Source organism: Elaeis guineensis, chromosome 2 (genome assembly GCF_000442705.2).
Source record: "Elaeis guineensis isolate ETL-2024a chromosome 2, EG11, whole genome shotgun sequence".
NCBI lineage: Eukaryota > Viridiplantae > Streptophyta > Magnoliopsida > Arecales > Arecaceae > Elaeis > Elaeis guineensis.
The window spans coordinates 124,370,693-124,442,781 of NC_025994.2; the positions used below are offsets into that span (position 1 = coordinate 124,370,693).

At 37.3% G+C, this 72,089-nt stretch overlaps 1 protein-coding gene and 2 long non-coding RNA genes across 4 annotated transcripts; 1 reads left to right on the forward strand and 2 right to left on the reverse strand.

Annotated features, from left to right (window-relative positions):
• Positions 1-3,284: 3,284 nt before the first annotated feature.
• On the forward strand, positions 3,285-13,119 carry LOC105057151 (probable protein phosphatase 2C 6). Its single transcript, XM_010939672.4, has 4 exons — positions 3,285-4,804; positions 4,934-5,314; positions 5,430-5,535; positions 12,404-13,119. The coding sequence occupies exons 1-4, from the start codon at positions 4,127-4,129 to the stop codon at positions 12,739-12,741; spliced, it is 1,503 nt and encodes a 500-aa protein (XP_010937974.1). The 5' UTR covers positions 3,285-4,126; the 3' UTR covers positions 12,742-13,119.
• An 836-nt stretch (positions 13,120-13,955) lies between these two features.
• Positions 13,956-32,027, reverse strand: LOC140855515 (uncharacterized). 2 transcript variants are annotated; one of them, XR_012138425.1, is made up of 6 exons: positions 31,863-32,027; positions 24,342-24,447; positions 18,058-18,164; positions 14,652-14,730; positions 14,370-14,538; positions 13,956-14,292 (listed from the first exon to the last, which is right to left on the reverse strand). It is a non-coding gene; the product is annotated as an uncharacterized lncRNA (long non-coding RNA). The 2 variants fall into 2 exon arrangements; XR_012138424.1 differs by having other exon boundaries at positions 13,956-14,538.
• A 24,603-nt stretch (positions 32,028-56,630) lies between these two features.
• On the reverse strand, positions 56,631-57,564 carry LOC140855516 (uncharacterized). The gene is made up of 3 exons (XR_012138426.1): positions 57,242-57,564; positions 56,953-57,144; positions 56,631-56,868 (listed from the first exon to the last, which is right to left on the reverse strand). It is a non-coding gene; the product is annotated as an uncharacterized lncRNA (long non-coding RNA).
• Positions 57,565-72,089: the final 14,525 nt, after the last annotated feature.

Sequence of the window (72,089 nt, forward strand, 5' to 3'; positions counted from 1 at the left end):
CTCCATTGAATAATTAGAACTTGGTGGAATATTACCAAATTATATGCTTCTCTTCAAATGCAGGACTTGGGGAGACTGAGGAGAAGACATGCAAGGCAGCGAAAGTCATATCGTATTAGCTTTTCACTTTATGGCAAGTGTGAAATTAATGCAGAGTAGGTCACCAGGATAAAGGAAACTAACATCCTGTTATGAAATCACTAATCTTGTTTCCCCTGCATATTAGCAGCATTTGCTGGTATGACTTGTGTGGAGTGTACTCTATTATATCCAAATTGATGATGCGTGTATAATAAAGAGCATATCATATATAATAAATAATATAGAGCGGGAAGCGGGAATTGATTGGTGCAAGGATGGAATGGAATACTACATGACGCAAGGTACCATTTGTATTCTTTCATTTCTCACTTGGTGCTATAGATTGGAAATCCATGAACAGGCTTAAATATCAACCGTACAAGACTCTCCAACACATGATCGAGTATTTAATTTGGTTGGCTGTTTTAATTGACTGTTCCTTCGCATCTATACTAGAAGCTCTCGTGTCCTTCTGAGCTCCTAGTGGGCCAATCAAGATTTGTGTCCTCCCCAATGCACTGGAATTCCAGTGAACCTGGCCTAATTTGTATCTATTGTCCATGCATTTCTAACAGCCAGATAGCATATATAATAACCAAAGGATAGTATGTTACTAACCTATGGTGCAATGTTTAATCTCTTGTGAATGGAACTGAATAACATTTTTGTGAAACAAATCTGACTTGGTCTTTCTGAAACTGCAATGTGAATGGAACTGCAGAGTGAGCACCAAAAAATTCTCGGTTTTCTAGAGATTGAAAAACCAATGGAAAAAGGCATGGAAGCCATTCTTATTAATTCCTATGGCTTCTCGTATATCTCATGCGTCTTTTCTCATTCTGTTTAAATTACTCTGACTTGCTTGTTGCATTCACACTGCATTCTTGTTCTTTTCTTCTATATTCTCAAAAACGGATGTCAATGTTTTATTGTCTATTCCTGCATATATGAACTTACGAAGATGTTGAATTTGCATGAGTATGGTGGAGATTAATTGATTATGAAGACATTGTAGCAGACTGTGACCATAACCAAAAACACAGTCTCACTAATTTGTCATATTGGTAAGATAAATCATTCTACCCCTAGAAGTCTTGCACCAAGCTACATTCAGATCATCAACTTCTTTTCATAACTTATTCTCCTGGTATCAAATCAATCTTTTTCCCCTTTTTTTTTCTGATTCTCTTTTCATATCCTCGATATGAATCCACTCCTCCCTCCTTATCTACATCAGCCTTGTTGGGGTATTTAATCGAAATTATGATTTTGGTGGAGATCCGATTTTCCTATTCGATTGAGGATCGGCAATCGTCTACTTCATCAAATCTACTCGGACAACTATCAGCAATGCTCGAAGGTTAGTCGGACAGTACGACTACTTATAGATTGACAATTATATCAGTATAGAACCAATCGCCTAATTCGGATATCAACCGAGTATTTACTCAGAAATTATAACCCACGACTTGAAAGATTAGGGATCATCAAAACGGTTTCAATACACAACGAGAGCATTAACTGCCCATAACTGAGAGATCATAGATCTAACTAACTACCCATTAAATCCATAATAAATTCGATAACTCTCCCAATACTTCAAGGGATGGAAGACAAATCTCATCTTTATATAAAGAGAGGTAACAGAGGATCAAGATAAGCTTTTTTTTGGCTTAATAAGCACTTACTTCTATGATTTTTCTATTGTTCTTTGAGCTTCAGTTAACTTAAATATTGAAGGAGCTCCGTTGGATAATTTTTGATAAAATTTTTTTTTACATGTACGATCTTCATCAAAAAGCAAGATGCAACTTATCCGGTATCCAACCGAATAACTTCTCGAGCGGCAACAAGCCTCAATATTAGTTTGCACGCACGTCTCTCTTTCCGGTCCTCTCCTTTCCTCTTCAGTTTTCATCCTCAATTCTGAAATCCCGCATCCACTTCACCAAAATATCCCCGTTCCACAGTTCATAAAAATAGAAACACAATAGAAAACTTGACACCGGAACAAAACGAATCAATGATGCCACAATTCTCGCCGTTGATATAACCTAATCACATATATATCTACCAGGTGGTTGGATATTTCGAGGAGTCGTGTATCTTAAGGGATCCCCGCGTATCACGAGAATCATATATTTAAGGCGACACGTAGACCCGGCATGCTTTGAATGTGAGGGAGATGACGCGCCACGTCGGCCACGACAGCGCTGTCCGGTTGGGGCGGACGCGTGGCCTTCGGTAGGTGGTCCGAATCCGCTTTCCCTTTCACGCTGGCCACGGAAACACATGCCGTCGCATATTTTTTTTATATCTCTTTAGCCCTTGCAGTCCGCATAAATTACACGTTACGACAGACGCCATCCACCGGCTTCCATCGGCGAATAATAAGCCCGCTCGAGCCTAACGAGGAATAGGAGATATTTATTATGATGCAAACTTATTGCAAACTTGTTACGTCACCTTAGAGGTGGTTAGGTTAATAACCCACCCTCAAGTCAGCACGTCAACCGGTTGGTACGTCATCGACCAAAAAAGAGAACGAGATCAAATTATGATGACATCCCATTCCTGGTAAAATTGCAGTTAAGATTAAAGTCAATTGGTTGGCACAATGTTCAGCTTAAAGACGTCTCAAACTCAAATAACAGCAACGGCGAGGGAACGGATCCGATTCCTCCGGGTTTTAAAGAAAACAATTGAGCCACGTTTTATACATGGAGACATCAAGGTTTAATCATCGGACGGACGGTCTGGATGCCTTTTAAAGGTGGCGATCTATGCTTCCGGTCCAGTCCGACTCCGTGGACTTCGACGCACGGCCGTCCGTTTGTCATTCTCGGGCCAAATCGAGGGCATTCTCGTGATTTCCGAATGAAACGGATGCCCGGACCAATCGAGGGAGGGAACCGGCGTGGGACGCCTCGTCCCGTCCCCGCGGCCGTCCATGCTCTTTCCTCCCGTCCACCAATTCCTTTTCGTTCTCCATCGCCGTTCTCCGGCCGAACCGACCACGCGTGGGTCCCACCTTATCTACTACTGGCGTACACACGAAACGTGTCCACATGTTGCAACGAAGCTGTTTGGTGAGAAACGGCCGATCAGTATATTCGGTGGTGGCGTCATCGTCCGACACCTGGCCCTCCTCCTTTTATGCTTCCCCTCCTCCCGGTCATCTTCTTCTCATCTCCCTCCTGCTCGCTCTGTCTTTCTCACTGTTTCTGGGGCGTGGAAGTTCCTTTCTTCCTTGTTCTTTCCTTTTTTTTTTTTTTTTTCTTTTCTTTTCTTTTCTTTGTTTATTGAGTTCTTGAAACGCAAACATAATAAACTCATAGACAAACAATTTTTTCGCACTAATGTCCATGTGTGAGGTAGAGGGGAGCGAGGGGGAAAGGAATAAGTGGAGGATATAGAATGAGTTAATTTTCGTTTCATTTCCTTTCCTCTTCTGTCCTAATTTACTACTTCGTGGTATTATTGAGACGAGTCATAGCTAGCATAAGAGGGAGACTGGGGAACTACCAACCATATATTTCTTCCCCCGGTGTTTTTTTTTAAGGCTATTATGTGTTCCTTCAGATCCAGGGAAGCCGGAAAGCAAAAGGACTTCTTCCCCATTATCCCCTTTCTTGTGTCAAGTGATAACGCCTCCAAATCCCCATCCCATTTCCCCTCATTTTTTCCACCCAATTAATTCCCTCCCTCAAAGACCGTGCGAGATCTAATCTGCTGCTTCTAGAGGGAGGCCGGAGTGAGCCTGCCATTTCTAGACTACTACTCTACTCTGGGTGGGTTTCTTTCTCATCCCTGACTAATATCTCTATCTGGGTCGGTTGTCGGGGGGTTTTTTTTTGGGGGGGGGGCGAAACTCGTGAACCTGCGGCCGGTGATCCTTGGAGAGTGATGAAGAGGAGGCGGAGGGGAGCGATAGTGAGATGTTGTGCGACTTCTGAGGTCCACGAAGAGTGGTGCCGCTAGTGCTGCCGCTGCTGCTGCCAGCATCGTTGCCTTTATCCCGACGACAGCTGGAGGGGAGGAGCCGATGGAGGAGATGCCTCCAGCGGCTGCTTTGCCATTCAGGACGGGCAATTCGCTCCGCGAAAACCCGATGGACGTCGCTCGCCTTCGGCTGATATCAGACGCTGCGACCCTGCTGCTCTCCGATCCGATGGCTGCTGATATTGACCATGTGCCCGCCGCCAAGCAAGAGGAGGAGGTGGTGAGAGGGGATGGTGATGAGCTCGAGGTTGGGACGATCCCATCCGTTGGGAGTGATGAAGAGGATTCGATGTCTGTTGGGGCGGAGCCATCTGTTGGGAGCTCGATCGGCGATAGCAGCAGCATCGCCAGTGCCGCCGACGAGTTGCCGAGTCTAGACCCGTCTGCCGAGGGCTCGGTGGATGCCGCCCTCAGTGTGGACATTGCGGCCGGGCCTTCTTTCACTGTGGCGGGGCCGCCGGCTGTTGCTGAGCCGGCAGCGGGTCGGGGAGGCGGTGGTGGGCGGAGTGTATTCTTGACAAATTATGTGCCGCTCTGGGGCTGCGTATCCATCTGTGGGCGGAGGCCGGAGATGGAAGACGCTGTGGTGGCGGTGCCTTGGTTCTTCGAGATCCCGCTCCGGATGCTGACCAGTGATGATGCTGTGGATGGGCTGGATCCAAGTTTGATTAGCTTGCCCGCCCATTTCTTCGGAGTCTATGATGGCCATGGTGGTGCCCAGGTAATCCAATCTTTCTTTCACTCCGTTCATAGGTTTTATTTTTTTTTTTTTCTTTTGGGATGTTCGTATACATTGGGATTGCTAGGTTTGAAGCTTTTCTGTGTGTGTTCTTCTGTTCTTCGATTTTAGGTTGCTAACTATTGTCGTGATCGAGTTCATCTCGCCTTGGTAGAGGAGCTGAGAAATGTAACTGAAGGTTTGGGAGGAGAGAGCGGGGATGCTTGGAAGAGGCAGTGGGAGAGAGTGTTCGTTGATTGCTTTCAGAAAGTTGATGATGAGGTCGGAGGCAAAGTAAGAAGAGGGAATGTGGGAGGTGCAGCTGATGCATCGGAGGATGGCGGCAATCTTTGTTCAGGTGCGCCATTAGAACCTGCTGCCCCCGAAACAGTCGGATCAACAGCTGTAGTTGCTGTTATCTGTTCTTCACATATCATCATTGCAAATTGTGGGGATTCCAGGGCGGTCCTTTGTCGTGGCAAACAGGCTGTGCCACTATCGGTGGATCATAAAGTAAGGCATGTGTTTGTTTTTTTGGTGGTGCATGTTTTTCTAGTTTATTTCAAAACAAGAAATTGATTTTTTTTAATATATATATATATATATATATATATATTTTATGCTTCAGCCGAACAGAGAAGATGAGTACGCAAGGATCGAAGCAGAGGGAGGCAAGGTCATACAATGGAATGGATACCGCGTATTTGGTGTTCTTGCTATGTCAAGATCAATTGGTATGTATAATTTTTACTTAGGAGAACGACACTAGAGGTTATGAAGGAACATCAGAATTTTTTTTTTTTAATATTTTGACATGACAATTCTTTATTATGCTTAGTCAGTTATAAAGGGTTATGTTCATCAAGTGTCTAGTGTACATATATAATTGGATGGTGAGAAAGTGATCGCAGCATGAAAACAGTCATTTAATGAGGTGCACCATCTATTTCCAAACTATATTCTGTTTTTTGGTGCTGAAATAATATGTCGAATAAATGTGACTGCACACTCCAATTGTGGTATGCAAACAAAATAAAGGTGCTAGTTGATTCTGATGAAGATGATACGTAATTAGTCATACAATTCTCAATACCAAGTAAGAAGAAATAACAAGACATATGCAGAATTAGATTATTTCTGTCTACATAGTCATATTACTTTGGGGCTATCTGCAGTTAATTGTGAAGAAAGGTTTTTTGATTAATTAAATTAGATCAGCATCTTATTAAATGAAATAGCTATAGTATCTATCCAACAAAAAAATATAGCTATGGAGATTGTTGATCCAAAGATCTATTGCTTTGTAAACCTATTCTGTTAGGCCAATCTGCCACCTTGTCAACAAATCTATGAATGGGCACAAGTTTAAATACTCTTTAAGCAGTTTGTATGAACATCATACAGTATCCGTATTGCACAGTTCATAGGAAGTTCCAGGTGCCATGTTATTTGTTTCTATTAGCTGCCATTCACGTGAATCCTGCTTTTCAGAGTATGATAAATATCAGCTGCGACCAAGAAACATGAGTTTCCAGCATTTTTCTTGGATTATTTAAGGGATCCATGTGCAGCACCTATCAAGTTTGCTGGACGCTTTTAGGCAATATTAACAATAACAAACAACTTTCTGAAAAATCACAAATGTGAGTTATTAGCCAGTAGGAAATGTGGCCACTTTTCTGTACCAAGGCCTTCGTGCTAATCCTTATGCTCATCCTCATAGTAATATTGCTTCTATAATTGTTTTTAGGACTTTCTGTGACCAGAGATTTTAAATAGTCATTTCGCTGGAAAATAAAAAGAAAGAGTTATACACTGATATCCTGAGATAAAGATATACCCTCTAAGCTTCTTTCCATTTCATATATTTATTTAGCTTATTTTCAAAAGTATCTAGACCTTCAAGATGAACATTATAGTTAACTTTACAAATTTTAAATTGTCAAATTGATCTTTATTTTTCTGAACAATCACTAGGTTCTAAATAGCTACTTTTGTTCAATATCTGCATCCTTCAGTCTTGGCTATGTGAAAATCTTTACGCCAACTGGCTGTAAAACTCCATTCTTCTTACTTGTAAGTTATCCAGGAACTCTATGGACGATGAAATGACAAAGACAATATTCTGCATCCTCTAATGAACTAAAAATAATTAAAACAATAGTAGATCTGCTGGGGTTTCTAATGGCTTTAATGTTAAGAATTCATGTTTAAAAATTAAACATGACAAAAGTTCTGAAAAATGTAGTTGTAATCAAGGTTTTAAATCCCGTGGGATGGGGCTGTCTCAATTTTTCCATAGAAGGGGACGCGTCGCCGTCCCACCCCGTCCCAACACTTGATATAGACGATGTTCTAAGACGTTCCAATTGGGATGTTGGGATGCTAGCGGGATGATTCTGTCCCAACACATGGGATGGTACTCCGTCTTGATGTCCCGATGGATGTCCTGTTGGGATCTGAATCCTTAGTTATAATGTACCAAAAAAAGTGCATATGTTCTCATTTATATTTTATTTATAAAGCATATCCTACCAAAGTTCCCATCAGCTGTCCTACTAATAAATTTTTTATTGCACAACCTGGCCTTCCAAATGCATTGATATTGCTCACGGCGCACTCATGATTAAAAACATGATTACATAATTGAAATAATTTCTTGTACATCGGGGTGGGGGGCAGTTAATTCAAGGAGCATCATAAATTTATGCTTACCAGTCAGAAGTAACAGGTCTTTTAACTTCTCATATTAGGAATTTTGGATCTGGAAAAATCTAGAAAAAAAGAGGTTTTAAATCATATGTGCTCCTAAATTTCTCTTCTTTTTCACTCTCACACATACAGACTCCTCCACTCTCTATGGAGATTATAACAATCTGCAAATAAATACTAAAAAGTTGGGGAATTCAACCAAGCGATGTGCATAGATTCAAAGTTCTTAGGTGGTTAGATTAGTGCATAGTATTTCGTGCCATTGTGTTTTTCAGTTCCTTAAACCAGCCAAAGAAATTTTACAGAGCTTCATCCTTAAGCTTTTCAACTTTGTGGTTTCATAATGATGTTATTCATATTGTTCCTATGACAATTGCTGGCAGCATCGATCCTCTCCATTACCTTTCGGGGTGAGGGACTGAATCAGCTCTCTGACTATCCTGTCTTGGATCATATTTACTTGGAAAATAGCTTCGTTTAAAAATTCTGACATCAATCTTTGAAGTTCGCTGCAAACAGAACAAATGGTCAAGCTTAGATTTTTCCAAGTGGTGGATCATATGAACTCGCTCATTGTTATTACCTGTTATCATTTTTTGGGCTTCAATTGGAACATAAAAAGCTTCAGGTGTAGATGAGGAATTTATGATATCTTTTGTTTTCTACCTTCGCTGGTTGCAAGTACAAGCAAAATATGTTTCTTGTCAAAGGATGATGATCTCTTTATATTTTTCTTGTCATGCCAAAGCACTATATGTGAGTTATTGGTGTCTGTGACTTCAAGGCAAAAATCAACTTATTGATCACTGTGTTACTCTTCAGTTATTTAGTAAAAATGGAAAAGATAACTACATTTACATGCTTAAATACATCATCCAAGTCTACATCATTTATTTGAATCACAAATATCATGTAGATTTAGGACTTGTTTTTTTTTTTGCCACTTCTCCTTGTATGTAGGCGACATGCACCCCATCAATCCCTACTTGCTGTATATATATATAAAAAAAAAAGCATCATCTCCCTCTCAACATCTTCTGTGCAAGTTTTCATGGAAATTTCTATTGATAATATCAGACCGATCACATCTCAACTCTGCAAACATTTAAGGACCACTATAACCTGGTCTCTGTAGTTAACCACATTAGCACATTTCTACATGAGATCTTAGTTGGTCACTTTCTTTACTAAGTTTAGCTCTTTGGTGAATTGTTAAAGAAGTTACGCTTTATAATTTAACCAAACAATTTAATTTCTATTTTATTCCTAGCCACAATGCATATTCCCTTTCTCCCATCATTTCTTCTATTATTTGCATTTGAAGATAATTTCCTTTCAGGATTTTATGCTTCTTAATGTCAAATGTAGCTCATTGTTTGTACAGTCAGATAGCCTTGAGATATATCATTTATTTCTCATTTGTGTTGCATGTACACATATACTATCAAATTGAACAGAATGTTTCATTAGTTTATATATGTCAAAGTGTCAAACCTTTATATAATTTTTCTTGACATACGTTGCATCATATTCTTCTTGTTTCCCATCTAGCTGCTAGATTGGATGTTATTTAGCATTGATTGTTTGGAACGCATTCTACATCCACTCTATGCTGATATGTGGCTAAACTAAACATTTTGCTAATTGAATCCAACTAGTAGAATATGCACTCAAGAATTATAATACTAGTAATATCTTTTGTGTGGCATGTCATATACGCAATGCATGGCATATCATATACTCATATCCACCCAAAGATAAAATAAACTCGCACATTTATTGTAGACTTTGTTAGATACAAATGCCAGTGGCTCATCTCCTTTTCAGGTTTGGGGAACAAACAAGGCACATCAGTGCTCACCACAAAAAGGGTTAAGTTTTTAGTCCTCCAAGTTTAGGTTGGATTTTTAATAAGTTTCTGAACTTCAAAAAAACTCAAATTTGGTCCTCATCTTTTCTTAATTATTTTAGTGGTGGTCCTTCTCCTAAATTTCGTTCACTCTCTCACCAAAATCCTTGCTAGCATTAACAGGTGATTACATGGCAGAAATCACTTAGATAAGTGATTATATGGCCGATTGGTAATGGCACATGATAATGGATGAAATTTTATCTTGATAACACGGCATATGGGTGATGATGTGGCATATAGATCATAAGGTGGCATGTGCTATGGAATTTTTTGCCCAAAAATATCGAGTGTCACGTCATCACCCATATACCATAAATTATGTTTTTGGTCTTCTAAGCTTAGCAAATGTTTTTACATAGTCCTGATAGTTTAAAAACCTCTAATTAGATCTCTTGATTTTTCAAGTGTGCTTTAATGTAAAACCAATATGAAGAGGATAATTCAAACTAATATGAAGAGATATATATATATATATATATATATTAGAAAAGGAAAACTGTATTAATAATATATTATTATATTGCTGATTCTACTCCATTTTAATCATATCCTTAATCCCATTCTCCTTTTCCTCTTACCTTCCACTTAAATAGACATAAATATACATAAGAGGAAAAATCTACATCACCATGACTTCATATATAATATTGCATCACATATTATTCATCTAACATTCCATTCCATCCCTTGATCTTGTTTTTTCTAAAACGCAAATGGAGAAAGTCCAATCTAAACCCAAGAAAAGTGATAAAAAAAGAAAAAAAATAATTTATATTTTTAATTTATTTATTCTCCTATTTTCTCCTTTCTACTATAGTCGGAACAAATGTATAAGATCTTTAATTGTATAGTCCATGATTGTCAATCCATCTTTCTTCAAGGAGAAATTCGGTTGTAGCAATGAGCTTGGTTATAGTGAAATTGAGAACACTAAGCCTGTATACTTTTTGCCGTCACCACCACGGTCACGATGGTGGTCTTTAGATCTCTGAACATAATCAGCTTTGGGATCATCTTCAGACCCCAACCGCCTCGTTCCGAACATCATTGCCATTTGTGGCTTTTTAAACACGTCTAGTGACTTGCCCCACTTCAGAATTGTCAGTTGCTCGGCTATTAGGTCAGAAAAGCTATATTAAATCACACTTGAAAATCAAGGAACCTAATTAAAGATTTTTAAACAATAAGTTCCATGGGAAAACATTTGTAAAACTTAGAGGATAAAATAATAATTTATGGTGGATGAGTGATGATGTGGCATTCTTGGCTAGAAAATTCCACAGCACATGCCATGTCATTACCTATATACCATGTCATCACCTATATGTTGCATCATCAAAATAAAAAATTTCATCTGTTGTGCCACATCATCCATATGCCAAATCATCACCCATTTGCTACGTCATCAAAAAAATAAAAATTTTTATCTATCATGTCATGTCATCATCCATGTGCCACGTCATCATAAAATCGGCCAAGTAATCACCTAAGTAGCTTCTGCCATGTAATTACCCACACAATCATCGGTTCATGCTAGCAGGGACTTTCGATGAGAGAAAGTAGCTGGAATCTGCAGGAAGGTCCATATTAAAGTAGTTGAGAAAAAATAAGGACCGAATTTGAGCTTAAAGTTTAGGGACCTATTAAAAATCCGACCTAAAGGGCCAAAAGCATAATTAACCCAGAAAAGAGGAGGAAGGAACTGTCAATAAATAAGCTCAATTTGCTGTCATGTGTAGGAAATTTTCTATTTTTACATCTTAAATACTAGAATAGAGGGTTTCAGAACATATGGTTCTGTAAGAACGTGCATGCAAGGTACTTTTGTTGTTTGTGGTCTACATAATAAATTGCATTAGTTATACAATGTTTACCTTTGCCTTTGAGCTCTACATTCCTCAAAATTAACATGCACAAGAATGTAATTATAAAGTCCTATCTCTTTGATATGTTTTGTCCAACAAGCGGATCTTGATTCATTGATCTATTACATTTTTGCTGAGTCATGCCTTAGAAGGACTTACAACTAGCATGATTGTTTGGCACTAAGCCAAGCATCCATCATAAGCCCAAATATCCATTTGTGCAATCAAGTGTGCACACGTCCACCCCCACCCATCTGCACAAGTGGCAGTGAAACCTTCGGCCGTCAATGGAGTTGTCTCCTGTACATGCCATGGAACTGAAACCACATCCTCCATGTGAGGCAGTAAATCCAAAGACTGATTTGTCCTCTCAAGGAAAATCTTTGTGATTTTGTATAATTGGTGATAGCATGATTTCTTATTGTGTTCCCGTTGAATCTTCTACCCGTTGCTTGATTATATATATATATATATATATATGTATGTATGTATGTATGTATGTATGTATGTATGTATGTATGGAGCAATTGATTGTAGTTTGAATGTAGCTAATTTATTTTCAGAGCATACCTAATTGGACTAATTAAAGCCTACAGTTATGTGAAACCATCACTTTAATCTGTTGCTTCGAAATCAATCTTTCAATTTATTGTTATTTATAAATAACACCGCAATAAAAGTCAAAAGCTATATATAACATCAATGGTGCCAATGACTATGTTGTTCTGCCTGTCCTGGAAATTAATAAGTAATCTGTCTTGGAAATTAAAAAATAATTGTTCTATAGGCATTACTGACTGTGAAACTGTGAACAAACAGGCTTCATATATACAGGACTCCTATATTATGTGCATCAGGATATTGAATGCCATATCAACATGGCCTTCATCTATCTACCAATATATGCCAATATAGAAGTGCTACGCATATGGCATCAAATCTCCTGTGATTCTGGACAACAGATGACATTTAGTTCTATCATCCATCACAAAATTGTGCCTATCATCTTGTCTGATCAAGTTGAAATGTAGTGATGAATAGATAGAAATAGCATTCATGATCCTGGGCCATAAATATGCATGCTCATGTTTAGATCTATGGGCTCATGTGCAGGGGACCAATACTTGAAGCCATGGATTATTCCAGTACCAGAAGTCACAATCGTTCCGCGAACAAAAGAAGATGATTGCCTTATTCTAGCCAGTGACGGCTTATGGGATGTCATGTCAAATGAAGAGGTTTGTGAGGTAGCCCGCAAGCGGATCCTACACTGGCACAAAAAGAATGGTGTCACATTATCTCCCACACAAAGAGGTGAAGAAGCTGATCCTGCAGCTCAAGCAGCTGCGGACTGCCTGTCAAAGCATGCTCTCCAGAAGGGAAGCAAAGACAACATCACCGCCGTTGTGGTGGACCTAAAAGCACAGAGGAAGTTCAAGACCAAAACGTAACTGGGTAGGCTCGACTCCATTTGATCAACTGGGTCAGAGAACCACATGATATGGGACTTAAATCCAGCCAGAAAATTACTGCCTCAAATGCTAGACCAGGCCCATCTGTTTTTCTCATTTGGGCTGTTAAGGGCTGTACCATGTATTTGTTATAGAATCTTTACAATCTAGAGTATATAATTCTGATCGAGGTGGCCATAATCTTGTAATTTCTTTTTTCTACATCTTGGCTGCATCCTGGCAATGTAAATTTTAGTACCGTAGGCAAAGAAATGGTGGTAAGAGGTATTCTATACTACCCTCAAGACATTATGTTTATCTACTTTGTTGTATTTCCTTCCATATCTCCGAGTGCAATACTCTATGATGTTCTTCTCATTTTGCTTTTGCTCTTTTTTTCCTTCGTAATGCTTTTTTTTCCTTACTCTGCATAGAGTTCCTCCATGAACAAATATACAAATACTAAAAGATGAAACCTGTGATTTACGGTCTGTTGTCCTTATTAGCTGTTATCTGTGCTTTGTATCTCCAGGAGCTTGACCTGTATTTACTAAACACCTCAAATGCCCTATGATCTTATCCGCTTAACTGACATTATTTGCCTCATCGCTAATCCCTAGATCCATTATTTCTAGTTTAACGGCCACTTTACTTGAAATGTTGGGCATCGGTACGAAGATGAGTGGTTGATGGTTCAACATTCAGTTTTCCGATGAGAGTTTCTACAGGTTTGACAAGGCACTTACTATCTGTTATTTATTTATTTATTTCTGCTCAGATAGAAGTTAAGATTAATAGAAGACTTGTCCTGAATTAACAAAAGCCAAATAGAGGATGGATGCAAGTTGATTTTTCTGAGACCAAGGAAAACACTTCCGAAATTAAACAAATATTGGCCCTGTTACCGATGAAGCTGTGCAAGCAGTAGAAAGAGATGAGTAAAGAAGTACACACCAAAAGACGTGCTTTCTGCTCGCTCTCTTCAAGTAGCCTGGTTGCCGCAACCTCAAAAATTCATTCATCTTTCTCGTGCTCTTCCGTTGCGTCTGTCTGCTCGCCAAAAAACCAAATTTCAGGCGAAGAGAGAGGCAGGATTGTATTGGTTCATGCACACGTGCAAACAGTAAAAACGTGTAGAGCGATTGGTTACAGGTTAAGCGCATAACATGAATTTGCCAATTAATCAAGTTGGTGAAATCACTTGATGGTTGTAGAAACAAATCCTACCTTCATTGAGATATGAAAGGATTGAAATATTTGGGACAGGCTGCCACCTTTTTTCTCTGATAAAAAAGAGGAGGACACAAGGTTCCTGAAACAGTAAGAATTATAAGTTAAAGAGCAAAATAGGGCCTAGGCCCTGATATATACAAGTCCTAATCCATCTGCAGTCAATATATGATCCAGCTCAGGATCAATCCCATCTGTTTCTGAGATGCTAAGGTCACACTAATAAGCTTAAGCAGCTAGCCAATCTGCTGCATGATTTCTTTTTTGCGATACATGAGAAACTTTAGTTGCCCATATAGAGGCCATCCACCTATTAATATCCTGCATCCAGGGAAAGTTTGCATGTTTAGAGGAAGGATTGGTAAGCCAACTCGAAACTGTTGTTTAGTCTCCCCCACCATCCATAATTGCTGAGCTCCCAGCTTACGTGCAAAAATTTGTAGACCACACCAGGCAGCAACAAGTTAACAGCAAACACAACAGAACCATGTCGTAGCTGCTTTGCTCCTGCTGCAACTACCCTTCCCTGATAATCATGGATTACAAATGCAGACCCTGCAATATTAACTGGAACCAGGCATTCAAAATTAAGTTTCAATACTCCAAGAAGTGGGTGTAGCCAAGAGATAAATGGAGAAACTGCTACGTTAACAGAATTATTCAAATAACTACTCCAGTACCTTGCTTGAGCAAGAAACAAGTAATTTTGTTGGTTCTGAAACATATCAACTAAGAACACAAATGCCTTTCTCACCGATACTGCAGATGAAGACAGAGGATTATCTTGAACTGAGCCATCAAAATTAAGTTCCAATACTCCAAGAAGCGGGTGCAGCGAAGGGACAAATGTAGAAACTGCTAGGTTAACAGAATTATTCAAAGTGTTGGGAAACATAGGCGATTTCATGCATGTGTTTCGAAACTTTTTCGAATAAATTACAGTGGAAGACAATTAGATTAATCAAATTAATCTAACATGCATATGATCTAATCATCAAATCAATCTACTTTAGGATCTATGACATGATATATTGCATATAAAATCTGAAAAATACTGAAGATAAAATCAGCATGCATGTGAGCAGTAGATCACATCTACTTCTAATCTGAGTTTATAACTCGATATCTTTGCGCAGATCGATGATCGCCGCTGCTGAGAGATATGGTAGAGAGGATCATCATTGGTTGCTCGCAGCCGCACACGCGTCCGGCCTCTACGGAAAGTCTATTCGAAGCTCCGATCTGATCAGTCTTCTCGAGAGCACTAGCTCGTGCGAAAACCTTCTTCTTGGCTGATTAGGATCTTTTTTCAAATCTCTGAAATCTTTTCAGAGGTTGAAGATGAACTTCTGGAGGAGATGAAGAGGTGAAAGAAAGATGGAGAGAAAAATAATTCTCTTCTTATTTTTTCTCTCTTCTCAAATCCTGAGGACCAAAATCCTAGAAACCTGATTTTTACGCACACCCCAAGAGAAGAGGACTCTCCTCTTCTTTCACGCCATGAAACCAACACCCCAAGCCCCTTCACGTAAAGAACTCTTCTTCTGGTATCTTACACGCACAAAAGAAACCACAAAAGCCTCTTTTATAGACATGCAAGGAGGTGGGGTGAAGAGTCCAAGAGATCATGGACTCTTACAAGATGTTGCCTCCCTACACAATTTCACATCCCAAAACACGCCAAAAAAATATGAGATGCCCCTTTCCATATTTTTTCATGGTAAATCAGTTCTCCAACTATTTTTTCACAAAAAATCTCCTCAAAATATCGCACATATAAGGAGAAAAAAATAAGGTGGCATGGAAAGGTTGATTTGGATAAGAACAGATTCTTCTGATAAGGAATATTTTGAAATCCAATTTCAAAACCTTCATTTTATCAAAACCAAATTCGATTTGGACATGAGATAGAGAGGGAGAAAAACTCTTTAGCGTGAAAAAATCTCATACAAAAACTATTTGTGCGTGGAGATAGATGGTGTGCAAAGTGGGTTGGCGCAAGGGAAAAGAGTCCTATTCCAATAAGGACTCTTAATTTTCTTATTTGAATCCAAACCAAATCACATCTGGTTTAGTCCAAATAAAATATATGAAACCCAATCTAATTAGGTTCATAAATCCTTAATCAAATCCCAATCAAGTTAGGAATTGATTGAATCAAAGTCCTAATCAAATCAGGGATAATTCTTCCTTAGCGATTAGGTTATCTCATAATCTAATCGGATCAAACCTAATTGAATTCAATTCAATTAGATTTTATTTAATCCTCTTTGCTTAATCAAATTGAGCTAATCAGCAATCTAATTGCTAATTAATCTTCCATTAATTCAATAACATTTAGTGAATTAATTTATTACAACTTTTGCATAACGTTAACCATCAATTGAATTGACGATTAAGTCCTTGAACAATTCTCAATCGTTGATCAGCCACATGATTAGTCAGAAACTTCTTTTAAGTGTAACCTCATAAGTTTGAACTTAAGCTGGTAGCACAGGAACAACTTTCTGAACCAATCGATGTAACCATGTAGCAATGATGATCCGACATCCGGATAGGTCGAATGAAGATGAAGCAACATTCAAGAACCTACTGACGTATGGTTACCGTATAATTCATCTCTTTGACCCTAATGCTCGAGGACGATCTAGGATTTAACTGTCAATCCTAGATAAGTCATCCACATTGTATTTCAATCTTTTTCAAATCCATCACATGGTTATCCGAGTCCAGATTTTGCTAAATTGAAATATATTGATACATTAACTCCTACTAATTCGGAGGGATCAATCACATTTTGACTCACGCACCGACTTGATAAGTACTTGACTGCACCTAAAAATCTTCCATCACTGAATTAGAAACTCCGTTAATCCGGCACTAAAGTACAGTGAGTTGCTTGCAAGTCACCGTGGTGATCTCAAGTCAGAGGAATACTTATACCCATACCCTTCACGAGCTGTCCTTGACAGTAGAGTGTTCCGCAGTTGGTTACATTCAGTGACGATGTACTCCTACATCTCACCTACATGCTATACCAGTATCTCCACATTATTTGGTTACGAGGACAACCAACGCATATGGCACACCACGATCTGCACTTGATATTGCTATCGTCCTAGTAATAGCGTATCATTTGATCGCGAACCAGTTTAAAGATTACGCGATAAATCCTTCTTTATCGATCAAAGTAATCCTAAGGATTTCATCATAACATAGAAGTTCGTTAAAAGATGTAACCTTGTGATGAAAAAGATCAAATAATTTTTATTATTTATCAATTCATATACAATTATAATTAGCACAATTATCAAACGATTGACTTTAGGACATATTTTCCGCAAAGAGGTAGAAAAGAAACCCAAGCCGCTCTCATAAGAACAAGCAACTGCTACATGTTCACAATCCTCAATATGAACTGGACACAGATCACAATATTGAGCATCTTCAAGAAGAATAACACAGCTTGCTAAAACAACTTCACAAGGAAGTTTTAAATGCACCAGTTTCCACCAAAAGATTTTTACCCTTCTAGAAACTTGTAAGCCCCACAGCCATTTAAGATTACTTGAGTTACCTAGTGGAGGTCATAAAGTATAAAAATCTTGCAAGGAAGTATGATCCAGCTGGTACCCCAATTGAGCTGATCAGACCAATTTCCAAGCAGCAAGGGGATGCTAAGTATTTTGGACATCATATCAGTAGGGAAACAGCACCTAATAGGGACTGGTTCCATGAACCCAGAGGAGAAATAAATCATGCTACCAAGGTTTTACGTCCTAGCAGGATGGGGGCATCCCGACCGTCCCATCCCGCTTCTGTGAGAAAATGGGATTGGGACAGGCTCGAGACTCTGAAAAACATTCATGCAGGAGAGAAGGAGAAAGAGAAAAGAAGGAAAGGAAGAAAAGATAAAGAAAAAAAAAATGAAAGAAAAGAAGAAGAACAATGAAAAAAAAAAGAAAGGGAGATGAAAAAGAAAGAAAAAATAAAGGAAAGAAAAAAAGATAGAGGAAAAGAAAGAAAAGAAAGAAGAAAAAAAGAAAGAAAAAAAAGAAGAAGGGGAGAAAGATAGAGGAAATCTACCAGGATGCATGACTAGGACAATTGTCGGGATGGGAGGGGACAACGAGACGACCCATCCATGGAGAAACCGGGACACCTTTGTCTGGATTTAGAACCATGGATGCTACCTGCATATCCAAAACATCTATTATTCCCATATTGATGTAAGTAGGCCAATAAAGAAAGCGGATTAGAAAAAATCCATGGATCATCAAGCACATTTATTTTGTTGCCATACTAACATTCCATATGAATTGATGTTGTACCATAGATCTTTTTCCAAATTATAGAGCAATGTTGTGGCCTTGTATATGAATACCAGGATCCTTGAAATTTACATTTGGCACATACTAATATAGCCCACAGTGATTCAGCATGCAGCACCTTTTGAGCAGCCAATTTAGATAAAAAAATCTGCTGCTTAATTAGAAGAGATTGACTACCAAGAGCTCCATGTGATCTTGGCCAGTACACCAAATCCCAAGATACTAAGTGTAAGCCTTGGTGATTAAGATCATGTCCACACAAAAAAGCCCGAAAATATTTTCTAGTTGTCTCAATACCAAAGGAGGACTATAGATGCAGGACACACAATATAATGGAATAGACGTCAATACAGATTGAAGCAAGGTTGCTCTTCCTGCAAGGGAAAGAGCCTTCCATTGCCAACTTTCAATCCACATTATGACTTGGTCCATCATTTGATTAAAGTTAGATGCTTTAAGCCTCATACCTGAAAAGGTCACCCCAAGATATCTCCAAACCCTCTCATTGCAATGCATTTGAAAGATATGACAAATCTGATCTTAAATTGTTCTTGGAGTGGATGGGCCAAACATGATATATGAGTTAGAAGTATTAACAGCTTGATTTGAAAATAGACAATATGTGTCAAGAACAAGTTTCACCCAGAGACTATCTTTTGCTGCAGCTCTAGCCACAATTAGACAGTCATCTGCAAATAAAACATGAGATATTACAGGTACCATTCCGGTAGATTTATAGGCCTTTAATAATTTGTGATCCACTGCCATATGTAAAGCACATGAGAGTAATTCAGAGAACAAAATAGATAGATAAGGAGATAATGGACACCCTTGCTGCAGTCCCATATTAGGTACACACCAGTCAGTAGCTACATCATTTGCTAGGAGAGAAAACCAAGGATTAGAAATACGTTCCATGATCCATTATATAAACCTGCTATGGAAGCTAAAATGATTGAGGACATATTATGATAAGTAGTGCCAAAAAACTTTACCAAAACTGCCACTCTTTAAAGTTCCTTAGCTAGTAGCCTCCTCTGCCTTAAAAACAAAACATGTCACACAAATGAAATTAGGACTTGGGACTTGGACTGTTTAAATTATGAATAAAGTTTCACTGCATCATCCCCCACTCAGAGCACCAGAATGCAGTGATTGATAGATTGGTACCATGCAGGGTTCTCCGATCATCTACGTGGCCACACGCTTAACTGCCACGAAGGATTGGTGCTCTCATTGGCAAAGTAAGTGGGTGCTGGAAAGTAGCACTCTCAAATTATTTGACATAGAACCAACCATACATTGATGCCTTCAGATAAACAGGGATCAAGGGGGAAAAAAGACTAATAACAAAAAAAATGACTATTATTCCTAGAGATGATGAGGTTGCCTGATCTCATATGAGAGCTGAGACCACGGCAGCGTCCAATATTTTTCCCCCTCCATGTCCTTTTTTGCAGCATCCCTTCTTGTCCTTCCTTTTCTTCTTCAAGAAATATGAATGGGCTAGTTTGATATCTTGAAGGAGATGATATATGGTTCTTCAAAACAAAACTCTCATAATCTCTTTCAGGGAATGAGAATAGGCAAGTTTATTATATGTGTGTGTGTGTGTGTGTGTGTGTGATGAGATATAGATATTTCTTTCTTTTTTTCTAAAAAAAAAGGCCCTTCTGATATTCTTCTTCTTCTGATAGTAGTATCAGATTATTTTTCCTCAAAAATAAGGCCTTGTGATCTTTTTGATTAAATTTAATCAGATATTTTTAGAAAATCTTGTTCAACAGCATTTAGCCAACATTATTAAACCAATAAATTAATATCAAAGGGTGCTAAATTTGTTGATCCTTTGAGATCTCTGCAATCTCCTTGCCAGCCATCAGTGTGAACTTTGATTCAGTAGCATGTGGCTGTTGAATGTGGCACCATGGATGCATGCCACCTTGCACATGTGGACTATAAAATATATGTTAAAATGATCACAATGCATATCTAATTGCTGATTACTTTTTCTTCCAAAACACCAATTACACATGGGCCACAAAGTAAACATATAAATTGTCTTAGCTTATGCAATTAAAGGCCCGTATATCAAATTTACTTGGAAGACTAAACCACCAAATAAAAAAGTCCTTTCTGATGATAGCCAAGTCTTTCATTCATTGTCAAAGTCTTACATCCTTCAATATATATTTGACCCTACCATGATGAGAATGTGGCTTACAATGCACATGGATAAACAGTAGTTGCATTCCCCTCACTCATTTCTAATGTGGTATAGAACCTAAAATCAAGGTTTTAAATTCCATGGGACGAGGCTGTTCCAATTTTCATGAGAAAACGGGACACACCACCGTCACGCTCTATCCCGACACCTGGGATAGAAGATATTCCAAGATGTCTTGATCGAGATATTGGGATGCTAGCGGAATGGCCTATCCCGACACATGGGATGGTATCCCATCCCAATATCCCATAAACGTCTCGCTGAAACCTGAATCCTTGCCTAAAACATCATATTGTTTTCTAAATTCTGACCATTTCCATAATAAAAAAGTACATCCTGGCAAGGGGCATGCAAAAGGTATCTGATTTGCTAAGCATGGTTGCATCAAACTCAAAAGACATTAGAAGACTATGAGAAATACCATGTTGATTCCTAGACAATCCCCTTTATTAAGTTGCCCCCTTAAAGGGAGAAATTATTGTATGCACGGCCATGCTGGTGCATGCCACCAATTGCCAAGGTGTGTTGCTGCGGGCCAATGACCGAGATGAGTTCGGGATGAATAGAAACCACGCTAATGCATCTCGGCAATTGGTGGCGTCTCGGTGATTGGCCCGTAGCAATACACCTTAGCAATTGGTGGTGTGCACTAGTGTGGCTGCGCATGTAGTGCATGCAATAATTTCTCCCGCCTTTAAGCACGCCATTGATTGCCGAGGTGTTTTAATGCGGGCCTGTGACTGAGATGAGTGCGGGATGAATAGAAACCATGCTGACGCATCATGGTGATTGGTGGTGTCTCAATGATTGGCCTGCAGCAATACACCTCAGCAATTGGTGGTGTGCACTAGCGTGGCTGTGCAAGCAGTGCACGCAATAATTTCTCCCCTAAAGGTGGATACATATCACATTAATCTTGCATATACATGGCATACATGATGATATGCAGCATTCTTTTCCAGGAAAGCACATGCCATCACAAATCTGAGGGTTGTTAGTAGATGAAATATCGGAATAGAGCAGTAAGGATCCCATTTAAACTATGCCATGACAGGTTTGCTTAACAATAGTCTTTAAAGTGTAGCAGCATATCATGTCCTACAATTTGATCTGACCAAGTCCAGTGAATCTGCTGTCCAGTTTTCCCCTGCAAAATTTACTTAGTTGAAATATTTCAATTTGAGAAGAAAAAATGTGCTCAGAAACGAATTATAAAAGCACCCTATAAAAATGTCTGTAGCGGTAGACCTCATTACCTCAAGGCAATCCTATTTGGAGAGGAGATGCTATCACATCCACGGTAGTGTGATGTCGTCAGAGCCAATATAAATTTTAACATGGATAATTAGTAATGCAGTTGGAAAGTGTAAAAATGTTAGTCGATTGAAGATTGTATAAACTAAGCAACACAAAACATTGCTGACCTTTGGTGTTATGAAAGACTGACCATGCAGCAAAGTCTGTTATATCATTTCATAATAATAATTATGATGCAATCTTTACAGGAGAATTTCTGTAAGGCTGTAAGCCCTTAGCACATTTGAATACAGTATATCATTTCAGAGATTAGTAATTTCTGTATCATTAACATATATGATACTAATTATATCTCATTTAATGAAGTCCAAACTCAGGTCAAACATTTTCTTACAAAATGCAGCCTAAATCGCATCTAGGAGCTCGCCAAGGTTTGTGGCAAGAAAACCTTGAATGCCATGCTAATTCTTATCTGAAGATAGGAAAAACAGGCAAGGTAAGAAAGAAAATAAATAAATAAATAGGAAAAAAATAATGATGATCCAGTCATAAAAAGACACTTCAGTTGCTCCTTGCAGACCAGAGTCTTGTGAATATAAGTGAAGGGAAACCAAATGTACACAATCTCAAACACTGATTTCTTTAAAACTTGCTTAATGATACCATTGCATGGGAACATCTCATCGAATGACATCCCTTTTCACTTTAAAGCAAAAGTATCGTTATACCTCCCAAGTGGTTGCTATTATTAAGATCTCATGTTGCATTATCAAGATCTCTCATTGCAATCATCTTTCACCTCATGGCCTTTTCATTGGCTAACATCCTATGCAATTGCTCATTGAATTCAAGCAGAATAAGGAAAACTTTGCATACGACAACCTCTGTATAGGAAGCATATTGGACACCTAGGGTTGGATTTTCTCGAGATTGATTGGGTTTTTTTGAGATCCCAATCTCGATCCTTATGAAAAGTTCCACCTTTTTTGGCTTTCCAGATATTTGTGTTAAAAATATCCCACTGCATGTCTAATGGCTTCCATTAGTCGACTTTTTCTTTCGAAGCACAAAAAATAAATAAATTATCTTAGATAATACAATTGATAGGTGGTATAAGGCATCTACTTTTATAATTAACCCCTCCAAAACAAAAAGTCCCTTCTAATTATAGCTGGATACTCTTTCCCAAAACTTTCTTTTATTGTCAAATTCCTCTTGTTTGGTCCTCCAACATATATTCAAGACCTTACCAGACCAGCACGTGGCTTACTATGCACATGGGTAAACTATAGTTGCATTTCTCTTGCTCATTTCTAATGTGGTTCTTTCTTAAAGTTTCCATAATAAAAAATATATCCTGGCATGAGGCATGCAAAAGGCATTTGATTTGCTAAAATGGTTGCCTCTTCTTAAAAGACAGTATAAGACTGTGAGAAGTAACTTGTTGACCTCCTTGGCAATCCCCTCTGCTGTAACGGCCCTTAACAGTAGGGTACATATCAAATAATCTTGCATATACATGATACACATGTTGATATGCAGCATTTCTTCACCAGAAAACCACATCCTATGACAAGTCGGGGGTCATTATTAAAATAAACACCTGAAAAGATACGCAAAAAAAGAGTGTTAAAATCATAAGTTCCATCTAAACTAGGCCATGAAAGTTTGCTTACATTAATATTGGAACTGTAGCAGCACATCACCTCCTGCCACGACCTGACCAAGTCCAATAACTTTGTTGCACAGTTATCTCCTCCAAAAGTTACTTAATTGAACATATTTCGATTGAACAGGAATGTTGTGGTTGGAAACAAATTATAAAAGCACATCATGTGCTGAGAAGAGATGCTATCCAATCCACAGCACTGATATGCCATTACCATTTAGCATACATAACTTGGAAGAAGTATGGCTAGCAAATGGACAAATGGTAGTAGATTGGAGATCATATAAACTAGGCAACTCAAACATCGATGACCTCTGGTGATGTAATATAGGATAGAGAATGCAGAAAATTCTACTGTATCATATCTGAAATTTGATAATAACAGTAACAAAAACTTAACAGAAAATTTCTGCAAATCATTAGTATATTTGAATGCATCAAATCTGCAATTAATAATTTCTATATCATTAACATATATGATACTAATTACATCTCATTCCATAAAGCCAGGCTCAAGCCAAATATTTCCCAGCAAAGTGCAGCCTAAAAATGTATATGAGACCAAGGCTGATATATGGATTAGATATATGAGTATAGTTTGCAACTTCCTGCCTATTTTGCTGTCCTACCCAAATCATGCAACTAGTTTATTCTTCTCACCATTACTGCAATACAAGAAGAAAAATGACTAGCTAGATATATGCAAAAGGAATTGCTTTACCGGTCATGATGGAACCTATCGGAGCTAGCATTGCATTGTTATTCATTAAGAAATAGCTATTTGCATTAGCAAGCTTATTAAAACCAGTTGAGATGGAAAGGCTTTCAAAGTATCTCAAAAAAGCTTTGAGTTTATACTCTTTTGGCTATTAAACTAGTGAAATACCTCATATCATGCCTCTGCTATGACGTCATATGCCTCCCTACTGAAATATACCCTCATGTCATGCTCCATGGTGACATAAATGCAAAAAGGAAAAAGATAATCATAACTGCAAAACAAAAATTCAAACTTAGAGGAACCGAACCAGGCTTTCTAAAAGATCAAGGTAAATTCTCCATGAGACATCAAACTTAAAGGATTCACAATATCTTCCATCACATCCAACATTGTGTCCTATGTCATCTAGCAACAATAATTAAGTCAATGCTCACATGAAATTTGTATGTAGAAAACCGTGGAACCTAATGGAATAAAAGGTTATGATGGTAACTGTCATGGGAAAAAACTGATAGAACCCACAAATCAATAACTTTGCAAATATGAATCCTTTTCAAAGTGAATCCTTTTTATCCAATCAATAACTTGCAAATATGCAGCAACTTGGACTTCAAAGCTACATGTTGGGCTTCAATGCCGAGTCTGAATACACATGCCTAGTTTGGGTCTGCTGGAACAACATGATATTGTGGTTTCAGTGTTAGAAGGACAACAAAGTGTTTAGCAACCTGTCGCTAGTCTCTAATCAAAAGAGCTTCAATGAAACCCTGAAGAAGATATATTTCATATTAGATTTTCATGGGATGGCTCTAATTCATGTTTTGAGTTGACAGAGAAGAAAGGAAAGGTTAGATTATGTTATCAAGCCAGCTTCAAGAAAATGAAACAAAATGGAGATGTTGTTGTTTGCATGCACATGAATTTATATTTGTTATGTCATATGCCAAGAATAAACAGAAGTTAAAATCCTCTAGGTTTTTGTCGGATGGGTCAGGACTTGAAGGTCCACCAAACACACTTGGACACATCAAGTTCTTGTCAAATGTTGGAAGACCTACTCCCAGCGGTGAAGGTATAGAGTTGTTGTGAGGAAAAGGAGATACAAGGAGAGGCAGATTATTGTCCTTGCACCATCATTAATAGAGAAACAAGTAATGCAGTACATCAAATAATTTAGCCGGGGGACGTGCCACCTGCTTCAGAACATGAAATTGACAAAAACTTAAGTCTCTTTGCTACAGTCTCATCTTAATAAACAATTGTTGTCCCTTGAACTCATATAAACAGATCTTAAACTCTATTTCTAATGCGTTGAGACAAGGTACCACTTCAGCTCATGTGTGGTCATTGTCTCCTATGCATTTACCTATCGTGGATCAAATGTCGATGTCCTCCTCCATGCTTTACAGGCATCAGTTGACTGCACCTATGCCTGTCTATTGTCAAGTCCAAGCAAGCCATTAACTCATCACACGATTTTATTTGCATATTTTTTTTGTGATTCATTAAGTAACTAGCTTATAAACCCGTGCGATGCATGGATGCAATTTTTTTAAAAAAATATTTTATTTTATTTATCAATTCTATTATATCTGTACTATATGTATTTCCAAAAATAATTTAAATTATAAAAGAACTATATTTTGTGCATAGAGTGGATTATAAGTTATTAAACAAATCTTGTGAAGATCGACGACCTTGATTCCGTGAAGCCCCTAAATAAATCTATCATTTCTTACTATTTTTATCTTTAGCCATTGTTAAACCTTTCCATCTCTCCTTCCCCTTCTCTTTCGATCCTCTCCTTGCACACTCCCCAACTCTCCCAATAGCAGACCGACAATGTTGCCTGTCGGCCACCACTACCACCAATGACAGCAGCATCTTCGAGTTTGGGGCGGAACGAAAATATACCAATGTAATGATAGGCAGCGGCCTTGTGAGATACTAATCAGAAATTGGTTAATGAGCATGCCTCCAACTGATGGCTCATGAGAGATTTAAACTTTAGAGATCGAGAAAAATCTTTCTTTTTCTTCCGATATTGAAATTTTGGAGATCTAAATTTTAAAAATCTTTCTTTTTTTTTTTTAAAAAAAAGTTTAGAAATCTAAACTTTAAAAATCTTTTTTTATCTCTTCTTTTATTTCTTCTTTGATCCTCCCCTTACGATTGGCGTCTTTAATATACAGTGTCAGATAATCGCTGTCAGTTCTTTGAATATGAGAGGCAATTGAAAGTTTGTAACAAAAAACAAAAACAAAAAGAAGAAAAGAACTAAGTCTCAACAGTAGAACCCATTAAGAAAAGACAAAGGAAAAGGAGGAGACCTTGAAAGCCTCGCGAGCAATGTTAAGCACATCTCCATCGCCAAGGTAAAAACACTTCCATAGTCTTTCAGCACCCCACTATCATTCTCGAGATCTCTCCTTCCTTTCTCACGCAATCTATCCCCATTTTTTTGTCAACTTCTATCAAGATCCTCTAAACCCCGCACTAGCGATTGATCGGAGGCAGAAATGGAACCAAACTCCCAATTGGAATCAAAATCAAGAACCTGGCGGTGGCGGCAATCTTTCTTCCTCCGATCAAGATCAAGAGATCGAAGGAGGCCGAGTCTAGCCCGAACATTTAAAGGCTAACGAAATTAACTAAAATTCCCTTTCGAATCCAATTTACACATGAAACAAAGCGAACGAAAAAGATAAAGATGAAGAAGCATAAGAGGGACACATATCCTCTCTCTATCCAGATTCGAGAACACGAGGTTTACACGGATCGACGTTGCAGAGGGTGGGAGAAAGTGAGGCCTTCTCTTTTAAGTACACATGTCAAGCGGAGGCTCTGCCAATGCAGAAGCCTCTCCGCATCTCCACGAGTACCGTGATGCCCGACCCCTAGTCCTTACAAGAATGACACATACCATTCTTCCTTCCAAAAACTACCCTTAGTAATTCTCTTAATTCTCAACTCCTATAAGCTAATATTACATGTTAGATGAAAGCATTTTGATATCCCATTTTCCCCAACCACTTTCACAGCCCCCCCCGGACGGACCGCAATCCCAACTCCCTAGCAATTCCAACTATAACTTCAATAAAAAAAAATATTCTAAATAAAACCAATCTTCTATAAATCCTGCCCTCATTCCCCTCATCACCATCACTCCACTCAGAACTCCAACTCCAAACCGACGTCATGGACTCTTCCACTCGTTTCGTTGCATCCAAGAAAGGCAAAGAGAGACAATTCGAAGGGGAATCATCAAAAAAGGGTGAGAGTGTGAGAGAAAGGGCTTACATAGGTGTTGAGTTGGCGGACGAAGTTGGAGAAATTGTTGTTCTTGAAGTACTTGGGTAAGAGGTCCTATGCGAACTCCGGCATGTTCCAAACCACTAAGCTACTGTTCCCCAAGCCCCACAATACGATCGCATCCATCATTGGATCCTTCACTATGTCATATATTTTACTCAGAAATGGTGGCAGCATGTTAGTCCTAGCCTTGCATTTGCCCCCCTTGTATTTTTCTTTTTATATCCACGTGTGGTGGATAGAGGCTCTGCCAACACAAATGCCTCATTTTTAATATATATATATATATATATATATATATATATATACTAGCTTATAACCCCATGCGATACATGAAATGCAATTTTATTAAAATAATATTTAATTTTATCTAGCTATTTTATTATATCTATTCTATATGTATTTTAAAAATAGTTAAAATAATTAAAAAATTATATATTTTGTGCATAGCATGCATTATAAGCTATTTGACAAATCTTGTGAAGATCCAATCCTAATTCCACGAAGCTCCTTTCTAAACCCATCATTTTTTACTATTTTTATTTTTAACCATTTTTAAATCCTTCCATCTCTCCTTCTCCATCTTCGATCCTCTCCTTTAAAAGAAGATATACTTTAAATGTTTGCTTTTAGCTCTTTTTTAATTTAGGATGAAAGTGAATTGTTGTACGAATATCCGATCTATTATAGTATTTGGACATATCTGAATATGGATAGAAATTTGAGCAGAGCATTCATTAGTATCTATATCCATATTTGTCACAATTATCCATTCGAATATATAAGTTTGTTTATAATCTTATTTAATTTTATATACTATTCATAATATTTTAAATATATATAATCATATTATTATTCTATTAATTTGATTTATCATTTATTTTGTAATATTTTTATTATGTAATGATAACATTTAATTATCTAATTCATACCTTATTCACATTTATACTTTCATTATTTAATTTATATTTTTATTTATTCAAAATAAATATAGATATATATTTTTGTGACCCATTGATATTTATATCGATATCTATATATATTAATATATATATTAAAATATAGATATTAATATATTGACATCTCATTCATATTTGATCCAGTTCCAGTCCTACATAAATCAATTGAAATATTTAAGTATAATTTAAAAAATATCTCTACTCATAAAGAGGTAGCTACCCTTATTTTTATTCTCAAAATTTGAGTATGAAATAACATTATTTAAAATGTGGCTAGATGTAGCTGGTGGGATACGGATTATCAGATTGAAAGGAGCATAGTAATAGCTTTTGATGACCTCACGAAGAAGTCCTCCTGTTGTCCCATCATCTGCAATTAAGTGTGATTTTAATGTAATAAGCCGACAATTTCGATTTTTTATGCACGAATGCCTCAATTTTTTTTTGTTTCAATGTAGATTAATTAAAGATTGTTATGATATGTGGTAAAATACTGTGGACTGTGGAGACAGGTGTCTTCAAAAATATTTTTTTCCTCTGATCCTTCCCTCTTTGACCCCTTCGCCCTCCATCGCTCCTTCGCCCTCCCCCTACCCCTCCCTGACCGTGGCCCTCCATCCGCCATCTTTGCCGTCCCCTCGAGCTCCCTCCTCATCACCCATGACAGCAAGATCACCGCCTTCAACCCCACCCATTGCCGTCGCATTAGTGCCCTCACCCACTTCCCCGCCATCGATTCCCTCCTTGCCCTCTCCCCTTCCCTCACTACCGCCGGTGCCACTGACTTCCCTGGCCTCCACCTCCTCGGTCTCTCCCATGCCAGCTCCATTGTCCACACCTTTCACCGGTGCCCCCTCCCTACCACCGCCATAACCTCTGCGAGCATTGCGAGCGCGTTGCGACGTGGTAGATGGAGACCTCTGCGTTGTTGCCCATGGCAAACGAAGCCCCTGCCAATGCAGAGGCCTCCATTTTAATATATACACACACACATACATACATATATATACTAGCATACAACCCGTGCAATGTGCGGGGGTGTTTTTTTTTTTCCAAATTTATTCTATTATGTTTATCTATTATGTTTATATTTTATTTATTATATCTTTTACTTAAAGTTTATATAACTTTAGATGAAATTTCTAAAGCTCAACTTAACTATGCATAATACAAACCGTTTGAGTGGAACATTACCTCATAAAGAAAAGAAGATAAATCTTACTTCAGCCCTTGATAGCTCATGCTTTTCCTCAACCCATCACTAAATCACTCATTTGATCTTATTATCTGACATCACACAAATTATTGTATCAGCATCAAAACGCTACACGGTCCAACATATGGCTCTCTATACTATTCAAATTGCAGATGCTCTGGAATTCAAGAACTCCTTTATGGTTTTGCAAAACCTACCTATTAAACTTTTCCCAACATCTTTCAATTTATATACCCAGATTTAGATCCTTAAAGAATCCCATTCATATATACCTACCAGCTACCACAATTCTCTGAGCAGGTCAAAGCCTTATTAAGTTTAATTTTTAATTAATAGAATGCTAAAAGGTTAGAAAACAAATAGGGATATTTATGAAAATAAAATTGTTTCCAAGTTTAGAATGGAAATCCTGCATAGTCACCGGCCCAAATTCCAGCAGAGTCCCAACTTATGTCTCTAATTTAATACTAAGAGACCCACGGCACCCATTGGTCGCCAACCGGTTCCCACCATAATTTCACCATGACATCTCTTCTCTTCATCGCCATGCAGCGTGGGGTGCAAAATTGGGTCAACCTTTTCATCTTTTCTTAATCAAGGCAGGTCCCGTCGTTTTGCTCTCGTCACACTCAATAGTTTCCCTTCCTCGTGTTCGGATTATATCTGTCGAGCAAAAGACTGATTCCCCTTCTTTCATGCCATCAACCGTTGGATTATGCAATATCAGCTTCCAAAGTTGTGTTGACAGAGGGAAGAAAGTGATTGAATTGCTTTGAAATTTGTGTGAGAAAAAATCAATCATTCTTTTGAGAAAGATATCGAACCCCTCCCATGCTAATTGCCATCTTCCTCTCCTTCCTTCAACTAAACCTCTTGCCTCTTAAAGTCTATCTCCGTTGCAGCATTCCAAATCCTACCCCCATCCATGATATTTCCTGTGATGGAGAAGGTCTATTTTCCCTACCACCACTACCGCCATCACCACCTCCTCGTTCTTGCCGCCGCCGTAGTTCTCTTCTCTAATGCACCCTAAGTGGCAGTCCAGATCGCCGCCGACAACACGACGGCAACGCAGGCCCTTGCCAAGTGCCTTGATCCAGCCGATAAGCTTGGCTGGTTAGACTTCTCCAGCCCCTGCAGCCATTGGGATGGTGCCTGTTGCTTTGGTGACCACGTCGCCACTATCCAAGTCAGCAACCATGCCCTCTCCGATGTACTCCCGCCAAACATCCACAACCTCACTGCCACCGCGCCCCTCAAGCTCAATGTGCAACCACCTCTCCGATCCCTTCCCCTTCCTCATGGCTTTAAACGGTTCTAGTGGTTCCTCGGAGTTAATACAGCCAATGATTAAATAGTTTCATAATCTGAGAGGACAGATTAATATAGCTTTGAAGAGCAGTTAATGCAGCCAATGATTCCGATTTTTTACGCATGGATGCCTCGATGTTTTTTTTTTTGTTTCATTGCAGATTAAAGGTTGTTATGAACATGACAAAATATTGTGGAGACAAATGTCAAACGGAGGCTCTACCAATGTAGACACCTTCATTTTAATATATATATATATATATATATATATATATATATATATTAGATTAAATAAGTAATGAGTTTTATTATTAATTTCTTTCCTGACACAAATTGCTTCTTAACCAAATATGATCATTTGTCTAACTCACACATGACCTCTTTCAAACATACAAATATCCATATATTTGTAATAGATAACTTTTCACTGATCTCCTATAGGACCAATTTTTCCGCCACCAATTTCTATATAAGCATGTTTTTATATAACATGAAAGATTTATCTATATGTTTTTTGTTCACAGGAGCTTCTAGAACCCATACCATGTTTGCTTGCTATGTAAGTTTTAACTTAACCTCCTTTGATGAATGCACCTTCCCTTTGAAGATCACCATTGACTCTGACACAATGACTCCTTGTTCCAACTCTACACAACCAATAGATGCAAACATCTTGATTTTTTAAAAGTTAACAAGGTAAAAACTTAACTCTAGAAGGTAAGACTTAGGTCCCTTAAAGTACAGAACAGAAGCACCAATCAAAGTAATACAAATCGATAATCATTTCATGAGGTAAAACTATAACTGTTTAAAAAACAAGCAGGCGACATATCTTTCAAATTTTTTAAAATTATTAGGTATCTGCACTTAGATCGGGAATTTTGATACCTGATAAATCTCAAACTACTTTTGAAATCTCATGAGAACCTTGTGAACTCGTACCCCAGAATCAGAAAAACTGGATACATGATTGTAGCTGTAGCGAGTATTCATGAAGTGAGACAACAACCTGTAAATCATGTTAGTTGAACAGCATTCTATTTATGACAGGAGTTAACAGGGTATAAGCACCATATATATATATATATAGATATATATATCTAGTGTGTCTATACATACATACATATATATATAATTAGGTCAGTGCAGCAAATAACTGAAAAAAGCGAAGTTTGGAAGCAGAAGGTGCTAACAACTAAACTTAGTCAACAAAATGACAAACCAATCAAACATAATGTTGACATGGTACAGTTCATGCTTATGCATCAGAATTCACCAATAAGCAGACTTCTCCTCATAAAACTCATTGAAAATGTAATATTAACAACCATAACATCATAAAATATTATATGTATCAGGACCCAAAGTACAATAATATGTTATCATACATTATATTAAATCATCATGATTCATTATATTAAACCATCGTGAAGCATTAAGCAGCATAATATCCAACAAAGTGAAAATGGCAAGTATTGGGGATAAAAACAGGATAAAAGGAAAAACAATGTAAATATGATACAGAAATGATTTTATAACAGATTCACTAACTGAACTTGAACTTTAAAACCTTCGAAAAAACTCTCCACTGCTGAGCAAGCACTTGATCATGAACTGATAAAGATGCTCCAATAATTGGCCAAATTAGGTTATCTACGTGCCCACCCGATCATACTGATCAGAAAGGATAATTTGAATTGGATATTTGGAATATTTAATGTCTAAAGGCCACTTACAAGTTCAGAAATGAATCAGTGATATGCCAACTTTTCAACCGTACAAGCTCCAAGAAGGAAACAGGAGTTTGCGAGATTTGATTGAGAAAAATTAGAAATTTCTTTTGAGTCGTTTATGACATAGATTTCATAGAGATTTCAATAAAACCCAAAAGACATTGTCAGAAAGGTAATAGCTTTCAGATGGCAGCATCAATTGCTTAAAGGATTGAAGTGCGTGCAAATATCCATATTAAAGTTAGGAAATTATAGAAGTTTTTTTGAAAAAAATCATCAGAAAAATATTAGCTTTAAGATAGCAAGATCAATAGGACTCAAGTAATTGCTAACATTCTGTTAATATTAGGAAATCATGGGAATTTCAAGAAAACCTCAGAAAGATACTTCCTTTAAGATGACAATAACAATGTGTACCTGCAGAAGCGCAAATATCTATGTTAAATTTAGAGAAATAATAGAATTTAAAAAAAAAAACAACAAAAAAAATATTAGCTTTAATATGGCAAGATCAATGACTTATAGGACTCAAGTAATTGCTAACATTTCTATTAAATTTAGGAAATCGTAGGAATTTCAAGAAAGATACTTCCCTGAAGATAACAATGACAATGCCTTGTAGGACTGAAGCAACTGCAGACGTGTGCGAAAGATAGGAAATCATAAAAATCTCAAGAAAACCCAAAAGAAATAATGAGAAAGACACTAGCTACAAGTTTATGATATGATCCATCAGCAGCATTAACCAATTCGAGATGCCAACACATCAGTAGAAATTCATTGACCTCAGATCCAGAATCAGTAAGTTATCAAACGAAGAAAAGAAAAAGGAAAAACAAGAAAACCAAATTCTAGGACAGGATGATAAAGAAGGTTAAATCTTAACGAAATCCTTGTCAAGAAGGAATCTAATCCAAAGAAAATCTAAAATCAAGAAATAGAAAAATTCTGCTAGAACAAATAAAATCCAAGATAGCTTATCAGATTCCCCGTGGCTGGACTCTCGAGGAAGAGAGAGGGGGTTGGCTGGCCAAGAACGGAGTTCCCCGCGCCGATCAAAGCGGCCAAAGAAGAGACGACGCCTTCGTCTATCAAAGCTGCCAGACGGAACAGGAGACGACGCCTTCGTCCATCAAAGCTGCCAGACCGAACAAGAGACGACGCCTTCGCCCATCGAAGCCGCCTGCATCGAAAGAGAGGACGCCTAGTCCGCTCATCTCCCCGGAGACGCGGAGAACGCCAAGAAGGGAGAGGAGCACACAAGAAAACCAGATTCTAGAGAAGGATGATAAAGAAGGTTAAATCTTAACGAAATCCTTGTCAAGAAGGAATCTAATCCCTTTCGAATTCTTGAGAGAAAATCTAAAATCGAGAAATAGAAAAATTCTGCTAGAACGAATAAAACCCTAGATAGGTCGTCAGATTTCCAGCAGCTAGAGCTTTCGCAAAAGAGAATGAGGCGGTTGGCTGGCAAAGAAACGGAGTTCTCGTCGCCGATCAAAGCGGCCGAAGAAGAGACGACGCCTTCGTCTATCAAAGCTGCCAGACCGAACAAGAGACGACGCCCTTCGCCCATCGAGCCGCCTGAACGAAAAGAGAGGACGCCTTCGTCCCCCGGAACGCGGGGAACGCCAAGAGCAGAGCCGGTGATCCAACAGAATTACGAGGAGACGGGCATTATTTATAGGGGGACCTAGCGCGGTTTGGAGTTTGAAGCTAACCCGGGACTGATGCTTGAACCGGACCAGGTTAAATGCATTGGCCGGCTTGGCATGAACCAGTGGTTCAGCCTGAATTGGAAGCACAGGTTATAATACTCTGAATTATAAAAAAAAAAACTCAAAGTATTCTCAGTTTTCTCAATGAAATAATTCTCTGAATCATTTGCCAAATATGAATTGATCCAGAATCCTTCAATTAATCTTGAACCATAAAATATTCTAAGAGTTACTTATGAATTATTCATGACTAATTAAGAAATTTTTATGCGTTACAAATTAATGATACCATATGTTGTTACTGGTGGTGATGTTCCATGAGAGGTCATATTGCCAGCTGAAGTAGGGATAACTTAGATTTTTTAAAATAATGTTACTTGTGACTCTTGTTTTCATAACATAAAGCAATAGCTCTTCTGTTATATTTGTAATATTTTTCATTTAAACCTTATTGCAACCCATGCAGTCAAATCCAAACTTTTTTTTTTTTTTGTGTGCGTGTTTTCCCTTCTTTGTTATTTAATTTGTTTTCAGGTTGTTTTTGCTCTTCTTTTGTGTAAGTTTACGTGAACTGCTCAAAAATGTTTCTTCAATAGTGGAGTGGTTTACTTTCAAGCTTTCATTATCATTTTTATTTTTATTTATACTTGTGATAATATGTGTATATTTTAGTGGGTAGAATGTAGCATTACTATACTAATAGCAGTCTCAATATTGGGCTTCTTTGATTTCTAGGTGTTTGTGCTCAGGTACTTGCATCTGGGAGTCAAAGCTTGGGCTAAACATTTTCTCGCAAAGTGCACCCTAAAGTTGCATCAGGGAGCTCGCCATGGTTTGGGAGAAGAAAATCTTGAATACCACCTTGATTGTTATCTGAAGATAAGAGAAACAGGCAGGTAAGAAAGCAGATGAATAAACAAACAGGCACAAATACAAAAATGATGACCAAGTCATAAAAACCACTCTAGTTGCTCCATGTAGAGCAGAGTCTCGTGCACATCAGTGAAGGGAAACCAAAGGCACACAATCGCGAACAATAAATTTCTTTAAAAGTTGCTTAATGGTACCATTTTCATGGAACATCTCAACAAATGGCATTCCTTTTCACTTTAAACTGAAAGTTTTATTATGCCTATCTTCTATACCTCCGCAGTAGTTGCTACTATCAAGATCTCTCCTTGCAATCATCTTTCACCTCATGGCACTTTCATTGGCTAACCCTCCTCTGCAATTGCCCATTGAATTCAAGCAGAACAAGGAAAAATTTGCCCACTACAGCCTCTGTATAGGAAGCACTCTGGACACCAAGCGTTAGATTTTCTCAAGATTGATTGGGTTTTCTCAAGATCATAATCTCGATCCATATGAAAAGTTCAATCTTTTTCAGCTTTCCAGACATTGTGTTAAAAATATCCCAATGCACCTCTAATAGATTCCATTAGTCAACTTCTCCCTTGGAAGCACAACCTATACATGGACTGCAATGTGAACATAAACATAAAAGATAAATAAATGATTTTAGATAATACAATTAATGGGTAGTATGCAGTATCTACATTTATGGCTAACCTCTCAAAATAAAAAGCCCCTTCTAATTATAGCTTGATAATCTTTCCCCAAACCTTTATTGCCAAATTCCTCTTGTTTAGTCCTCCAGCATATATTGGAGACCTTAGCCGACCAGTATGTGGCTTATCAGGCATATGGGTAAACTATAGTTGCATTCCTCTTGCTTATTTCTAATATACTTCTTTCTTAAAGTTTCTGTTGGGATAAACCGACCGACCCCCATAAATCGACTGATTTTCAGCACAGACCGACACCCAATTCTACCCCCACAAATAGACATGACCCTGAAAGCGACTACCGACTTCGACTCAACAACAGTCGACTGGTCGGACATATAACTCCGACTCTACATCGGTTGAATATGCGGTTCCAACTCTTCATCGACCAACTGAGCGAACCACACCGACCTATTATCGGCTGATCGACTAATGATTCAACTACTACCGATCGACAACGGATGACTTAGACCATCGACATAACAGAACTACTAGCCGACCGTCGCTCATGGATTCTACCGACATATGGTCGGTTCTACTGACATATGGTCGGTCAGTCAACTCAAATATACCATAACCGTTACGAACGGTTACCGATCGCATATCACGACATGATCAATGGGAATTAACGATCCACTACGTGATTATGGTCCGATGATTTAGCACCATAAAACACAGGATCACATCCGACGGTTACGAAAATCTCATCTATAAAAGAGGATAAGAAAAAAAGGACTGGTAAGCTGACGCTAGGCCAAAACTCTGCTACTGTTTATATTTAACTCCTGTTCACCAACTTTTTTCTTTGACTTAAGCATCAGAGGATCCCCGCCGGATACAAATTCGGTCTGCATGGACGCTGGCGACGACAGGCGACGAGGCGAATGAACGTTCCCGATGACAGACGATGAGGAAGTTAGTCACAACAGATTGACGGACCAGGTAGGGGAGAAGACAACTCACAATGATGAAAATTAGAGCTCAACAGTCAACAGCAACCGAATCGAGGCACTCTTCCTATCGGGAAGAGGCTCCTCTCCTGCCATCAGTAGCAGAGCCCAGTTCTCTGCGATCCATGGTCACCACGAACGTCCAGATTGCTGCAGTCATGCAGCAAATGAACATTCTTACGAAAGTGATCAGAAGCCTCCAGCAACAATAAACCCAGCAGCAACAGCTACCAATGGAGCAACCGATGGCACAATCGATGCTGTTCAGGCACAGCCACCATCATCCTTGAGATCATCGTCTCCTTCTCTGGAGTGATTGTCTCGGCTCTCTCATCGAGACGAGCAGTGGCACTCGCAGCGCTCTTGATGCGCCACCCACCATTCACGACATCCCTCTCTTTCTCAGTTGGATCAAGTAAGAAAGGGAAAGCGACCACGAACACCGTCTGCTTTCCCCTCTAACTCATCGAAAGGTTCAACCCCTGGAGTTTTCCACCACCAGCGGCTCGAAGACTACGAACGTAAGTTCGAAAAAATCGACCGCCAACTTGTCCAACTATAGGTGGACGGTCAGAAATCTTCAAACGATTTTGATTTTCATACTACCCAACCTCTCTCTCGATATGTCTTGGATGAACTGATCTCGACTCGGTTTAAGATGCCGCACGTGGAACCCTATGACGATTCCACCGATCCAGTTGATCATCTTGAGAGTTACAAGGCTCTCATGACAATCCAAGGGGCAACCGACGCCCTTTTATGCATCGACTTCCTAGCCACACTTCAGAAAGCTGCTCGAGTCTGGTACTCCGGGCTTCGATCGGGAAGCATCCACTCTTTTGGACAGCTGGAACATTCTTTCGTGGCCCACTTCAACACTAGTCGGAGACCGCCACGAACCTTGAATAGTCTCTTCTCGATCAAATAAGGAGAGATCGAAATACTTCAAAATTTTATGGTCCGATTCAACGCGGCTACGCTCGAGGTCAAGGACCTCAATGAAGATATGGCCATATCGGCCATGAAAAGAGATCTGAAGAGATCTTGATTCACGTATTCACTGGACAAGACTCTCCCTCAGACGTGTGCTAAATTCTTGGAGCGCACGTACAAGTACATGCACGCGGACGAAGGAGTCTCTGACTGGCTCCAAATCGAGAGCAAAGGTCAGAAGAAGCAGAAGAAGAGTGGGGCTCCGACCGAATCAAGTAGGTCCCCGACTAATAAGCAAGCCTCACCCAGACAACGGAGTCCAAGGCCGACGTATAACAGGTATGACTCCTATACCCCTCTTTCTGCTCTTTGTGCATAGATCCTCATGGAGATCGAAAGGACGAAATATCTACGGCACCCTCCATCGATGAAAATGAGGAACCGTGATCGAAAAAAGTATTGTCGGTTTCACTGTGACCATGATCATGACACCAAACAATGCATCCAACTCAAAGATGAAATAAAGATTCTGATATGACGAGGTTACCTCAGAAAATATCAGAGGGATCCACCGACTCAATCTCCAGCCGATCGAGGAAGTTGTAAATAATCAGTCGATTGTAAGAGTCATCAATATGATCTCCGGATGACTGAACTGAGGGATAACTCCGAAAAAAGAGTCGGCAAAACGACAATAACTCAATATAATAACTTTTTCGAAAAAAGATGTTCGAAAAATTCAAACTCCTCACGACGATGCTGTTGTTGTTTCGATAATTAGCTAATAAAAATATGACGGATGTTTTATTCTACTCGACTTCCTTTCGAATGCAACTACTTGGAGAATCAACTGCTTTAGTGTCGACTATATTTCAGTCTTCTTGCAAAAATCGACGTTTCGACTATGATTTTAAAGCGACATTAAGTATGTAGGCTTTCACTGTAAAAGTCAAAGGATCGATTATCTCGACATCGAATATACTTTGGCTTTCACTGTAAAAGCTCGAAGATCTACTATCTCGACATCGAATATACTTTGGCTTTCACTGTAAAAATTAAAAAATTGACTATCTCAACATCGAATATACTTCGACTTTCACTGTAAAAGTCAGAGGATCGACTATCTCGACACCGACTACATTTCGATTCCCTTGCAGAACTGACTTATCGACTTCAATTGGAGGTTAATGCTAGTGATGTAGACTTTCTCCATAAAAGCCGCGCTGCCGTCATAGTTGGCTCTCCATTGAAGCAGCTGGCTAATTTGCCGACTTAGTATCAACTGAGAAAGATAAAATGCCAAGACGATCAAGGTCGGATTGAAACTATACCAACATGACCACAGCCAGTCAAGAGATATTCGGCTTGCCATCGATTATCAAATAATATGATGAATAAACCCGATCAAGCTTCAGATAATGGATATTCGACTTACCATCGTTATCCTAACTAAATATGTTGGAAACTACGTGACTAGCAGATTCTACAAAGTCTGCGAAATGGTCAAATCTACGATCTATATCCAGAGAATGTGGTGGCAGAGTTGGGATTTGACATAACAGACAACAACTCCTTTCGTTCAAGGCAACTGACCATGTGGCGATGCCTAAGGCAACTCACTATTGGACTCAGAAGTGAGGGGGCAACTGTTAGGATAAATCGATCGACCTCCATAAACCGACTGATCTCCAACACAGACCGACACCTGACTCTGCCCCCATAAACAGACATGACCCTGAAAGCGACTATCGACTTCGATTCAATAACAGCAGACTGACTGGACATACAATTTTGATTCTACATCGGCTGAATATGCGGTTCCAACTCTTCATCGACCAACTGAGCGAACCGCACCGATCTATTGTCGGCTGATCGATTAATAATTCGATTACTACCAATCGGCAACAAACGACTTAGACCATCGGCATAACAGAACTACTAACCGACGGTCGCTCATGAATTCTACCGACATATGGTCGGTCAGTCAATTCAAATATACTATAACCGTCACGAACGATTACCGACCGCATATCACAGTGCGATCAGTGAAAATTAACGATCCACTACGTAATTATGGCTCGATGATTTAGCGTCATAAAACACGGGACCACATCCGACGGTTTCGAAAATCTCATCTATAAAAGAGGATAAGGAAAAAGGGACTGGTAAGCTGATGCTGGGCCAAAACTCTGCTACTGTTTATATTCAACTCCTGTTCATCAACTTTCCTCTCTGACTTAGGCATCGGAGGATCTCTGCCGAACACAAATCTGATTTGCGTGGACGCTGTTTTATAGGTGTTCATTTTCGGTGACAGGCGATGAGGGAGTTGGCTGCAACAGTTTCTATAATAAAAAATATATCCTAGCAAGAGGCATGCAAAAGGCATTTGATTTGTTAAACATGATTACCTCTATTTAAAAGACGGTATAAGACTAGGAGAAGAAGCACCTTGTTAACACCCTTGGCAATCCCCTCTCCTGCAACGGCCCTTAATGGTAGGATCCATATCAAATAATCTTGCATATACATGATATACATGTTGATATGCAGCATTCTTCCCTAGGAAACCACATCCTATGATAAATCTGGGATCATTGTTAAAATCAATACCTAAAAGAATCAAGCAAGCAATTCAAGCACGTATACACAAAAAAATCAGTGTTAAAAATAAGATTTAAATCTCATGGGATGAAGGTATTTCAATTTCTCCATAGAATGGGATGTCCTGCTATCCTCTCATCTAAATAATGCATCCTGGTAGATATCTTCTGTCTCTCTCTCTTTTCGTTTCTTTCTTTTTTTTTTCGTTCCTTTCTTCTTATCTGCCTTCTTTTATTTTCTTTATTTTTTTATCCCTTCCTTTATTTCTTTGTTTCTTTTTCTCTTTCTTTCTTTTTCATCTCTTCCTCCTTTCCTTTCTTTCTTTCTTCTTCCTCCCTTTCTTTTCTTTTTCTTCTTCTTCTTTCCTTTCACTTTTTTCTTTCTTCATTTTATCCATCTTGATCTTACTGTAAACATTAGAATGAATACCAAAACAGAATGTATTCACATTTTGTCAGAATATAGGACAAAAACTTAAGCAAGTCCCAATCTGTTTGGTAATATAACCAAGTCCCTATCTTGTGTAGACAAGATTTTAGGTAGGATTGTGATGGATGGAAACAATAAGTATTCAAAGCGTTGGTCACATTTAGACTGGGATATGTTAGGTTTACTTACAATACTTTACATCAACATTGTAGTTGCATATGCCCTCCTATAATTTGGCCTGACTGGATCTCACCAAGTACGTTGCCTATCATACCTGCAAAGCACATTTCTTTATGCATATTTCTGCCAAGGCCTGATATACATTGTTGATCCCTTCCTTAACAGTTTAAGCTTTTGGGGCTTAGTAATAAGTTAACTGGGTATCAGAACCATAGGTCACGGATTCAAATCCCCATTCCAGCTAATTTTATTTGTTTATTTTCTTTAGTCTATTCTTGACTCGTATTCAGTTGAGTCATCTTGACTTGTTTATGCCTTCATCTGCATGGTCCAGGTCGCTTTTTTCTTCTTTTTGTGTGTGTGTGTGATTTTTTTTTTCTTTGTTGGGTCAGGTTTTGGTGGGAGGGGGGAGGTGTTAAGGCTTGATATAATTTGTTGATGACTCTCCTAAAAGCTTACTAAAGCTTTTGGGGTTTCGTGGTAAGTAAACTATTCCAATTGGCTTTAACTGGCAAGACACAGTGGTTGGAATCAAATTCAAAAGAAACATGTATCAGATGTTGATGGTAAATTTTGTTACCCTGGAATTATATTATGATATTACATTCAGTCTAATAACCAGTTGGAGTTGGCCAGGCACCATTTCAGAATGACAGAAGAAAATGACCATGGATGTTGGGAAAATGGAAGAGCGATTACCATCATTTGCCAACATTGGAGATGCAACTCAGACATTGGGTGACCTTAAGGCAAGAGCACACTACCATGCCAATTATCCATAACCACATATTGCATCATGTCAGAAGATTACAAAAATCATTCATACCTTAAAAAGAAGAATTCTTAGAACTAGCGTATTCTTAGAACTAGCTCCAAGATTAAGATATAATTTATATTAGCAACTATCACTAAGCATAAAAACAGGGGTGTTTTACTTATTTGAAAGACAAAAACACAAGCAATTGTGTTTAAAAATTTAATGTTATTCAATAGAAACTGACTAATGTGCTTCATCATTTTTGGAGATTAATTGTGGAAATATATATTATGAATAATGTCACTATCTAAATATAAGATGTAGTTACATAAATCAGTTTTTGGTAAGTTGATTCAAAGTACTGCATAGTAAATGAAGCACATGGCTCACTTAACTTCTCTATCTATTTCCATGAAACGTAACACTTCCATCCGTATACAATCAGGGTGGGACCTATCAGAGCTAGTATTGCATTGTTATTAATTAAGAAACAGCTATTTGCACTAGCAAGCTTATTAAAACCAGTTTAGATGGAAAGGCTTTCAAAGTATCTCAAAAAAGTTTTGAGTTTGTACTCTTTTGGTTATTAAACTAGTGAAATACCTCATATCATGCCTCTGCTATTTTCGTATGCCTCCCTACTGAAATATACCTCACGTCATGCTTCCATTGTGTCATAACTGCAAAACAAAAATTTAAGATACCCTTCTACTGTGCCCCTTACCTTGAAACCAGAACTGCAAAACAAAAATTCAAACTCAACATATAATTGGGTTGGTGCAGCAAATAACTGAAAAAAAGCAAAATTTGGAAGCAAAAGATGCTACCAACTAAAATTAGTCGATAAAATGACAAACAAATCAAATATAATGTTGACATGGTACACTTCATGCTTATGCATCAGAATTCACCAATAAGAAGGCTTTCTCCTCACAAAACTCATCGAAATTGTAACATCAACAACTATGACATCATAAAATATGGTACGCATCAGGACCCAAAGTACAATAATATGTGATCGTGCATTTTTTTTGAAGAATCATGAAGTATTTTAAGCATAAACCAACGTAATATCCAACAAAGTGAAATGGAAGGTATTGGGGGGGGGACTGGATAAAAGAAAAAAAAAAAAACAACGTAAACATGATGCAAAAATGATTTAATAACAGACTCAACTCACCGAACTTGAACTTTAAACCCTTGGAAAAATGAGGAAGCACTTGATCATGAAGCGATGAAGATGCTACAATAATTGGCCAAATTAGTTTATCCATAATCCTGATCAGAAGGGATAACTTTAATTGGATATGGAATATTTATGTCTAAAGACTGCTTAAAAATTCAGAAATGAATCGGTGATATGCCATCTTTTCAACCATACAAGCACCAAAAAGAAACAGGAGTGGTGAGAGTTTGATTGACAAACATTAGAAGTTTCTTTTGGATCATTCACAATATAGATTTCATAGAAATGTCAAGAAAACCCGAAAGACGTTGTCAGAAAGGTACTAGCTTTAAGATGGCAACGTCAATTACTTAAAGGATTGAAGCAAGTGCAAATATCAGTATTCATGTTAGGAATTTGTAGAAATTTTCAAAAAAAAAATCATTAGCAAATATAGCTTTAAGATGGCAAGATCAATGACCTATAGAACTCAAGTAAATGCTCATATTTCTGTTAAAATTAGGAAATCTTAAGAATTTCAAGAAAACCCAAAAGAAATCCTCAGAAAGATACTTGCTTTAAGATGACAATAACAATATGTAGCTGCATAAGTGCAAATATCTGTGTTAAAATTTAGGAAATCATTGATTTTTTTTAATAAAAAAAAGAAATCATCAAGAAAAATATTAACTTTAATATGGCAAGATCAATGACTTATAGGACTCAAGTAATTGCTGACATTTCTATTAAAGTTAGGAAATCATAGGAATTTCAACAAAACCGAAAAGAAATCCCCAGAAAGATGCTTCCTTTTTTTTCGGTAGAGGAAAGATACTTCCTTTAATATGACAATGACAATGCCTTGTAGGACCGAATCAACTGCAGACGTGTGCCAAAAATAGCATATCATAAAAATATCAACACAACCAAAAAGAAATAATGAGAAAGATACTAGCCATAACATTACAGTATCACCCATCAGTAGCATTAAACCAATTCGAGATACCAACACGTCCGCAGAAATTCATTGATCTCAATTCGAGGATTCATAAGTCGTCATCAAACGAGTAAAAGAAAAAGAACACACAAGAAAACCAAATTCTAGGGCAGGATGAAGAAAAGAAAAGAAAACACACAAGAAAACCAAATTCTAGAGCAGGATGATAAAGAAGGTCAAATGTTAACGAAATCCTTCTTAAGAAGGATCTAATCCTTCAAGAAATAGAAAAATTCTGCTAGAACGAATAAAACCCTAGATAGCTTGTCAGATTTCCTGCGGCTAGAGCTCTCGCAAAAGAGAAAGAGGGGTTCGCTGGCCAAGAACGGAGTCTCGTCGCCGATCAAAGCGGCCAGAGAAGAGACGACGCCCTCGTCTATCAAAGCTGCCAGACCGAACAAGAGGCGACGACCTTCGCCCATCGAGCCGCCTGAACGGAAAGAGAGGACGCCTTCGTCCCCCCAGGACGGCGGGAACGCCATGAAGGGAGAGGAGCAGAGTCCGTGATCCAACGGACAATTACGAGGAGACGGGCATTATTTATAGGGGAACTTATGGCGGTTTGGAGTTTGAAGCTAACCCGGGACCGATGCTCGAACTGGACCGGGTCTGGTCAGTTAAATGCGTTGGCCGGTTTGGCATGAACCAGCGGTTCAGCCTGAATTGGAAGCACAGGCTCTAATATTCTCTTAATTATAAACAAAAAAAAAAAAAAAACTCAAAGTATTCTCAGTTTTTTCGACCAAATTATTCTCTGAATCATTTTCCAAAGATTAGTTGATCGAGAATCCTTCAATTAATCCTAAACCATAAAATATTCTAAGATTTACTTATGAATTATTCATGACTAATTAAGAAATTTTTATGTGTTACAAATTAACGATACCGTACGTTGTTACTAGTAATGATGTTCCATGAGAGATCGTATTGCCAGCTGAAGTAGGGATAACCTAGGTTTTTTAAAATAATGTTACTTATGACTTTTGTTTTCATAATATAAAGTAATTGCTCTTCTGTTATATTTGTAATATTTTTCATTTAAACCTTATTGCAACCCATGCAGTCCAATCCAAACTTTTTTGGTGTGTTTTTTTTCCCTTCTTTGTTCTTTAATTTTTTTTCAGGTTGTTTTTGCACTTCTTTTGTATAAGTTTACATAAACTGCTCAAAAATGTTTCTTCAATAGTGGAGTGGTTTACTTTCAAGCTTTCATTATCATTTTTATTTTTATTTATACTTGTGATAATATGTGTATATTTTAGTGGGCAGAATGCAGCATTACCATACAAATAGCGGTCTCAATTTTGGCCTTCTTTGATTCTAAAGTGTTTGGGCTCAGGTTCTTGCAGTTAATTTGAACAGGTTCTATACCTACCACTCTAGAAGCTAATTCAATATATAGCAATTTAAAAGGTTAACGTAAAGCGACTATTAAATATAGAGGTACCACAATCATCAGAACAAGATTGCAAGTAGTATATGAATATCACTTTCAGAAAAGCTTACATTTTGTAGATTTAGTTATTTGTATGTTCAAAACGTAGTTAATTGATATAATTTTAAGTCCGATGCTGTGAAAATTTATTTGGTTGCTCGATATTAATTTTTCGATATACACTTTTTAATTGTGATGTTGTAATAAAAAAGCCAAGTAATAACATTTAATCTGAGGATTTATAGGTTTTTTGTTATAGCCCAAGCCCAAGCCCATGACATCAGGATCCAAGCCCAACAAAAAAAAAAAACAGAATAAAAATCGGGAAGAAGACTCCCGATAGGAGTCTTCTTCTCCGGCGAAACCCGAGCGATTTGGGAGTCCTAGGACCTCTCGAAGTCCTAGGACCCTCTATAAGAAGATCCCCCCTCTCCTTAGAATCGACCATCGGCCTCCTCTCTCTCTCTTTCTCTCCGTCTTTCTCGATCGGAGCCGCGGACACCGTTCGGTTTCTCGCCGTGATTTCTCGCCGGTGAGGTCACCGGAGGTCGGGGTGAGTCTCCCTCTCCTTCCTCTCTTCCTTCCCTTTCTTTCCGTACTTTTGCTTGAGGCTGCCGGCGACGAGTGTCGCCGATTTTCAGTCGGAAAAGAGACTATGTTTTGAGCCTTTTTTCTTGGATTTTCCGGCGCCGGCGATCGAAAATCGACCGCCGGCCATGCTCCTCCGGAAACAGGGGAGTGTCCTCCCTCAACCGCCGGTCTCCGCCGCGGCGGCCGCGGCCTGAACGGCCGGCCAATGAAGGACCACGCCGGTCCCCTGTTCCGGCATGGGGAGGGCCGAGAAGAAAAGGAAAAGAAAAAAGAAAAAAGAAAAAGAAGAAAAAGAAGAAAAGAAGAAGAAAAAGAAGAAAAAAAAATAAAAGAAAAAGAAAAAAAAAAGGGGTGGAGAGAGAAACTCTCTCTCTCTCTCTCTTAGATTTTTAAGATTTATGGAATTAAAAAAAATAATAAAAAATAAAAATAAATAAATAAATAAAATAATTAAAATAAATAAATATAATTAGGGTATCCATGGATTAGTTCAAAAATCCTGGATGCTGTCGTCAAGTTGATCCTTATGGAGACATTAGATTTTAACAATTTTAGTTATTTTTAATTTGATGAAATTTTGATTAAAAACATGATATTTGACGTATCAGGTTCAGAGAAGGATTTTCGAGATTCCTAGAATTTCTAGTTTGAATTTTCTTTTGAGGTAAGTAGTGTTTATTTTTATTGAATTTATCTGGTAAATTATAAAATTTTAAATTAAATAAATTTATGCATGCTTGTGATTGAAATTATTTATTGAAATAATTGTTGAAATTATTTATGATTAAAGTTAATTGTAGAAACTATTTATGATTGAAGTTATTTGTTGAATAAATTATTATGATGATGTATGATCACAAAGAATGACATGATTGATTTGGCTCGAATATCATTTATTTATATTATTTTGAAAATAATATATGAATTGAAAGACAATATGAAATTGACAACCTGACTGTGTTAAGGACCCCGCCAATGGGGGCATATACGTTGGCAATTGACTGTCCTGAGGATTTATGTCGCCAGTGAGACCAGCGACATGTCGCCAGATAGACCAGCGATAAAACCGCCAGCGAGACCAGCGGTTCCAAAGGACTTGGCTGCCAGATGATTCGCAGCCCACCGCAAGCAGATACGCGGTATTATGACCCTGCCACAGGGATAATGTGGTCATAGTCATGGTTGGTAAGAAGAACTTAAGAAATTGATAAATTTAAGATGAAAAGCATAATTAAAAATTACGATGAATTGACTTTTATATATGATTGATAGTATGATTATGATTTTATGAAATTACATATTGATTTTGTTATATTAGTAAATCGATATGTATAGAAGTAATTGCCTGATTTATTCAGTTAAAGGTATACACTGCTTACTGGGCTATTTAGTTCATGATGAGTTTTATGTTTTTCTTACAGATCCAGAAAATTAGCGTGATGCGGAATTTCGGTTGGGAGAGCAATTAGAGATGGAGTTAGCTCATTGATTTTGGATTTTCTCAGAATTTATTTAAGACTTTTAGTTTTGTTTTAGTATTGACTTTATTAGACAGTTATTTTCTTTTGAACACTGAGTTTTGATTTGTTATTTGAACTAAGGTTTGATTATTAAATATTGAAAAATTTATTTAACTGTTTGTGAAGATATCATGATGAGATGCCTTGCATGCTTATGGAAAAAATATTCTATAAGTATGCGGCAGTTGCCATGACCCTCGATTCAAATCTCGAATCGGGAGCGTGACAATTAATATGGTATCAGAGCATAAATAGATAGATAGAGACATGTAGAATAGAGTGAGTGAGTGAAGGGTAGACATTAGGAAAATGAAAGGTTAGTTATGATGATTATGAGCTGACCTGTCTCAAGTAAAGTTTATAACCTTATTAAGGATATGTTATTATCTCAAATCTATCATAGGTCAATATACCTCCACGACGAGCGAGGAATACTCAAGGAGCGATAGGAGGGACATCAAATCCACTTGGCGATAATACTCCCCAATTAAACAGCGGCACAACTCAGCAGGAGGGAATCCATGATCCTACCGGAAATACTCCGACAGTACAGGAGGAGCCGAACATAACTCAACTAATGCAAACTCTAATCGGAGTAGTTCAAACACAGCAACAGTTACTTCAACAACAACATGCACAGCCACGTCAGCATTTTCCACCGACACCTGGACATGGAGAACATCCGATGCAGAGAAATAATATCGTCGAATTTAAGAAGCTAGCTCCTCCAGCCTTCAAAGGGACCATCGAACCACTGGAAGCAGATAACTGGATTATGGAAATGGAGAAGGCCTTCGCCGTGCAAGAATGCCACGATGAAGAGAAGATTCGCTATACAGCATATCTATTACAAGGCGAGGCATACAACTAGTGGCGTATACTGGAATAAAAATATGAGCACGATAGGATACCACTCACTTGGGAGAGATTCTGAGATGAATTCTTTGATAAGTACTTCCCCCGAAGTGTTAGAATACAGAAAGAGCTGGAGTTCATTCATCTGAAACAGGATGCTCAGGCCTCCAATGCTGTGATGACAGGTACCATTCATGTATCTGGTATTCATGCTTCAGTTTTGTTTGATTCTGGTGCTACACACTCCTTTATATCCACTACTTTTATTAGACGACATGATATAAGTTGTGAACCCATGAAAATCAAATTATATGTTGAGACACCAGTAGGTGGTATTTTGAGTACTGAAAGTGTGTGCAAGTCCTGTAGTATCAAGATAGGAGAAAGAGAATTACCGACAGATTTGGTAGTCCTGGATATGCATGATTTCGATGTCATTCTAGGAATGGATTGGCTGGCTACTTATCATGCCTCTGTGGATTGTCGTGGAAAGAGAGTGAACTTTCACATACCGGGAGAATTAACTTTTAGTTTTGATGGAAGTACAGGAACCACCCCTCCACATATTATTTCATTTGTGCAAGCTAGACAGATGATAAGAAAGGGATGTAGAGGTTACCTGGTATCAATAAAGAATAAAGAACATGATGAATTAAAGTTACAGGATATTTCTATCGTAAATAAATTTTCGGATGTATTCATTGATGATTTAGTCGGACTACCACCAGATAGAGAAATTGAATTTACTATTGAGTTGGCACCCAATACCAATCCAATTTCTAAAGCTCCTTACAGAATGGCCCCTATGGAGTTAAAGGAGTTAAAAGATCAATTACAGGATTTATTAGATAAAAGTTTTATAAGGCCTAGTGTATCTCCTTGGGGGGCTCCAGTCTTATTTGTAAAGAAGAAAGATGGTAATATAAGACTTTGTATCGACTATAGAGAGTTGAATAAAAATACTATCAGAAATAAGTATTCTCTATCTCGAATCGATGATTTGTTTGATCAGTTGCAAGGTGCACAAATCTTTTCTAAAATTGATCTTCCTTCAGGGTATCATCAATTAAAAATCAAAACAGAGGACATACCAAAGACTGCATTTAGAACTCGTTATGGACATTATGAATTTTTAGTAATACCTTTTGGGTTAACCAATGCTCCAGCAGTCTTCATGGATTTAATGAACAGAATATTCAAATCCTATCTTGATAAGTTTGTTATCGTATTTATTGACGATATCTTGATATATTCGAGAAGTAAATTGGAGCATGAAGAACATTTACGGTGTGTACTACAAATATTGAGGAAAGAAAAGTTTTATGTCAAATTTAAGAAATGTGAATTTTGGTTGGACAAAATAGTCTTTTTAGGACACATCGTATCTAAGGATGGAATTTCTGTGGATCCAGCAAAAGTGAAAGCTGTGATGCAGTAGAACAGACCTACAAATATTTTTGAAATTCGAAGTTTTCTGAGAATGGCAGGATATTACAGACGATTTGTAGAAGGATTCTTCCGTATAGCTGCACCTTTGACTCATCTTACTCAAAAAGGGATTAAATTCGAGTGGACTGAAGATTGTGAACAGAGTTTCCAAGAATTAAAACAACGATTAGTTTCAGCCCCTATCCTTACTATACCAATAGGAGATGAAAGTTTCACAATATATAGTGATGCATCTAAAAAGAGACTCAGCTGTGTATTGATGCAACATGGTAAGGCAGTAGCCTATGCCTCAAGACAATTGAAACCATATGAACAGAATTATCCGACACATGATTTGGAATTAGCTGCAGTGATTTTTGCCCTAAAAATTTGGAGACATCACTTATATGGTGCGCAGTGTAAAGTGTTTACAGATCATAAGAGTTTGAAGTATATTTTTACGCAGAAAGAATTAAACATGAGACAGAGAAGATGGTTAGAACTATTAAAAGATTATGATTTAACAATCCATTATCATCCGGAGAAAGCTAATGTTGTTGCTGATGCCCTTAGTAGAAAATCTGTGAGAAATTTGACGGTTTTAATCACACACCAAAGCCAATTATTGGAGGATATAAGAAAACTGAAATTAGACATCAGAATATATGACTCGACAGTACGATTAGCCAACATGAGGGTTCAACCAACACTCATAGAAAGAATTACAGTTGCCCAAAATGATGATCCACAACTTTTGAAAATAAGAAATTCAGTGGAAGCTGGTGTTCAATCTGAATTCAAGATACATGAAGACGGTTCGTTAAGATTCGAAAATAGGATTTGCATACCCAATGATTCAGCACTCAAGCATGAAATACTTCAGGAGGCACATCAGACCGATTATACAGTTCATCCGAAAGGTACTAAGATGTATAGAGACTTAAAAAAAATGTACTGGTGGAATAATATGAAGAGAGAGATCGCTCAATTCGTGGCTCAATATTTGGTGTGTCAACAAGTTAAAGCTGAACATCAGAGACCTGCGGGACTACTTCAACCTCTTGATATTCCAGTTTGGAAGTGGGAACATATCACTATGGATTTTGTAACTGGACTACCGAAGACTCCCAGTAAAAATGATGCAGCCTGGGTGATTGTGGACCGATTGACAAAGTCTGCACACTTTCTACCAATTAGAGTTGGATTTATCTTGGAAAGACTAGCAAAGTTATATATGAAAGAAATTATAAGGCTACATGGAATTTCAGTGACCATCGTATCGGATCGAGACACCAGATTTGTATCACAGTTTTGGAAGAGCTTACACAAGGCATTAGGAATAAAATTGAACTTTAGTACAGCTTTTCATCCACAGACTGATGGTCAATCAGAGAGAACTATTCAGATCTTAGAAGATATGTTGAGAACCTGTATTTTGGATATGAAAAGTTCATGAGATGAGCATCTACCTTTGATTGAGTTCGCTTACAATAACAGTTATCAGGCTAGCATTGGTATGGCACCTTATGAAGCTTTATATGGTAGAAGATGTCGATCACCGATTCATTGGGATGATGTTGGTGAGCGAAGAATATTGGATCCCGAACTTGTTCAACAAGCAGTCGAGAAGATTAAATTAATCAAAGAACGACTTCGAGCAGCACAAAGCAGACAGAAAAGTTATGCAGATAACAAGAGACGGAAATTAGAATTTCAAGTCGGTGACCATGTATTTCTTAGAGTATCTCCTTCAAAAGGAATCTTAAGATTTGGCATCGTGGCAAATTGAATCCTAGATATGTGGGTCCGTTTGAGATTTTGAAAAAAATTGGTGAGGTGGCTTATCGACTTGCCTTACCCCCTTCACTTGCAGGAGTACATAATATTTTTCATGTTTCTATGTTAAAAAAATATTTACCAGATCCAAGTCACAAAGTGGAACTTGAACCAGTACAAATCAGGAAAGATATAACATATGAAGAATACCCGATACGGATCGTAGACCGTAAAGAACAGGTGCTGAGACGTCGCAACATTCCTTATGTCAAGGTACAGTGGAGTCGACATTCAGAAAGAGAAGTTACTTGGGAGCTAGAGGAAGAAATGAAGCAAAAATATCCCCAACTCTTCGAGACTACAGGTATGAAAAATTTTGAGGACGAAATTTTTTTTTAGGAGTGAAGAATGTTATAGCCCAAGCCCAAGCCCATGACATCAGGATCCAAGCCCAACAAAAAAAAAAAAAGTAAAAATCGGGAAGAAGACTCCCGATAGGAGTCTTCTTCTCCGGCAAAACCCGAGCGATTTGGGAGTCCTAGGACCTCTCGAAGTCCTAGGACCCTCTATAAGAAGATCCCCCCTCTCCTTAGAATCGACCATCGGCCTCCTCTCTCTCTCTTTCTCTCCGTCTTTCTCGATCGGAGCCGCGGACACCATTCGGTTTCTCGTCGGTGAGGTCACCGGAGGCCAGGGTGAGTCTCCCTCTCCTTCCTCTCTTCCTTCCCTTTCTTTCCGTACTTTTGCTTGAGGCTGCCGGCGACGAGTGTCGTCGATTTTCGATCGGGAAAGAGACTCTGTTTTGAGCCTTTTTTCTTGGATTTTCCGACGCCGGCGATCGAAAATCGACCGCCGGCCATGCTCCTCCGAAAACAGGGGAGTGTCCTCCCTCAACCACCGGTCTCCGCCGCGACGGCCGCGGCCTGAACGGCCAGCCAATGAAGGACCATGCCGGTCCCCTGTTCCGGCGTGGGGAGGGCCGAGAAGAAAAGGAAAAGAAAAAAAAAAGAAAAAGAAGAAAAAGAAGAAAAGAAGAAGAAAAAGAAGAAAAGAAAAAGAAAAAAAAAGGGGCAGAGAGAGAAACTCTCTCTCTCTCTTTTAGATTTTTAGGATTTATGGAATTAAAAAAAGTAAATAATAAAAATAAATAAATAAATAAAATAATTAAAATAAATAAATATAATTAGGGTATCCATGGATTAGTTCAAAAATCCTGGATGCTGTCGTCAAGTTGATCCTTATGGAGACATTAGATTTTAATAATTTTAGTTATTTTTAATTCGATAAAATTTTGATTAAAAATATGATATTTGACGTATCAGGTTCAGAGAAGGATTTTTGAGATTCTTAAAATTTCTAGTTTGGATTTTTTTTTGAGGTAAGTAGTGTTTACTTTTATTGAATTTATGTGGTAAATTATAAAATTTTGAATTAAATAAATTTATGCATGCTTGTGATTGAAATTATTTATTGAAATAATTGTTGAAATTATTTATGATTAAAGTTAATTGTAGAAACTATTTATGATTGAAGTTATTTGTTGAATAAATTATTATGATGATGTATGATCACAAAGAATGACATGGTTGATTTGACTCGAATATCATTTATTTATATTATTTTAAAAATAATATATGAATTGAAAGACAATATGAAATTGACAACCTGACTGTGTTAAGGACCCCGCCAATGGGGGCATATACGTTGGCAATTGACTATCTTGAAGATTTATGTCGCCAGTGAGACCAACGATATGTCGCCAGATAGACCAGCGACAAAATCGCCAGCGAGATCAGCGGTTCCAAAGGACTTGGCTGCCAGATGATTCGCAGTCCACCGCAAGCAGATATGCGGTATTATGACCTTGCCACAGGGATAATGTGGTCATAGTCATGGTTGGTAAGAAGAACTTAAGAAATCGATGAATTTAAGATGAAAAGCATAATTGAAAATTATGATGAATTGACTTTTATATATGATTGATAGTATGATTATGATTTCATGAAATTACATATTGATTTTGTTATATCAGTAAATTGATATGTATAGAAGTAATTGCCTGATTTATTCACTTAAAGGTATACACTGCTTACTGGGCTATTTAGCTCATGATGAGTTTTATGTTTTTCTTACAGATCCAGAAAATTAGCGTGATGCGGGATTTCGGTTGGGAGAGCGATTAGAGATGGAGTTAGCTCATTGATTTAAGATTTTCTCAGAATTTATTTAAGACTTTTAGTTTTGTTTAAGTATTGACTTTGTCAGATAGTTATTTTCTTTTGAACACTGAGTTTTGATTTGTTATTTGAACTAAGGTTTGATTATTAAATATTGAAAAATTTATTTAACTATTTATGAAGATATCATGATGAGATGCCTTGCATGCTTATGGGAAAAGTATTCTATAAGTATGTGGCAGTTGCCATGACCCTCGATTCAAATCTCAGGTCGGGGGCGTGACATTTTTCGACCTCCATTGAAAATATAAGTTTCTGCGGCAATCTTTGGAAGCCAAAAAGTCCATCTGTTTTCTATTTCTAGATAGAGGATGGTAAGATGATGAGAAGATTATCCTTAATTACAAGCATTCTTACTCGTTTCCTTTTTTTTTTTCTTCGGGGGATATTAAACCAACCTAGAATAAATACATCTTTGAGAATCAACAAATAAAATATTAAAAAATTAAGTAAGAACATATGACTCGTTTCCTTCACTGTCAGATTACTAAGGTTTTGCCATGAAATAGTGCAAGATTTTATGTGATCATCTGATTTCTCATTGGATAATGCCAGTTAACCATACCCAAAAGCACAAATATTTAATATATATAGCACACCATCATTGTTTACGTGTTTTTTGATTTTATGTATTACAATCGATAAACAAAATTATATCTTTTTATAAAATTTAGCTTCGCCAATGAAGAAAAATATGACAAAAAAAAAAGGGGGGCAATTGCTGGTAGATTATATCGACACTACAGTGAAAATGGTCATTAACGATGCTATTAAGGTTATTTTACGATGCTAATAAACGTCGTCAATTTTCTTTACGACGTTTCAAAAAGCATCGCCAAAGCGTCGCCTATGTAAGAGTGGAGACAAAAAATGTCGATGCTTTTTAAAAGCGTCGTTATTTTTTAACGACGCTTTAAAGCGTCGTAAAATTAAATTATAACGATGCTAATAAGCGTCGTTAAACTGTTTTAACGACGCTTATAAGCGTCGTTACTAACGACGCTTATAAGCATCGTTAATGACTCCACGTCATCCACTCTACCAAGACGCTTTTCGAAGCGTCGATTTTTTTGTTTTTAACGACGCTTATAAGCGTCGTTAAAATTATTTTAACGACGCTTATAAGCGTCGTTAAAGATTTTAATAGAAAAAAAAATATAGATTTTATATAAAAAAATACATATATTTCTGTATAAAATTATATCAATTATTCTAACATAAACCTGTACAATCACCACCATTCACACCTGTACAATCACCACCATTCACACCAAAAGCAAACTTAAATAGCAAATTTAACCAAACCAAAAGATATTATTTTATATAAATAAAAATAAAGTACTAATCGTCCATTACAATCAAGAGTAATATAAATAAAATAAGAATACAATAAAAATAAAATAATATCAATCCGCAGGCGGATGGTCGTCGTTGTCTCCACGTGACGTGCCGCTGTCTCGACGGGTGCCTGATGTGCCAGGAGCCTACAAGAAACATATCAAAAGCATGATTTGCATATCTATAAATAAAAATATATAAATCATTAAATTAATACAAAAATATATATTTAATAATATGTGTTTACCTGAGATGGACCATACATCTTTAATAAAGATGTAAGCCGATCAATCTGTCCCCTCATGGCCTGCATCTCGGCACGGCTCTGTCGCATCTCCTCCATCTCAGCGGCACGACTCTGTCTAATCTCCTGTATCTCCGCCTCGAGTCTGCGAACGCGTGAATCCTGAGCATCTGTTGCAGCATGCTGCGTATATCTACTAACTTCAGATAACTGAGTGGGGGTGACTCCTACTCCATAACCCCTCACTCGGCCGTAGCACTCTGGTCCCATCAACTCTGTGAACACCTCAGTCTCGATACGGCTCTGCTGCGTAGATGCTGCGGACTCGTCGTCACGCTCCGCAATGAGAGATGTAGCCCTCTCCTGTATTTATTTTGAAAACAAGTTATACATTAATAGCTAACAAAATTAAATTTAAATCATTGCAAAAAATAGAATATTAATAATGTCGTACATATAAATCTCTCGACTCATCTCGAACAAAAGTACCATCCTGATGAATATGAGTTATCCGATAAAACTCCACTTGTCCGGGTTCCCTCCCATGCTCATCCACCTACACAAATAATTTCAATTTTAAGCAAACAGTTATAATAATTTAAAAAAATATATGAGTATCATGATACAGACATGGTCCACGATACATAATGATATTAGTTATATAAATATTTTAACATAAAAATTAAAAGTTAATTATGAAAGTTTAAGGAACATACAAACTCCTGTCGGAGTCGTGCACAACTCTTCGACCCCGATGTATGAGGAACAGACTGAGCTGCTCGTGCAGCTCTACCAATAGCAGAATAAGTCTGTAAAATAAAGTAAAGAACTTGTTATATATATAATATATAATAAAAATTAATATTTTTATAAAATATTTAGAAAAAAAAGATAATGAGCAGATAATATACCTGTGCCCTCTCGGAGAACCAATAATGAACCAACTCCATCCACTGATGAGGGGGTACATCAGGAGGATAATTCCTAGCAACCTCCTCCTCTGTCATACCCTGTCTCATATAGTCCTTCTTCAATTGTGCTCTTTATTCTTTCCATTTGCGGTTGAGAGACTTCATTACAAAATCATGAGTGGATGGAGGGAGAACAAACTTGCTCTATAAAAAAAAAATCAAAATGAAATAAATTATATAGGTGATTAACAATTAATATACAGTATGAACATCAATTCATTACCTCTATAACTCGGAGGAGCTCAACTTTGTACGTTGGAAGCATGTCATTCCATTTTGCATAGCCCAACGGACATAGCTGAGGCCTCCGAGCAACAGTCCCCAAAAATGAAGTCAATAAGCAGGCAGCTTTCTTAATTGGCTGACCTAGCTGATTGCACTCCATAATAATTCTCTCGCCCTCACGCATCTGCCACACATCTCGTACTACTGTGGGTCTGCGTCTGGGGCGTACTCTCCCGGATCCGTCTGCAAAAAATACGTACAAGTAACTATATCATAAATATACATAAAATGAAATAAAAATAAAATTACATGAAAGATAATATATACCCTGCACATGTATCTCATCATCTGACTGATGAACAGGAGGATCGTGCTGTGCTGATGATGAAGGACAGGGCTCAGAATGCTGTGCAGCTGAACTAGCCTCAGGCTGCTGTGCTGAAGAAGACGTACCGGCCTCTGTCTGTGAAAACTGAAACTGCACACCAGCATATCGTCCCCTGCGACGCATGATGTCACCTAGCATTTATATAAATAAAAGATAGAATCAGTTAATATATGGAGTAAAATAACACAATAATTAATGCAAAATATATACATCATAAATAATTATTACCAGTAACAATCAAGCAGTAGTGTTTTCTTCAAATTCTGTTCTAACCAACGTCGTCGTAGCATTTAAATCATCAGCTGGCACAAAATTGTAGGGCATACATTGTGTATAAGTGTCATCGTCATCATCCTCCACTTGATTTCCCATATCATATAAGTCTCTAGGTTTTGTTTTGATGACAGTAAACCAATCTTTATCTTTTGCGTCTTGTACATAAAATACTTGTCGAGCTTGAGATGAAAAAATGAATGGGTCATCCTTCAATAACACACCAGTGTGTATCAACCTTGAAAAATTTACAAGTGTAAATCCATTTACATCTTGTTTCAAACCCCTTGATGAGTTTATGTCTATCCAATCACATCTAAACAGTACTACTTTAAGTTTTCTATAATAATCCAACTCATAGATATCTTTAAGTGCACCATAATAGGATTTTCCATCCGCTTCCACCATAACACCGCTATTCTGTGTTTTTCTAAATTTCTCCCGTTCTCTAGTATGAAATTTAAAGCCATTAATTATAAAACCGTTATATTTATTCACAATCTTGTTAGGTCCTCGAGCAAGAGCTATTAGTTCATCTGAATTATTTATCTCCATCATCTTTGATACCTAAAAAAAATGATATGACGAAGTGCTGTTAAGTTATCTGATATTAAATATGTATCAAAAATTAATGTATCCCATAATTAAATGTAAATCACACCTGATTTGAAAGTCACATAGGGAATAACTCGATCAACCATCGCTGTTCAATCCTTGCATTAGGACGAATGTTATGATTGGCTTGTCTCTGATAAATTAAAAATTCACTGCATAAAATATAAATATATCATTTAGAACATTATATCTAATATAAAATTTAAATTTTGATGTCATTCCTTAAATATACTAACCTGCGATGGTCAGATATTATGTCACTATGAAGTAACACATAACGATGTGCTTGTGCTAAAGATTTTTGATCAAGTACAATATTTTCAGCTCTTCCCAAGAATATTTCAGCAGTTAAGAACTTATACAGTTCTGCATTCTCCACAAAGTCATTATGCCGTTGAGGTCGACTAAAAATAGTCTCTACACCTTGAAGATATCTTGAACAAAATGTCAAACATTCATCCGCAATATATGCTTCAGCAATCGAGCCTTCGGGATAGGCTCTATTTCGCACATAATCTTTAAGACGCACAAGATACCTTCAAGAATTAAATATTTATTAAAATATCAGTATGCTGTTGTTTCTAATAAAATTATCAAAAGATTTAAAGTTTGTAATAATACCTCTCAATAGGATACATCCATCTATAATGTACCGGTCCACCAACTTTAACTTCTGAAGCTAGGTGAATGAGCAGATGTACCATAATAGTGAAAAATCCAGGAGGAAAAATCTTTTCCATCTGGCAAAGTGTAATTGCAATATCGGATTCTAACTGATCAAGTTCCCGAGGATCAATAACTTTGGAACATAATGCCTTAAAGAATGACGATAATCGAAGTATAATTGTAACAACTTATTTCGGCAATGACGATCTTAAAGCTATTGGAAAAATATCTTGCATCAATATGTGACCATCATGACTTTTAAGATTTGAAAGTTTTCGATCCTTTAGATGCACACATCGTGAAATATTTGATGCATATCTATCAGGTACCTTGATACTTTTTAAAACTCCCAAAAAATTATCCTTTTCTCGAGCAGACATTGTGTAACATGCAGGAGGCACATAAATTCTATCATTAGCAAGCATTTTAGGATGAAGTTTCTGTCGGATATCCATTTCTTTTAAATCAAGACGTGCCTTCATGTTATCTTTGCTCTTTCCATCAAGGTTTAAAAATGTTCCAAGTAAATTATCGCAAACATTCTTCTCTATATGCATGACATCAAGATTGTGCCGAATAAGATTATGTTTCCAATAAGGTAAGTCAAAAAAGATACTTCGTTTTTTCCATAAATGTTTACTGGGCTGTTGTGTAGATGCTATCTGTGTGTCTTCTTCATTTTCATCCTCGAAATAATTGTCTGCATCTTGAAACACCTCTGTATCTATAGTACTGATACTGACTTCCTCTGGTAACCCTTCATGCACTGAGCTATCAACATCATCTCTTCCTCTTTTTTTAGAGGACTTTGAGTGCTTACCATAGCTATAATTGATGCCATCCATTTGTCTATGAACATCAGTTCCAGAAGGTGGAATAGGGACACATCCCAATTCTATAGTACCATCAAACAAATCTTTCTGAAATCGAAACGGATGATTTGCTTCCAACCATCGACGATGTCCCATGTAACAAAATTTACCTCCATGTTTTAACCAAATTGAATGTGTTGAATCTCCACAACAAGGACATGCGACCCGTCCCTTTGTACTCCAACCAGATAAATTGGCATATGCTGGAAAATCATTAATAGTCCATAACAAAGCTGCCCGTAGTTTAAATATTTGGCCGTTGGAAGCATTAAATGCATCAACACCCTCCCACAACTGTTTCAATTCCTCTATTAAAGGCTGTAGGAAAATATCAATATCATTGCCTGGACCCTTATCTCCTAGAATAACCATTGACAAGATAAGTGATGATTGTTTCATGCACATCCACGGTGGCAAATTGTAAGGTATCAAAATGACTGGCCAAGTGCTGTAGGTAGAACTCAGGGTCCGAAATGGATTGAAGCCATCAGAAGCTAAGCCAAACCTAACACTGCGAACATCAGAGGCAAAATCAGGATGCCTATCATCAAATGCTTTCCATTGAAGACTATCTGCTGGATGTCTCAACATTCCATCCTTTGTACGTCCTTCATCATGCCATCTCATTGATGAAGCTATTTTTGATGATGCATAAATCCTTTTCAATCTAGGTATAAGAGGAAAGTAACGCAATACCTTGGCCGATTTCTTTTTACTCCGCGTTGCATCCAATTCATTCAGTACATCGTCTCGATCTTCTTTTTGTGTTATCCATCTTGAAGATCCACATACATTGCATGACTCTTGATTAGCATTTTCACCCCGATATAACATACAATCTTTCGGACAACTATGAATCTTTTCGTATCCAAGATCCAATTCCTTTACTACTTTTTTGGCTTCATAATACGATGGTGGTAAACGAGTGCTTTCTGGAAATGCATCCTTTAATAACTTGAGCAGCATGGTAAAACTCTTTCCAGACCATCCATTCAAATATTTTATATGAAATAAATGTACAAGAAAAGAAATCTTAGAAAATTTCGTACAACCCGGATATAATTCTTCGTCTGCATCTTTCATTAAGGTGTGATAACGAGCTGTCTTATCATTAGATGTATGTATAGGCTCCTCAACATGCATACGTTCCGTATGCGTACATCCATCAAACATCCCAACTGTTTCTTGTATACTACTGGATTCTCCTAAATTTTGAACACCAAATCCAAAAGCATCTGTGATCAAACCCCTTATATCATCATCTCTTGTAGAATTGTCTTGTAGGCTAGTGGATCCAAAATGAGTCAGGGGTTGGTTACATGATGATGGCAACATAGATTCTCCATAAAAAATTCAGTCGGTATAACCTCTTAAAAAATCATTCCATACCAAATGTTTTTCAACATTTTGTGGATCTAAAGAAGAACTATTTACACATTTCCGATATGGACATAAAATCTTTCCATTCAAACTACTTTTCTCCATACCAAATTTAATGAAGTCATGAACTCCATCTAAATATTCTTTACTATTCCTTGATTTATTTATCCAACTTTTGTCCATTGTAGGATAAAAATGACCGAACTTGTAATTTATCTAAAAATAAAAAAAATTATACAATCTATATTAATGCAATGAGTAAAAAATATCAGTCATTTCATAAAATCTAAAAAAATAACAGCTAGATAAAGTTTACATAGTAAATGCTTGCTATCATCAACTAATAGGTAAAGAAGGTCCTATCCCATTCAGAAAATATATTAATTCTATAGATCAATTACAGAAATCAAATGATATGCAACAAGAGCCGAAAAAAATTTCGGCAGCATTTTCTCCTAGTTCTTCCGTATAGGAAGAACAAAAGGAAAATATCATCCGAAATTTATTTCGAATCCTCAGCATACCATTTGATTATGGTAATGACCTATAAAATTACTCATATTTTCCAAACTGTCCATACTGGACAATCAATTGATCAATGTACATAATTCTTTTATCCGTACAAAAATAAATAAATGTACGGATACAATAGAATATGTACATTAATCAAAAGATGGGTCTATGTTTCTATGCAATGTAATTTTTTTTAAAATTAATTCATAATTAACATTGTCTGGCATGAAATTCACAACCATCACAAAAACATCCATGAAAATCTACTTAGCATGGATTTTAAAATTAAAATCCATGCTAAGTACTTTTTTTTTTTCAAAATGAACAGCGTGGAACAGCTGCCTACCTAGCAGAAGAGTATTGTAGCTATAACGAGTATCTATGTTACCTTTAAGAGAAATCCTTACATAGGAAATGTGAAATCTGCTAATATAACATTTTATAATAAACTTAAGATTACTACAATGATGTATTATTCATGTTATTAAGAAAAATATGCCAAATGTAAACTTTAATTTAACTCTTTTAGCGTCGTATAAATAAATATATTTTAATAGTTTCATATCAAGAAAGAGTTAGTGCATTGATGAAGTTTCATGATCATAATTTTTTTTAAAAAAATATGAAACTAAAATTAACATGAACAAAGAATGCAATTTATTGGTTAGATTGCATTTTGGAGTCTTTACTTTGTCAAGAGAAACAAACCAATCGATTTTTTTCGCTATTATATAAATAAGGGTACTTGAATGGTCTTATATTAAGAAAAGTTTAGTGCATCCATGAAGTTTTAATATCATGCTTCATTTAAAAAAAAAATATGTGAACTAAATATGCCATAATATTAACATAAAAATATCTAATAATTGATTAAATTGTTACTTAACTTTCTATTCTCGATAGACACCATATAAAAAATTTACTGTATAGAATGGATTCCAAACAAAGTCATTTATCCTCTTGATATGATATTTTAAAGTAAAACTTTTGGTTCAAAATGCACAATAACAAGGCATAGATTAGATAAAGAACAATTTTAATCCAATTAATTGGACTTAAACATACAGTTAGTCTCTTATTCAATTGATAAGCAGAGATTGATAGCCAACTTTATGTTCAAAATTCCATAAGAGCAGTTCATTTAGATTAACCTATCCTTCTTAGATGGTCATATTGCCGTTTGTTATAATTTATTCAATCAATTTTTCTCCTACAATAAAAGGACTTCATGGGTTTGACATCCTGCTTTATCATTTCATGTGCTATGGAACAGGGGTGACAATTTTATCTATATTTTTTTTAAAAAAATATATAATAAAAATTATATAATTATAAAATTATATTATGATATTTTTTTATAGTATTTTATTATGAAGGACAGTTTGTACTGACAGATAACCACTGGAAGCAACTGTGTAGAATGTCATAGTGAATATTCTATAATTGGAATTGATGGATCACGTGAGGCAGGAACCAAGTGGGAACCTAAAGGACCTTGCTGAACCTTACAACAAGGATCAAGAGAGCAAGAGTGCCTTTTTTAGGCACTTTCATCATAAGGCAATTTTACAGGACATGTTATGAACATGCAGCTGCTAAGGGCTAGCCAAAAGAGAGATGGGAATTGTACACTCTACTGATGATGCATACGAGCTAAATGGATGCAGGGAAGGAAAATACGGATAGTTCATAGTGAAGCACTCTGCACTGCTATATTGGGTAAAGACAAAGCAACATAAAGATCAATCGACCACCATTCTCAAACTATACTTCACAGCCGCATCTTTATACATTTAAATTTAAACTAGGGGAAACATGTGTTGCAACGTGGAGCAGAGTTGATGGCTAATATTTGGAAAGCCACATAAAACAAGAACATGGATTAGATTGATAGATTCAAGTAAGAGGACAAGATCAATAGATTCGAAGTAAGAGGAACAAGAGAAGCCAAACACGTGGAGATGTGCAATACTCATTAAGCTGTAGCTCAAGGTAAATATAATGCACAAAAAGTGTGGTTAACCACCAATACCACCCCCACCACCACCCACCGCCTGCGCCTCTGCGCTCCCGATCCCACCCCCACCACCACCCGACGGGCTGCGGCTTCTCCGTGCCACCGCGGTCCACTTCCCCCCACGATCCGCGGCTTCTCTGCGCCACCACGCCCCGCCGGAGCCACCGCCCACCTACCCCCCGGCAGCCCACCCCCTCCTATGGCCCGCGGTTTTTCCACGGCACCAACCCCCCACCTACTCGCCCCCCCCTCACATTACCAAGAAGATACTGCTTACAAATTTGAGGAAAAAGAAACGAGACCCTAACAAGAACAAGCCAAGCCAGCAACTCAAAAGCTTAAATGACGAAGAGAAAAAGAGAGGAGAAGGACCAACCTCGGAGGAGAGGTACTCGAGGACGGCGGCGAGGAAGACCGAAGCGCACCGGTGGCAGAGATGGGGTCGGCGGAGGAAAGGATAGAAAGGGGTGGCGGTAGATAGATTAGGGTACGGGAGGTTGGGGTATTAAACGAACCTAACGACGCTTTTTAGCGTCGTTAAATACTGGCGTAAAAAAGCGTCGGCATTTTCTTTATTTAACGATGCTTTTGCTAAAAGCATCGGCGTTGACAATACTATAATTTTACGACGCTTTTAAGCGTCGTTAAACGACGACGCTTTTTAAAAGCGTCGGCAAGTCAGCGCAACTTGCCGACGCTTCCCAAAAGCGTCGGCAAAAAATAGTCGCCATATATCCTTTTCGTTGTAGTGCGATCAGTCACAGAAGTTAAAACCCAACTAAAAGAAAAATAATCCCAACGTTCTTTTTTATTGGTAGAATAATCCCAACATTCTTGAAAACATTTGCCGAAACAAATTCTAGCACTGCTACTTTCCAAGTGTGCATCATACTACGGGACTATGATACAGATGCGTAGAAACCAATTTGCGTGCTTTACTTATGGTCTCTTCTTTAGGTCTGTTAACATCGAACCCTCGTGAATTCCTTGTTCATCTATCTAGTCCTCTATACCATCTTTTTATACCTTGAAAAGAAGATACTAAAAAGAAGAGGAGGAGGGATGCAAGGGGATAGGATGAGTGCTTCCAGACACAAGCAATCAGACACTTTCTTATGGTACAACAAGATTGGCTGTTAATTTCTTATTTCCATTGGAAGTTAAATAAAATACGTAATATATTGAAATCAAGATCATCAATGAACGTACCTCCTAAACAAGCAGGATATCAAGAAAAATAAACAAAAGAAGAGAAGGATGGACGCCATGGGATGGATAAGCGCTCTCAAGCACCAGCAATTAGCCACTTTCTTATTGTTGGGGTGCAAGTCATTTAGGCGAGCCATTTTTTACCTACTGGGGCATTTCGGCCTGAGACCGAGATAGCCTTAACCACATCTTAGGTCTAGCCCAAGAGAGAGAAAATGGCACAAGTTTACAGCCTCAAATGCCAACTGACTTCATCACCAAATGAGCATTGATTTGACAGATGTCGACTCCAGCTCATCAAAAATTGATCTAGACATCGGATAATGCCGTCCTGAGAATTATAATCTCATATACATTCAATCAGTTTTGGACTCAAATTAAGGCCGCACTCCGGTACCATGCCAATCTCAAGCCACCGACCATCTCAATGATGGGGTCAGGTTATCAAAATCTTTGAAAGATTTTTAAAACATGGACAACTGACATTCATGACTAACAATTGTGATTTGCAAATTGATGGATAGATTTTCTCTCCTAACAGCCTATCCAATTAAGACCTAACAATCTATAGTATTAGGGCCTAACGGCTTATTAAATTTAGATATAACAATCTATAGCTCCATATTTATATAAAGAGATAACCAAAGATCCTAAGCTAAGCAAACAAAGTGAACAAATACAACCACTGAGAACGATATCCACTCATCCACTCTCATCTCTTCCATTTTTTCTTCTCTGTTTTAAAGTTTTGACTAACTTATAAGCATTGGAGGGACTCTTAGAGCACTTTCAGTGCATGTAGACTTCCATTGTAAGTCTCCTAGGGAGGAAGCGCCCCATTGACTAGACCCGAGTTTCATGTTGAAAGGCAAATGACGTCAGACTGAAGACTTGTAGCAGTACTTATAGTATAACAAGATTTACTGTTAATTTTTTGTTTTCATTGAAAGGTCCACAACTTTGTTTTAGTTAAAGAAAGGAAGATAAGTGGACTACGATCCATTCGCTAATCCTAGATGAGAAATTCTTTGTGCACTGCGGGTGGTGTAGAAAATCTGACATGGAGCACATCGTCTTGTTCGATTGGTCCACATAGTCACCACTTTTCAACGCACATTTAATACATGCAGATCGATTTTTTTGTTTAAAAATTTTGTATGACGAAAATATTCCTGCTTTTTTGAAAAAAATTATGACATCCTGTGGCGTATTATAGCTCAGGATGTTATAATATGGCCCAGGATATCATGATATGAAAGAGATATTTTTGTCTAACCACTTTTCAATGCGTATTTAATGCTTGTAGCTTTATCTTTTCATTTAAAAATTTTGAATGATGAAAATACTCCTATTTTTTGAAAAAAATTATGACATTCTGTGCATATTATAACATCCTGTATTATATTATGATATCCTGTGGATAAAAATTATGACTTTCTAGAAGCAAGTGTCATAATATGGATATAGAATATCATAATTTTATCAAAAAATAGAGATATTTTTATCATACAAAATTTTTAAATGAAAAAATTGATCTGCAGGTATTAAATGCGCGTTAGAAGGTGGTGACTACGTGGACCAATCGGACAAGACGGTGTGCTCTACGTCAGATTTTCTACACCACCCATAGTGCACAAAGAATTTGACTATCCTAGATATTGTGAGGGTTTGTTAATATATGATTTGATGAATGACTGTAAATGATGGAAGCCATGTGTTACAATAAATCATATTTTCATCCGATGGCTATCTCTCCAATAATATCTTGCCCAAAACTTTAGATGTTATTATAGGCATGCTTGTGTTTGCTTATTGGAAGATCATAAAGAGCATAAAATTTTCCAAAAAAATATAGCTTAATTTGAAAAAACAATTATTTTTAAATTATTATAGATATTTTGCTATTCAAATAATTAAATAGATAGAGGACGTGCAAGTTGGTAATTGATTCAACACAAATGGAGCCAGATTAATACTACAAATCATTCCATATTTGGCACCAATCCATAATTACGACACTCTAGACGAGCAATAATCATTAGTGGGTTATCAATAATGGTACTTTGTCAATTTTAAATATTTTAGTTTTTCAAATACTTCTCCAAGCAATTAAATGTATTATTTAAAATCTTTTATTTTCCTCATCCAGCCTCACTATATTTTTTCATGGCCAATCTTGTATTCACTTGGTTTACAAAAAGAATTTTTTTTTTCTTTTAAAAGATAAAGCTAGAAATATTTAAAAAATCTTGGAAATATCTTAACAATGTAGTAGGTTATGGTATCTTTTCTTCGTCTGGCATTTATTTTACAAGATGTCACTTAAGTTATCATACATGTGTCTTTTTAAAATCTAAACCAAACCGCTCAAGCTAATTCTAGTTGGTAAGTGTTTTCACTAAATATAAGAGATCTTTATGGAAATGAGCTTTAAAGCCCGGTTAATCTTTCTTTTGTATATCCTTGATCTTTTTTTTTTTTTGATATAATTGGGCGACCATATCATTCTAGTATGTGTACAGTCTAAAAAATCATAATTCAAAATATCATACAAGACATCCAGACAATTGTTATTTTGGTGCCAGATCTAGTCTTCGATGTGGTCGGCAATAAAGGAGACAACCCAATCCGTGGCATTATTCACCTTTCAAAAAATGTGTTGATTAGTCGTCATGATGAAATGACAAAGGAACCTTCAGATGTAACGGACCAACGAATGAACTTCTAGATATTTCGCCTCATTTTGGATCTAGTCAATGATTGTGGCTGAGTTATCCTCAACGAAAATCTTCTCCATCTGTAGATCTCATCGTGTGCAGATGATACTCATCCAGGTGGCCTGAAGTTTCACTTCGAAAATCAATGGCTTAAAAAGGGGTGAGCCCCCAGCAGCCTAGCATTTGGACCCAGATGATATAGCCCACACCACCTTTATCATCTATAACACTGTCATCTAAATTGACCTTGACAAATCTCAATGGAGGAGGCTCCCAGAAAATCAAAAGAATCCTTTAGGTTGTTACATGTGCAGCAGGAGAGTTCCAAAAACTTGAGGCGATAAGGGACTGGTCAGTAGCATCAAAATAGCTGTACTCCTCAATAAGACAACAGGCTCTCTCCAGCATCCAATGTATAAGCACAACCTCGATATCGAAGATCAAGCTATTCTTAGACAGTCAAATCTGAAAGGTGATGTACGCCATCCTGCCACCCGAGAGCTGGCCCTCTATCATATTCCTATAGATCCAAAAAGGAGGAAACCCAGGAGCCATTAATTACCCCCTAAGGCTAGACACCCTCCATCCTCCAGATCAAATACGCCCTCAGACAACAAAGCAGAGCATGCTCCGTCGACTAATCCTTCAATCCAGGCAGACAATTGGAAGCTCGATGCCTCTATCTCGAAGACGTCGGTAGTCGGTCCCAAATAACCTTACAAAGGAAGAGTCTGATCCGGGGATAAATAACCACTCTCCATACCTAAGTAGCCTCGATCCTCCTCTCCGGCATTGGCTTGCTCATTGCAACGAAGTCTCTAGCAGGGATCTTGGGGTAGCAAGACTGGCCCCACATGCTTAAATCACAGTTCTAATGGATAGGGATAGAGATAACAAAAATTTTATCAACAAGCTAACCACCAAAGAGTTGGATAAGATCTTAAGATCTCTAACCTCTATCGTCATCGTCAGTAATCAAATTAAGGTGATCGTCCACCTCCATGCCAATATAGGTTGGCCAATGTAAAGGGGAAGGATCCTTAATCCTTCATATCCCTATATATATATATATATATATATATATAGAGAGAGAGAGAGAGAGAGAGAGAGAGAGAGGTAGACTAGGATCCGATTGATCGGATCCCAGCTCAGCTCCCATCGGATCGGACCCCCCTCCGTTGGATCTTTGCACATCTCCAAGATGAGTATTTGGGCAAATGGAAGACTTCTCTCATCCCGTTAGCTGATTCGGTATTGCTTAAAAAAAATAAGTCAAAAGAATTAAATGAGATCGGATCATCGTTTTCTCCTGGGCATCTCTTCTCCGCAAGGCTGTGATGCTACTTTAATGAGGATGGGATCGAAAAGATGAGAGCGAATAGATCTTCTCATTTGAAATGAAACTCTTCCCTTCCTCTTGCTGGTAAAATCTCATTCTTTCTCCCTCTCTCCCTCTGTTTCCCTCTATTTCTCCTTGGAAGAAACTTCTTCTCTGCCTCTCTCTGATGTAAACAGTCCAGTCTATCTCTCTTTCCATCGCAAATACGTGGCCGACTCTCTCTGATGCAACAACATCGTCAGTTCTCTCCATTGTAAAAACATCGCCGGTGATCTCTCTTCAATGTGAATACATCATTGGCTCTTTCTCTCCATCGCAAATAAGTCGTTGGTTCTCTCTTCTTCGATGCAAATATATTATGGACTCTCTTTCAAGTGCAAACATCACGCCGGCATTTACTTCTCTCCCTCCTTTCCTTTCTCTCTGGTGCAACTATCTCATTGAAATTATTTGGAATATAATAATCGAGTGCAAGGTATCTTTTTATATTATTGTTATTTCATTAGAGACTAAATATTTCAGTGGATATATGAAATATATGTGTGATATTATAAAAAATTTATGATATAGAAAACATAAAGACTGTTCAATCACTATCCTTTGATAAAATCAGTTAAATATTATCAGTCAACTTACTAATTAAAATATTTTTTAACATTCAATGATTATGCTTATACTTGTGATGATTAACTTTTAGCATGAGCTATAGTTTGAGATACGTAGTTATAACTTACTAGAGCACTTCTTTTTAATAGAATAGCACCAATTTGAAAGTTGATATTTAACACGGTCTCAGTTTAATATGCAACAGTAAAATTGATCTATGCATTTGAATGAATGTGTGAATGTCACTTATACTAACTATATTTTATTACAATAAATAAATTGTATTACACATATTATGGATGTAGAAAGTATGTACGATGACAACATGACAACTATCTTTAGTACACCAACTACTTTTATAAGGAGAAAAAGTAATGTGCATGATCATATTTCACTCAATAATACTCCAAACTCATTCAACAATGATCATATAGAGAGGACTTCTAAGAGAGAAGATTATATTGAGCAGAGTCCAAACTCAGAAAATACTGAAGGTTTAGCATTGTATGAAGGCATGACTTTGAAACTCAAGAAGAAGCAATGGAAGTCTACAACCAATATGCATATAAGAAAGATTTTGATATTCAGAAGAGATTATCTTATCGATCCTCCAAAAGTAAGGAGATCAGCAGATAAAAATTCACATGTTATAAAGAAGGGGTATATAAGCCTAAGATCAATATTGAAGTTAATGGGCAAGATCATGCAGTATAAATTACACTACGCAAGGAACGACAAAGCATTTGCACTATATGTAAAGCCAAAATACATATTAGAAAGACTGAAGTTGGCAAGTGAGAGGGTACCATGCTTCACGATGTTCAAAATCATGAGCTTATTTATAGCCCATCAAAAATTTGCTTTCTCCGATCACATAGAAAGATCACCTTAGAAGATAAAAAGTTTATATGAACTTTACATGATTAAAATATTTTAACTTAATAAATTATGAATGATATCTCACAATTGCATGAAGATATACGAAATATATGTTTTACTAGAAAGGATTTGAGCAACCTTAGAAGCAACCTCCGAAAACAGTTATTCAATATTAACTTGTAAACAATAGTTAATCATTTTCGAACTCGACAAGTCAAAAATCTAATTTTCTTTTATGCAATCCAATTAGATGCCAACAATAGTATCCAGAATATTTTTTAAATTGATGGAAGATCAAATTATCTTACCAATACTTTGATGATGTGGTGACATTTGACAGTACATACATGACGAACAAATATAGCATGCCTTTGCAGTATTTATTGGTGTCAACCACCACATGCAGTCAATTCTATTCGATTATACATTAGTTTGAGATGAGTCTACTGAATCATTTATTTGGATCTTCTAGTCTTTTTTGGAGGTACATTATGGCAAGCACCTGAAATATATATTAACTGATTAAGATTCATCAATGAAAAAGATAATTGAGCATATTTTTCCTAATACTATCCATCAATTTTGTAAGTGGCATGTCCTGAAGAATATCAGAAAATGTCTATCCATTTTTTTAAATACAAAAGATAGATTGAACAAGAATCTTCACCATTGTATCAATGCTTCCATCTCTTTAGAGCAGTTTGAGCATCGTTGGGATAAGTTTATCAAGAAGTACTTCTTGAAATCCAATGCCTATCTTGATCACCTATTCAGTATATGAGATCAATGAGTGTCGATATATTTTAGATATATATTCTTTGCTTCTATATCTGCAACACAGCATAGTGAAAGTATACATTCATTGTTTAAGGGTTATATGGACAATCACATGAATGCTTTCAGATTTGTTACACAATTTGAGACAGTCTTGGAGAATAGGTATGATCGAGAGAATGAAGAAAACTTCTGAACTTATTACATTCAAACAAGTTTATGATCGAAGTATCCAATCGAGCAACATGCTCTTGAAGTGTATACAAGAATTATTTTTAGGCTCTTTAGGAAGCAACTCAAAATGATGATCATGTATGATATGGAGGAGGTGGAGAAGTATAAATTGTATGATATAATTGAGATTGAGGCCTCTAATAAAAATACACAACAGAGAATAGTAAATCGTGTAACATGTATTATATTCGAAGAAAAATTTTCATGCTCATATTTAGTGTTTAAATTCAGCAGCATTCTATGTGCTCATATGTTAAAAGTTCTCATTGCTTTATGAATTCATTGTATTCCTACACATTACATATTAAATACTAGACGAAATCTACCAAAGAAGGAGGTGCTCGAATTCATCGTATTCCTGCACATTACATATTAAATGCTAGATGAAATCTACCATAGAAGGAGGTGCTGATACGGTACGATGTATGCGCAGTTCAGGAGGATACGATGTCGAGAACTATAAGATTCAATGGGTTATATAAAAAATTTTTAAAATTAATATATGATAGTTGTAATCACCAAGAAACATATGATCTTATCATGAATGATGTAGAGTCTATCATTGAAAAAATTTATTCACTGAAGAAGAACTTATGAGCAGAACAAAGTATAACAGATGAGAGCCGTATTCAGATTTCGATAGTGATGATACAATGTAACCAAGCAGAAAAAAGAACGGTAATTCTGTGACATTGAAAGATCCTCCAGTTTTTAATTGTAAAAATCACAAAAAGTTCAACAGATTCAAGCATCCAATGGAGGTTGCAACGAAAAAATAACGGACATGCAAGAAAATATCATTAAAAAGATCACAATATTCGAACATGCAAGACAAATGTTAGTAACAACTAATAATTATATTATATTTATTTTATTTTAATAAAATCTTTTTTTATGACTTGCTAGATGGTTGTACTTTATGCAGGTAGATGATTTTGAAGCCTACATCAGCAGCGGTTCATCTGAGGAAGAGGATTTTGAC

Excerpts from the sequence above, each read along its gene's own strand:
- LOC105057151 (XM_010939672.4), top strand. The coding sequence starts at position 4,127 with ATGGAGGAGATGCCTCCAGCGGCTGCTTTGCCATTCAGGACGGGCAAT. Across the intron at positions 5,315-5,429 it reads CACTATCGGTGGATCATAAA|CCGAACAGAGAAGATGAGTA; the intron begins GTAAGGCATGTG and ends TTTATGCTTCAG. Across the intron at positions 5,536-12,403 it reads TGCTATGTCAAGATCAATTG|GGGACCAATACTTGAAGCCA; the intron begins GTATGTATAATT and ends GCTCATGTGCAG.